We start from the raw sequence: 72,089 nt of genomic DNA, 5'->3' as shown, positions 1-72,089 counted from the left end.
AGCTAATAGGTTCAGGATATTCGCTGGACATGGGTCGGTAGGAGAGCCAGACTTCCAGGCACATGCATGAAAGAAAAAAACGGTCACAAATGGGCAGATTATCAGAATCTGCCCCTTTGCGACCGGTATTTTTGCATTTGGGATGCATCATCCCAAATGCAAAAATCGCAATTTAAGGAATCTCTCAATTGCGATTACTTAAATTGCAATTGCATTTAAGGAATCCCAAATTGAGATTCCTTAAATGCAATGCATTAACATAAAAAAAAATAGCGATTTCGCTAATAGGGGGAGCAAATTACCATGAAGTTGAACTTCATGGTAATTTGCAAAAACTTTGAAAAATGCACTTTTGTGCATTTTTCAAAGTTTCATGTTGCGCACACACATGCCTTTAGGGCATGTGTGTGTTCAACATATGTGCACAGATCTATTTCAGGGGTGCAATAGGGTGTCATTTTGACCCCCTTGCACCCTTGAAATTGCATGAGCTATTTGCGAGTACCTACTGGTACTCGCAAATTGCTCATGCAATCTCCAATTCATTCCTATGGGCCAGGAGGCCCATAGGAATGAATGGGATGGCATTCCTTAATTGCGACTCGCAATTTGCGAGTCGCAATTAAGGAATGTGTAGGAATCGCTATTTTTATAGCGATTCCTACATGCATAGGCTTTCGCAATTCCTTAATTGCGATTCCTTAATTATCGCAATTAAGGAATCGGTAAAGCCTACGTTGATGCATGTGCCAGTTAATGCTTTGGAGAAGGGTCAGTGACTCTTCAAGCTAAAGCTCAGGGAAAACTAGTAAAGATGGAGGATCTAAGAGGTGAAATTTGCTCTTGGAACTAAGGTAGAAGGTCAGTTCTTCCACTGAGATGTTACTGAAGGCTTGTTGGATCACGGAGATCTTTTTGTGGAAGAATTGAGCTATTTGTTTAGACCATTCTTCCGTACATGGCCCTTCCTTTGTGCCTGCTTTCAGGACGGTAAAGGATTTAACTATGCTAAAGATTTCCTTTCTCTTATTTTGGGCATTTTCTATTTTGGTTTGAAAGAAGTTTTCCTTGGCTGCCTTCACAAGAATGTAATGACCTTTTAAGGTGTCTTTATACACCTTCCTGTCCTCAGGTAGATAGGATTTACGCCATTTCCGTTCCATTTTTCTACAATTTGTTTTGCTAGATCTGAGGGAACCGTTAAACCATGGAGCTGGTGAGGCTGACCTCTTTGAGGAGCGGGAAACAACCGGTACCACTGTACCAATGTTGGTACGGAGCCATGAATCTATTGAGAGGGTGTCCGAGTCGGGGCAGCCAGACAGCTCCGGTGAGGAACAACCGAGGGCATCTGCTAACATCGGGATGGATATTTTATGGAACGTCATGTAATTAGGGACCCTCTGCCCTGTGTTAGCCCGCGGGGCTGTGGCAGAGTTGGGAATGACACATTTTAATAGGAGGTGGTCAGACCAGGTAATGGGAAGAGGTAGGCTTGCTTATATGTCAAAGTTGTGAAAGATTTGGTCTAGGGTATGGCCCTTCTCATGGGTGGCCGAAGAAATAGGTGGAAACATGTTGCAGGCCTGCAGCGTCCCCAACAAGGAAATTGTTTGAGGGTCTTTTCCATTGTCCATATACATATTGAAATCTCCCAGAATAAGGCAGTTGTTGTATTTTAAGGCCAGGGAGGTGGTGGCTGTATTAAGCGTAGTAATAACATTTCCAATTGCACCGAGAGGTCTGTAAATCAGAAAAACAGCTATGCTATGATGGGGGGGATATGGTACAGCAGAAGCCTAAGGACTCTGCACCCTCGATGTTTTCCATTGGTATGGGAGAGCAGTCTAGTTTTTAATTATAAATTATGGTGACACCGGCAGCCTTCCCACTTTGTCGGTCTCTCCTAAAGATTTTATAACCCATAGGGATGGCCAAGGTGATAGTAGGGTTGGAGGCTACAGACAGCCAGGTCTCAGTGAGAAATAAAAGATCAGGCTGATCGTCTAACAGTCGGTCATAAATGTGTGGTTCATGCATTTGCATAGACCGACAATTTAAAAGGGTGGCCTTTAAGTCCTCTGTTTTCTTATTGTTTTTACACTTATTGTTGCGTGGGAGCATCTTGGGTGCGAGTTTCCTAGGCTGGAGGAGAGACCAGTTGCACTTAATAAATCGAAAGTCTACCTCCAAGCTCGGATCAGCGGCTGTACACTGACATAATGGTAGCCGCCTAAGGCTAAGCAGTTTTTCCCTATTGTAATATAGTGGAAGAAACTTACCGGAGGGGAACTGGGCAGCATGGCCAGAGCCAGACGCCTCCGGGATGCTGACAGGCGCAGAGGGCCTTGCCTTTGGCACACCAGCGGCGCGCCGGAGGCACGCGTCCATTTGCATCGGGAATATATAGGCTAATGCCTTTGATGAAACTGGACCGCTAACGTAGCTGAGGAAGCAGAAACTACGTGAGCGGAAGTGAGGATCCCGATAGTAGCCCCAGCCCTCCACACAATTGGTGTATCAGCCACGACGGACCAGGACTGGAGAAAAAGCGAGAAGCGAATCGGAGCAGCTAAGGAGGTGCAGGCAAGCAGAATCAAGTAAAGTGCAAGTGCGCGTAGGTAGAAGAAATTGTTAAAAAGCACAGAGTAATTCAGCCACAATATACAATTTAAAAAGTATTAAAAACCTAGTAGCAGGGCAGGAAACACTAAATCCTACTGCTGTCAGCTGCACACGTCTGTTTGCATCAGGAATATATAGGCTAATGCCTATGATGCAAACTGGAACGCTAATGAAAATGAGGAAGCGGAAACTGCGTGGGAAACAGGGGCTCAAATTGGATCATAAATTCAAAGCTGTTCTGAACAGGGGCCCCCAAAATATGTTTGGCCCAGGGCCCCCTTAGTTTTGCGAGTCCTTCCTCTGTTTTTCGCAAAATTTTATGTGCCTCACTTCTCTGATGGCTCTGTGCCCTAGGGTGAAGTGAGGAATTCAAGGAGAGGCCCGCCGTGTAACAGAGCTGGAGAAGTCAGGGGCGGAGTCGTTTCAGTCTCCTGCTTCGAAAAAAAACAGCTCCGCGGCCAGCCACAATTCCGTCTCTCTCTCCGTGAAGGGGAGAGACCTCGTTAAAGCTAGCAGTGCCCTCCACACAGGAGAAAGGCCTGTAAGAGCACCATTTGCGCCCTCTGAGGCGTCCTTGTCAACTATTCCCCATGTCGGGTAAATTGGATTTGTGACGCCTCGGGCGCAGTGGAGGTTCTCTCTCCTAGAGTCCTGTGTGACTGGGCGGTTAGAAGCAGGACGGGCAGGGATGTCTAATGGACGGGGGAGGGTATTAGAAACGTGAGACAGGTTGGTCAGCACCGGCCGAAATAATAGTATGCATTTTCTTTGCAGTTTTATATAGCGCGAACTTGTCCTCAGGACATCAGAGCGCTTTACATGAGCACTGGGTTGCATTACACGAGGTTGGATCCATTTTTAGTTCTGAGTTACAGAAAAGACTATTGTTAGTTTATAGTGGCAGTAAATCATGCCCATAGTTTACCTTTGGCCGGCTTTATTGTCACTCTAAATTCCTTGTAGGGTAAATTGGATTTGTGACGCATCGGCGTGGTGCCCGTACGGAGCCCCACTGGAAACTTCTCTCCCTATGGGCAGTTACACTTGCTTATTTGCTAGCAATTACCTCATTAAAATCATGTCAGGGCCTGCATGCAGACGTGGTGTTCGTGGTTTATGTAAGTCGTTGTTAAGGATGTCGTGGTTAACTGATTGGTCGTTGTTCGGGATTCGTGGTTCCAGTCGTTCGTTAATCAAACTTTGTTGTTAAGGATGTTTCCCTCCTCTATATGACTCTGGAGCTCCACAGTGACTCGCAATATCTTTACATTATACAGCAGGTGTTACTTTATCCCATATCTAATACACAAAAGTCTACAATCCATGTACCTAAGACTATCTCTAATTTCCTTACTACAGGCAACTTGTGCCAATCTAGCTGTGCAACTGTATTGTACTTGAGTTCTGTTATCACAATGCCTTCTTCCAGAGCCAGCAGCCGAGGAGAAAAGCAGGTCATAAAGCTAAATTAAAGATGCAGTTTAACAGATTCAACCCAAACCTGGCTATCCCTTCTTCTGCTCTTAATGATGCGCACAAAGTAGATATTTATGGCAATGTTCATTTTTGACACATTTAGATATCTATAAGAAATACAAAATTGCTCTGCATCCTGATATGTTTCTACATAGACTGAGCTTTGGAGGTCTTTTTTTTCAAAATACGTTCGTGCATAAAATATCCAACTGCTTTGTTGGAGTTTTTAATTTTGAACTAGTGATTCAAATTTTATTCTTCATGTTTACAAACATCCTTTCTCTTTCCTATGAAAGAACACCACACCAAGTGGCAGATTTACAAACATTCTGCACTGGGTTTGTGCCACAAAAGTGACGCAAAGCTGCACAATATTTTTTTTCTCCCTTACTTTCCAACTCAAAACTCGTTTTGCACTAGAAAAGAACCTAAAAATAACATTCCCATGCAACCACCCATGCATTTTGACGCAAAACCGTACCTACTAACATATGTAGACAGGGTTTTGCCTCCAAAAACGCCATTTCAAAGGAGGTGTTAAAAGCAGAAATGCTTTTATTTATACTTTCTTTTCCAACTTTGCACACGTGCTGCACTGTATAGCACACACACAAAGTAGGAAAAGTTTTAAATTAAGCTTAAGCAAATTATTTTGTACTGGAAGGGTAGCCTTCCAGTATAAAACCCATGCCAGACTCTCAAACACACACTTGCACTATGGCGTAAAGGTTTGTGCGGGATGCTCGTCAGGAAAATTCTACACCGGCGCTAGAGAGAGGGGAGGAGAGTGCCATGCCTCTGTGGATATGGTGCTCTCCTGCTCTCTCCCTGTCACGCAACGCAGCACAGCATCTTTTACTGCTACGCTGCGTGACAGTTTTGTAAATATGGGCCCATAAATATGAGTAGTTTGTGGGAAGTGTATTGGTTTGACCATGTATTATAAGAAATAAAGTACCCCTTCTATCTCAGTAAGATATTGCAAATCACGTTTGTGTTTCAAAACAAATTAACTCTGCCTTCAGCCTCCTTCCTTTATGTGATGATGGGGCTCCTTGATGATTACAATGTCCTTGCAAAGTATGGCAGGGAGTTCACCCCATATCTCTGTCTAGAATAATCTATCTGAGAAGTTGATTTTTGAAATCAAATATATATTGAGGTCACTGACTTCTCAGTAGTTTCTGGTACAATATAATGACCAGTGAGGAAATTCGATAGCCTAAACATATGGATCATCATAAAATACAGTGGATATTGCACTGCTCAGTTCTGTACTTTTGCATTCTGCAATAGCGACTTGCCCATGTTATTACTAAATGTATATATAGTCGGATCCAGTCACACCATGTCTGTTTCCAATCGGCCTCCAAGATGCATTAGGTGTAAAGCCGTGACAAGTGTATTCACGTGAAATTGATCGCTATAGGAAGACGGATTTGTTTCGAGTGTTCTATGAAGTTTCAAAAGAATTGAAAGATGTTATAATCCATTCTTGCCCTGGCACCTTTGACAGCTTCTTCATCAAAGACCAAGCCTCCTGACGTCATCAACACTTTAGGACACAAATATTAGCCAGCCATTGAGTGAAAACAGCTGCTTCCTGACAGTCTACAAATCCAGCTTGCTTTTTCTGAAATTAAAGACATATGCGACTTGCTGTTTCTCACAGATTTCACGTTCCGGCTGTTCTTTTTCACATTCTGCGTGTCCGCAGTATGAGGCATGTCTTGAGGCATCATTTCCACATTTGACACACTTAGTTAAAGAAAGACACATTTATTTCTGCAAACTAATAAAATGTATTTAAGAATCGGGTCACATAAAATATTAATTTTTATTTTGTTCTCTATGGGCCAGATGTACGACCCGTTTTTGCATGCGCAAACGGGTTTGCGAACCCGTTTGCACATGCAAAAACATCATGGGGCATGTACAAAGCCTATTTAGCGAGTCACAATTTATTTGCGACTCGCTAAATAGGTTTTGCAACTTGCTATTTGGAAGGGGCGTTCTCTTCCAAATAGCGAGTCTCAAAACCATGTACTAATGTTTTGTGACCACAATTGCAGTTGCCAAACATTCGCAATTACCACCTACTTCAAGTAGGTGGAAATGCATTCGTAAATTGGAAGGGGTCCCCAGGGGAACCCTTCCCCTTTGCAAATGCATGTGAAAATATTTTTTAAGGGCTGGCACGTAAAACAATGAAACAAAAGTTTTTTTGTTTTTTTTAAACGCATCCCATTTTCATTTAAGGAAAACTGACTGCATTTAAAAAAACTGCTTTATTTAAAAGCAATCCCAGTCATGGTGGTCTGCTGAGCCCAGCAGGCCACCATCCCTGGGAGGGCCTGTCATTCCCAATGGGCTCGCAAATTGTGAGAGGCTCATTAATATTAAAGAGCCTTGCAATTTGCGACCCCATTAGGAATCACAAACAGTGTTGAAAACACTGTTGCACATTTTATTTTGCACCTCGCAAATTGCGACTCGCAATTAGTCGCAAATTGCGAGGTGCAAAATAAAATGGTCGTACATCTGGCCATATAAGTTCTACGCAAGTGCATTTCTATAGAGAATCAAAATATTTCAATGTTTACTACATCTAAGGCACTTCTCAACTGTTCAATAGGTTATCTGCAGGGTTTGATTTTTCAAGTCAGGTGTTATCCAACACCTTCCGATTTTAAAAAAAATGATATATAATGTAATTACTTATATGGACTTTCAGCCAGTTCTCTTCCTCCACTGGTCTGTAGTGTCATTCTCCTTTTTCGACCTCCCACTAAAACATATACATGGAGCACTGAATCAGCACACTTCAGCCAATGCCTCACTTCATGGTAAATTATGACGTTCTGCTCTTTCACAGGAGGCGCATCCAAGCAAAAGTAGTCATCTTCAGTGCCAGGGGCTACGAGACAAAAAAAAAGCACTTTGATTTTATCCAATGTATTTTTTACATAGAAGACTCTGCAGCTCCTCCAAAAAGCTTCATAAAAATTCTTGCAAAACAAGCACTGACAAAGCCGAAATGCTGGCAGTTAACTTCAGATCTACTGGTTTTGCCAATGCTTGTTTATAATTTGTTTGGTAAATGCTTGCAGGAGTTAATCCAAGTTATCTTCGGAATGAAGTTTGAAGCCTAAAAGATTATTTTGAATATTTACATATATTGCACCATCTAAGCATATCCCAGATTTGAGTAGGTACTTAGCACCATGAAATCCTACTGATGGTTTCCATGGTCAGCACGTCTATTACTTGCTTACCCTTTTGTTCCAATTACACTGGGATTCCTTCCACTAGGGTCAGTGTTTTGATTTCTATAGTTTTCACTCTTTACTCTTCCAAAGAACAAAAGCAGCAAATAAAAAACTATAGAGGGGGAACAGGGTGCACCCCATGAAGTCTTAAGTGACCAAATAATATGTTAAGTCACTTCCACATTTTGGATGAATTGACATCCATGGTGGTCCCTGTAGCTGAAGAACATCTCATGCCACTCTTTTGTGATAATTCACAGGTTTATTAGATCGAATACCTGTGTGACAAAACTGTGGGTGTGATATTTAATGCCATTGGAGGATTATGTATGAAAATGTCCCCTGTGGACAGGGAAGGAAATTGAAGCAATGGATTGTAAAGTCTCCCTCTACCCCTGTAGTGGAAATGAGACATCCTCGTAAATGTAACCTGCCAGACAGCAGACTGAACACTTTGGTAGGTACATCATAAAAGATAATAGACAGAATGTAAATTAGGAATATCCACATTAAAAGAAAGCACACAATCTATGTTGAACACAATTAAGAAAGATCAGAGAGGCTGCACTGAATTATTACTTCTGTTCATAGATCAACATGAAAAAAAAAATCCCAGCAAAATAAATGTATCTGATTAACAGCAAACTAAGGGGGCAAAGGTGGGACAACCACCAACAATTGTTGTTCTTCCCATCTGTCCCATTTAGAGTGTATCCATGCGATGTCCCACATCCGCCAAACCCTAAATAAACCCCTAAAACCTATTATATGCAGTGGTATGCAAACGAAAGAGCAATGCATGCAGCTCAATGCAATTGTAGTGAACCTACTATCCATTAACGATACCTTGATACAGGTCCAAATTCGAGCTGAGCAGGTGGTGTGCCCAGCAAAAGTTCTGTGTGTATGTCCATGATACATAAGGAGTTGCTGGGGCTCTATATAGTTGGTGACCCCGATGATAATGATGATATCAAAAGTTCTGCTTTCAAAGACAGATATATATATATATATATATATATATATATATATATATATATATATTGGTTGGTTGGATAAACTTTATTCGATGTAAAAAACATCATAAAAGTATAAAACAAGTTAAAAAATCTCTTCATTATTTACACACTTTTGTACAGTATAGTGAACTAATGACCACTTTCTCCAATGTAGCCATACTATGCATATGGTGAAAGGTGTAACATACATAATAAAAAGTAATGCAATGGGCAAAATACATTACATTTAAACCCAGCCGCGTCAGCTAGAATAAAAGGAGGCTAGCTCATGGCATATTTATATATATATATTTAAATATATTTATCACATCATTGATAAAATCACTTCAATATTTGCAATTAAGTTATTGATGAGAAAACTGTGCACGGGGGCGCGAGTTACAGTTACCTTCGGGCAAGACTGGTTGTAAATACTCAATCGCATTTCACAATGTTGTTTATACGTCTGCCCACCCAACATTATGCTGAATGGTGAGCAAGAGGACTTCTCCTTTCATCTCTGGGCTTCAAACACTTCACCCCTTCTCTCCTTCTCCCCTTCAAAGAAACGTGAGCAAAACACATGCTCGAGGCGAGGAGCTGAGCTCTGAAGAATAAATGTTTTACAGCTGTTTCCTTCTGCCAATACCAACCAGGCCTCAGCACTGGAAGCAATACTGATAAGCACTAAAATGGTGAAAACCGAGCTTGATTCAGAACACACAAGGTGAGCAGTGTGGTTGCATGACCGCGGTATCTTTGGGGATAAACACACTTATTTCAGCGGGGTCATCCGCTGGGACTCCATTTCCAGGTGATTAGTTTAAGTGTTGTCATTTTCTAACATTATCCAGGCCTGTAGGAATCCCATTTGCAACAGTCTGCTGTTTTATCTATGGTGCGCTTGCAGTCATTACAGTTCATGCAGTATGGGCTGTGGTGATCTCAAGCAGTGCTTGAGCCGCACTGTGGGCAGAAGTCATCTGAAATTCCATCTCTGCAAATACACAGTCAGGGTGCTATTCAGGCATGGATTAATTAATAAGTGAGGTGTTATAAAACATACTTATTGATTTTTTAATGTATTTATTTATTTATTTTGAAGTTTTTTAAAGTGCAGATTCCCAATTTTTGTAAACTCAGAGGCACTATGGTTACAAATAGCTAAGGAAAAATATAGATAAGCACGACAACAGAGGAGACAATCTACTTGCTAGAGTTCTGCTGGGTGTGGAAGACATCACACCCAACATTTTTAGATCAAGGACTAAGGTGTCATCTTAGATGAAGATATTCTTACAGTGCTTAGTTCTCAATGATCCTGTGGAGGGATCAGCAACTAGAGATTATCCAACCCTGCTGGAGAGTGATCACTTCCTCGGCACAAAGTAGCTCACTTCCTTAGAGGAAGGGAGAACAGGAACCAGCCAGACAACAGCAGGGCTCTTAGAAGAAAGACAGAGATGAGGATGCATGGATGGAAACTAGGATGGACCTTTCCTAGAGGAACAAGTACAAGAAAGAAAATAGATTGTGCTTGAAATAAAGAGGTAGTGTTAGATTAGCTGGATCCTGTAGCCTGCCTTCACCGTCGCTGTTTGCATGTACACTGCTTTTCTGACACAACAGGCATTGGTAAATTTCAGCTCTGAGTTGATGTCCAGGGCATTGCAGAGTTTTGGACCCAGCAGTCCTGTTGCTCACCCTTCCCATTGTTCTGCGTAAAGAAGTGTCAAGGAATGAGATGTAATGTTGCTAAACTGAAAGTTCTTTACGGAACTATTGTAAGGGTTCTATATTCTAGGATATTGTAGTCAGAAAATTCATGTCCTGATATGATTTATGAAAAACAAATCCCATTGGGTGCAGATTTTCTATCAGTAACTTTTATGGGGTGATAGTTTTGGTAACAATAACAGAAGTTATCTGACTGTGATATTCTGATACCATGCCTGGGGTGAGGGTCAACTTTGGTAAATATACCGGGCCGTTATTCTAGTAGACCTAATGGGTGATGTAGTGTGCCTTGTAATTGATACTTGCATTAGCTGGAAATGAATGCAATTATTTTCGAGACAGTTTGGCCTGTTCATAATTTACCTAAGTGTAGGCAATTTTTTCTGGCTTATTTGTGTAATCTGTGAAGCTTTACAATTCAGTTCTTTGTTAAGTAAATGTAGACAATTTCTTCCAAAAGAGAAATCCTTTCAATTGAATCCACTGAAGAGTTTGCAGGAAAGGGAGCATTTTGAGGAGAAAAGAGAATTGCAATTTTACCCCATTGACAATGGTGTTGATTTGAGGAATAAATAAGAGATCAATGTCCTTACGGATCCGAATGCTTTTTACTTTATATGTGGGATGAATGGAGTGGACATAAGATGGAAGGCCAGTGAAGAAGATTGTATTTGTTTTGTCATCTTATGATCAAGATTTCTGTGTTGGTGCTCTTTAAACAGAGTGATGTTTTTTCTCACCCAATATTGCATTTATTCCTGACAGATGAACTTTTTATTGTCTCCGTCTTGTAATTCAGACTGATAGGTGTCTTTATAGCGTACATCTGGAAATAAACCTTTGGGCAAGTGGCTGCGGCATGTGGCAAATGTAGCAGTTGTAAAAGAGTGTTGAGGATGTCCCACATAACAGTTACTTGAATGAGGATTCAGCAGAACCTGTTAAATCCAAACATAATGGAAAGAGCTTGTACATGTGTTTGCACTGTGATAGTACCAAACTCCTTACTCACACTAGAGAGAAAGAAATAATGATCAATCATATCATTAGCTGCAGAAAGATCAAGAAGTATCAAGTCTGCTTGCTGACCTTTGTCAAGAGTCCTACTAGTGAGTTAAAAATCTGAGTAAAGCCATGTTGTTACCAGTTGAATGTCAGAGCCATTTTAAGGCATGGGCAAAATTGGCATTTGCCCAGGGCTTTCACCATTGAAGGGCCCCCATGTGAAACTAATCATGAACGTGAGATTCTAAACTTAAAGTTTTTAATTGCCCCTTATACCTCTCATCAGACACAGTCTCAGATAGAAGTTCTTTGCCTTACTGTTTTCTTGTAATCACTCTTTCTCTATCACTACCTCATTTTCTGTCTAATATTACCCCTGCTTTCTAGCATCTTTATGTACCTCGATCTGTATTTCAACGTACCCGCTCCACCTCAACACTCTTAACTTCACCTGTTTCTCTCTCCTCTTTCTACCTCACCTTCCACTTTCAGAATTATCCCTCTTCGTGCCTGTCTTTCTACATTTCACTCTCAATACCTCAAACTCTCCCTACTGCTTTACCCCACTCTAAAACCCTACTTAGCTCAGACTGTTTCTTTATCCCCTGCCTCCTATTTCTGCTTCTCTGTGTCTTTCTCTCTACACAACCTCACCTTTTTCTCCTTACCTTACTTCTCTCTCCCTAGCTTACCTCTATCTCTTTACCTCATCCATATATCTATATTGCTTCTATATCGCTACTCCCTCAACTACTTCATCTCTATCCCTTTACCTCTCTGGCTTTCTCACATTTTACATTTCCTTCTGTTCCTCTCAAACATGCCAGGGCTAGTCATACTGGGCATTGGGCATTTCCCCGGTGGGCTGGAGGCCAGGGGCAGATTTTCACCTGCTTGGGCCACCCTCACTAAAGGCCTAGACTGGACACTAATTCCAGCCAGTGCAGTGAAAATACAAGCCTCAGCCCAGCCGATCAGATACCAGAGACTCACTGCACTGGGCTCCTCTTACAGCCAATCAGCACATTGTCCAATCAGTGAGAAGCTCTGAAGGCGAAGGCTTGGTGTCTGAAACTGCAGCCTAGCTTCATTTTGAAGCCAGTCCTCACCTGCTGGTGAAGCAAGGGCAGGAACGTCTCATTCTGCAGAAGTGTTCACGCAGGAAATTCTATAAGTTGTAAAGTGCATGCAAAGACTTCCCTACAAGTTGTTTTCCTTCTCACAAAATATTGGTACGAAATGTTAAGCCTTGCATTGACTGCATTGTGAATGAGAACTCTGCTCTGTAAATGAGCACTGTATCCATTTAAGTACACCTGCTACCATTGTTTATTTGCCCCTAACTTCCTGCACATTGACATAAAAGGCAAGAGAAGGCACATTGATAACCTGCCACTCCTCTCATAATCTCAAAACATCCCCAGTCACCTGTGAGTTGAGAAAAGGATGGGGAGATAAAAGGAGAGAATGGAAACGGTTAGAAGCAGACAGGAGGGAGCATGCGAAAGGGATACTATAGGGGATCAGAAGAGTGAGAGAGAGAAGGTAGCAAGAAAAAATGGGAAGATAAGAAGGAAGTAGAACAAGTTTTAAAAAAAGAAAGGCAGAGATAGGATTACTCAGTACAGGAAATAGGGGAAGGCAGTGGGAAAAGCGAGGAAAAAGAGACGGGCAGAGAAAAAGGGGCAAAAAAGATTGAAGCAATAATAAGGGAGGTAGAAGAACTATAAAAGAAAGAAGGAAGGACTATAATAAGGGAGGATCAGTGGGTAATAATGGAGCCGTTATAGTTAGAGAATAGTAGGTAAGGGATCCTAAGAAAGAATGAACGGGCAGAAGAAAGAAGCAGTGAGAGGGAAAAGGAGATGTGAAAAATGGTATATTATGTGGAATAATAGGTTGCCAAATGTTCCATTTTCCCCAATTCTTCAAAAGAATGAAAGACAAGCCCCACAAACATGCCATGTTGAGGTCAGGTTCTCTCACTTCACTGTATCGCTGTGCAGTGTGGGGGCTGATATGATAACATTTGCCAGGGCTGCTTTTGGTTCTCAGTCCAGCTCTGCTGTCATACAGTGGAGCCAGATGTACTGAAGTGTATGCATAGAAAGAGAAGATTAGTACTAAAGCAGGGGACATGACTTAATCCCTTGGGTGCAATGGATGGAACAGATCGGTCCTCATCCACGGTGCTCATATGCTGAGGATGGAACCGTTCCTTCCTATTGCTGACGCTCTCCCTGTGTGCCGTCCATCTAAGGGCCCCTACCAGTGATGGCAGCGGAAGCACTTCCATTGGCACACCAACCCCACCCTCGATGATTTGATGGTGTTGGCATACGCACGGTGCACCAACCTCATCAGAGCAGGCCGGGGACGCTCAGGAAGCCAATGTTTTCAACTCTTTGGAGAAAAAGTAAGGTTTTTCTCTTGGGGGGACCGGGGATAGCAAAGAGGCACGGCGGGAGGAAGGACTTTTTCCTTTCCCCCCCGGAGTCTCTTTGGAGTGGAATCCTGCTGTGCAATTGCAGGTGGGACCATGATCGAGCAGCAGGAATGCCCACACTAGCCACCAGGGATTTACTCACCATAATATTTTGTAGGCAAGGCTCACTTCCCAATAATGGGGGCACTGTTTTGGAAATTTTCTCTCCCCCACTAGCGACAGATTGACCTCATTCTTAGGCCTATCTACCCCTGGGGGGGGGGGATGCCACTAGACAACAGGTATTACACTTATTGATATGTTGGGGAGGGGCAAGTGTTGCTCCACATTATGGGGGCATATTTTGCCAATTTTCTGACCCAGGAGGGCGGACGAGCCTTATTTTTAGGCCCATTTGCCCCCCCAAGGGGGGCTGAATGTTACTAGACACCAGGGTTATTTATATGTTGGGGAGCAGCCCCTTGATCAAGGGCTGCTTCCCATTATGGGGTCATTTTCTGTCCCCCTGGGAACAGATCAGTCTTATTTGTAGGTCTATTTGCCCCCAAAGGGGCAGAAAGCCACTAGACGCCAGGGACCTTCTTTATGTACATGTCAGGTAGTGGCCCCTTGGGCAGTGGTTGCTCCTCAATAATGTGGGCCCTGTTATGGATGCTTTGTGCCCCCCCCCCAGTTCAGATCAGCCTTATTTTTAGGCCCATCTGCCCCAAGGGGCCAGAATGCCACTAGACACCAGGGATTCAACTTATTTATATATACATAAAGAAAATCCCTGGTGTCTAGTGGCTTTTTGCCCCCTTTGAGGCATAAGGACCTACAAATAAGGCCAACCTGTCCCCAGGGGGACAGAAAATGGCCCAAGGGTCCACTCCCCATTATGGGGTCAATATTTGGGGCATTTTCTGCTCCTCCCAGAGGCAGATTAGCCTCATTTCTTGGCCTATCTGCCCCCAAGGGAGGCAGAAAGCCATTAGACACCAGGGATTTTACTTATTTACATATTGGGCAAGGGTCCTGTGTCCCAGGACCAAAAACGCAGCTTACCCCCTTGCAAAACCAGGCCTTTTGTGATAGATAATTTTGATGTCTCCTCAATACATTTGGAGCTGGTTCCTGTTGCGGGCACCAGGCACTACACTTACCCACACAAGTGAGGACCATTTTTATGGGGAGACTTAAGAGAATTCTGGGCGGAAGGAAGTTTGTGGCTCCCCTCAGATTCAAGAACTTTCCACCACAGAAATGTGAAGAAAATTAGTTTTTTTAGACAAATGTGGAGGTTTGCAATGGATTCTGGGTAACTGAACCTTGGTGAAAGCCACCCAAGTCACCCCATCCTGAACTCCCCTGGGTGTCTAGTTTTCTAAAATGTATATGTTCGCTAGGTTTACCAGGTGCCAGCTGAGCTAGGTCCCATAATCCACAGTTAGGCACATTGCAAGAAAGGGGATATTTTTTAGTGGAAAAATGTGATGTGTCCACATTGCGTTTTGGGCCATTTCATGTCAAGGGAGCTAGGCCTACCACACACAAGATTATATCGCTTGGCCAGTAGCACACGTAGCAGATTTATGGACTCCCAATTTGCACCAGGTAAACCTGATCCAAATCATGTGCCTAGTGCAAATCATGTGCGCAAATACCACACGTTGCTACTGCTCACCAGGACAGGGAAATAGTATGCTTTAAGCATTATCCCCCATTTCTTGGCCTGAATCTTGGCATGGTGCAGACATTTTGAATCCAGTAAATACTGAACCTGGTGCACTTTTGCAACCCTGGATTGTTGACTGGTTGGAATGAGTTACTCATAGTGTAGTTAGAGCAAGTCTGCCTAACAAAATATGTACAGCACAGCAAACCTATCTTCAGTTGCAAAGCCTATCTCACAGAAGAAATACCCTGTGGGCAATTATATAGGCGCTTGATGTGTACAAGTGGTAAGTGGAACCATGTTATGTGTGACATTATCAGGCAGCTCGTGTTTGCTATCTTCCTTGGTGTGATTTCCAAGCGTAAATGAAAATTCTAGATCCAAGAAGCAAATAAATGTTTGCTAAAAAACTGCAACTACCAGAAGCTGTTGTATATACCATTAGCCCATTTCTCAGCTACATCTTTGCATAATAATCTCTGTGAACTCTAGTTGGCACCCATCTATAAATGGGGCAGATAAACAAGGGACCCTTGAAGTTGCACAAGTGTACCATCAAATGCAGTTTAATTTATTATCTTCAAATTGCACATTTTGCTATTTCTACTTAAAGCCACGTTCACCACTAGTTGCTTGGCATTTTGATCCCTGCCTTAGAGCTCGAAAAGTTACAACATACAAACCTCATGTCTTTTAGAATGAAGACATGTACTTCAAACACTGTTTATTTTTGTGTATAGTTTATTGCAGTCCAAGCAAATGCAGCCAGAGTTATAGACTATGTTGAGTTACAAAATATAGGAATTTAAAAACGTACAGTTAAAGGTTGGTGTGGATTAGGCCAAACGCTTAGGCAGAGATTTCACGGCATAAGGAACATGAAAGCATGACCACAGGGATTACAAGCTAGCCCTACCTTCGTCCTAGTGAGCCACACAATTTTTATGGTCTGGCCTGTAAACTGAGCTGTTGTCAGACAATTAAGTGAACATCAGTAAAGAGGGACTTTTCCTCCGTCTGCATTTTGGGACCCAGGAGAACATGTTTTGATTATGCAGAAGATGTGTGCTTCCACAAAGAAAGTGGTTGCCCTACATGCAGCAGTTATCATTTTGTTAATATAACCAGCTAACCAATATAATAAGCTTGCATTTTCAGGGGCACACAGATGATATTAAAGTGTCTTACATAACAAGATAATGTATGTTGTTTTTCGCTTGCAGGACAGATGGGAAAAGGGCAGTCATTAATTTATATAGATTTTTTTAGGTGTGGTATGACAGAACAACTGTCACCTCACCTTTTAATCTACACAAATATTGATCTACAGTTCTTTGCCTCCACACAAACGCATATCTATTCCCATGCTGTTTACTTGTACTGCTTCACATGACCATGCAACATTCCTTAATACCAGACGTGTGGGTACTGACAATGCTTGTTTTCATTGGTGGCAGAGAGAGGCCTGGTGCAGGCACATATAAATTTAATCAGCAGCTGAAAATGAAACAAACTGTGTTCCAGTATAACCCTTATTTGATCAAGTTGGGGTGGGGAGTTTAAAGCTCTGGTAAAAAAGTAACAATTTAATTCCTTAGAATGAGTGTATTTCACACAGTTCTGACTGTCAATTGGCTGAATAAAAACATTCTGGAGTGGCATGAATAGCCAAATGAATTAAAAAGTCCCAGTTCTTGTGAGCAAGAGAGAGAGCAAACAGGGGTCACCAAGCCCTCTTTTGCTTCTGTTCATGGCACCGTCTTTGTGATCTTTGATGCTAAGTGCTGAAAGGACAGTGCCAGCCAAGGGTTGCAACTGCAGCTCCTGGTCACCCTTAAATGAGGTCTTTGTTGAACACTAACTGGTTCATGGATGGATGTGGAAGATCCAATGCAACCTATGTACTAATGTGTTTCATCATGAATTGTTGGGGTTCACAAAATGACCTTTCTGATGATTTTTTTATTGAACAGGTCACATTTTGCGACTCTGTGTTTGGCTGTTGTAGCATCCTACCCAGCCCGGAAGCCTGTAACAGCCCAATCCACACACAGAGCTCTGGTTTGCACATCTTTATTCTTCAATATTCAAGCATTAACTGAACACACTGCGTCAACACCACACCCAGTCACACCCAACCAATTACGTAATAATTGTAAGACGTCCGTTGAGGACTACTAGAGGCCTCATATATACAAACACAAGACATGACATCTCCCCCTTTGTTAAATACAAGTACGAATACATATATACAAAAATACACATCATAACTCCTCGATGAGTTGTCGAGGTGCTCGCATCAGTTTTCCAAATCTAGTTGTGCAAGGTAGAGGAGGGGCGCCTTCATCTGGCATCTCTGGGGAAGAGTTGGAGGCTTGACTTGGGCCCTCAGGTGAACTTGCCTCACTCGTGAGGTCTGGAGCCGATGATCATTGAGGCAAATACTTGAAGTGTGAAGAGTCTCTGGTTATGGACTTTCTAGGTCATTGGGCAGGTACCATATGCACTTTCTTGCCACAACTCTTAGTAGTTTATCAAACAGAGCGTCAGCCTTGCACATCTGCTTGACAAGAACTTGGGGGCATATCAACAAGGGCTTTATCTCTGCTTTTTTTGCTTTAAAAGCCAAAAAAGGAGAGATAAAACTAGCGCCCTATCAACAACAGGGTGCTAACATGCAAATTTACATGTTAGCACCCTTTTACTCTACGCTTCCCCTTGCATCTCTAATGAGATGCAAAGGGGGCGTTCCAGAGTAAAATAATAGGAGAAATGTCGCTAAGCGACATCTCTCCTATTATCAAGAATGTCGCTAACCCTGTTAGAGACAAAAAAAGCAGCGCTAACCGCGGTTAACGCTGGTTTTTTACGTCTGGTATTTTTCTGACTTAGCCATGATATCCTATGGAAGGAGGATATCATGGCTAAATTTGCCTGTCCCTATCAACAAGGTAACGTGAGATTATCGCTGGCTTTCCAGCGATAATCTCACGTTAGCCTGTTAGCGTGAGGATTTTTATCGCTAATGAGATAAGCGTTGCTAATAGCACGCTATCTCAGCGATAAAAATTCACGCAAGCCGGCGATAATTATCCTGGCGCTAAGTGCGCTTAGAGATAATTATCGCGGGTTGTTGTTGATATGCCCCTTGGTCTCCTTCCTAGAAGTCTTTGTTCCAGGAGCTCTCCCAAACAGCAAGGTTGCCGGACTTTCTACTATTGTTGAATATGGAGTTGCACTGGTAGGCACAGTGGGTTGGGCATAAAGGTGACTTGAGGTCGATTACTTCCAGCGCAGCACGTTGAACCACCCTTTTCAACGTACTCATAAATAGTTCAACAATGCAATTTGCCTGTGGCCAAAGAGGTGTTTTTTCTGATGTTTGATGTTCAAACTATTAAGAAAGTCCTTGAACGCTCTGGTATTGGAAGGTGGACCATTGCCATATTTGATAATGGAAGCAACACCGCAGGCTGTGAAAATGTCAACCAGCCTCTTGATGACTCTGTCATGGGTGGTTGATGACAAGTCTTCCACTAGAGGAAAACATGAGTACTCACTGACAACTACCATGAGATGATGTCCATTATAGAGGGATCCAAAGAAGTCAAGCGCAATTCTCTCCCAGGCCTCTTTAGTAAGTTCAGATATATTCAGTGAGTGCTCACTCATTTTGGGCGACAGACAGTTGCACAGATGACACGCTTTTAGTTCCCTTTCAACTCGTTCATCAACGGGCATGAACTACATTTGATCCATAAGGGCTCTTTTAATGGTCACAATGCCACAATGTCCTTCGTGTTCCAGTTCAATAAATTTTTGTCTCTGGATTTCATAGATAACTATTCTTGCCCCTCTCAGGACAACACCATCATGCGTAACAGAAAGTTCTTAAATTTCTGGTACTCAAAGATACCGGTAAGAGGTTGAGTCTGTTTCCTACATGACTGAGTAGCAACGATTTCTTTAAGTTTGAGCATGTCTCTGTCAGTACTGGAACCTGCCAGAACCTGTTCAGTAGAAAGAGATGCAGGTGCACTTGACTTTACTATGAACTTGATGTAGGCCTCAATCACTTTGGATGTTGTATTATGACACAACAGTGGCACTCGTGAAAAGTAGTCTATGGGTTTTGATCCGTCCCTGGCTTGTGCACAATAGTTTATTCATACTCCTGTAGATGAAACCCACCTCTCAATGTCAAGGGGCACCTTGGCTTTCGGATTTCTGTAAATGGTGAGCAATGCCTGATGATTGGTGAAAAGGATGAAACGCTTTCCATACAGAAACACATGGAAGTATTTACATGCCCATACTACAGCTAAGCTTTCTTTCCCAGGTTGAGAATAAGCACTTTCGGTCTGAGACAGACTCCGGCTGCCAGAGGCCACAATGTGTCTCTGAGTATCAAGCTATCATTGTGTTAGCAAGGATCGCACCCAACCCCACCAGGGCCTGCATCCACCACAATATCTGTATGCAATTTCAGACCAAAGTAAGCCATTTCAGTTGAATTTTCAATTTCATGCTTTATTGCTTGAAACTTCGTTCACATTCAGATGACCATTCAAATGGAACATCTCGCTTAGAGGGGTATTCACAGTAGCAAAATCACAAATGAACCTGGAGCAGTGGCTGGTCGTGCCTCAGAAAGATCGCAGCATGGTCACATGTTCAGGAGGGCAAGTAGACAACAATGCTTGTGCCTTTTCGGGGTCAGGAGTAATTCCCTTTTCAGAGAAACTCACAATTCTCTGCATTTTGTGCGAGACCTGCATCCACAACCAGATGGCATACTTGTGTGCATGCTTTATAATGTTCTTTTCATGAAGCCCCAAACACCATTATGTCATCATTGTACTTAAAAGCATGTGTGACAGGCTGAATTATTCCACGAATGACATCTTGAACAATTTCTGCAGCTGATGACATGCCAAAAGTGAGGGCCTGATTACGATCTTGGTGGACCGGTGATAATTCAAGAAAATGTAGCTTAAAATAATGCAGTTTGCTTGTAACACATTAACACGAGTAGTGCTTACAAAAAGAAAAATATAAAGTTTATTTAAATGTGCAAATTAATGTGTCACATTTTTAGTCTGATTTTTTTGTAGTAAGCATCCATTTCTATCATATTTTTATTATCAAATTAGGCTAGACCTCATTTATACTTTAGTTCTCTGCATTGCTTTTATTTCTGCCTTTCAACGTGTTTTAGCAGAACGTGGCACAGTGGACTATTACATAAATATTTCACATTAGCTCTAAAAAACATTTCATCCCCGTAGAATGTGCTGACTTCAACAAATGTTTTTTTTCCTTTCTAAGCTACATGTTCTCATCGTATCTGGATAGTTTCTAGCTGTTACTTGTTCTTCCTAATGAATACACAACATTATATTAAAACAATACGTGTATGCTTAGAAATGTGAAGATTATGATGTAGATCCATGGTGGTTGCAACTAGAATGTTTCTATTTTATGACTAGTTTATTGCCACACAGTGGTGATCTGAATTGCTAATAGATTGAGCTCCAGGGTTATCGTGGGAACTCAACATGTAACCAGCATGCATAGGCAATTGCAACTTAGTATGGCACTTGAAGATAACTTTAGCTGTTCTCATATGTTACCGTGGGAATGAAGATGGATTCGACACACTATCAGATGATCCTTTCACCATTGGATCATGATGACATAACACCGAAGAAGATGGATACATACATTTCTATGTTTAATGTACGTGTTTCTAGTTAAAGAGGTTCAGGCGCTATTCCACCATCCTTTCCTTAGGGATGCGCTGAGAGTTTTATGCTGATCAGACTTGTCCTGCCTAATTACTCTGAGACTATACTTTTACTTTTACACTGTCTGCTACTGCTGATTGTGTTTTCTAAACTTTCTTTAGGTTTACAGTAACTGCTGTGACTAATTCCTGATTGGGAGAAGACTTGGACATATTTTCCAGGATTCCTCTTCATGAGAAGTTCACTAAAATCTAAATGCTTTTTCTAAATGCTCCTTAAAATTCTCGCTCTTTTTTTAAGGTTTCTTCATGGGTTCTGATAGGTTAGGTTCTATTAGAGTAGAGTAGGGAGCTTTGTAATTGTCCTTTGTGGAACACATTGTAATATTTTTTATTTACTGCTAACCATTATTTTTCTTGATAATTCTGTAAACTGATTTAACTATTTTTGACCTTCAATAAAGAGAATACACCTCAAACCACTAAACCTAAAACAAAAAAAGTAAAGCTTTTAAAAAATCATCTAAACTCATTATTGACTGAACATAATAAGTGGTGTTGGGTTCGATATTGATTTATGCCCCATTCTAAAACAGTGGCAAAGATTCAGTTGACCTGAAGAAGATCAAGGTGGGAGAAAACCTTGGTGCCATTCAGCTGTCTGATCATGTCCGCAGTGTGTGGCCCTTGATGTCTTTCTCTTTCGATTGCTTTGTTGGCCGGTCACATATCAACTCAAATGCGCACTAAACCTCTGCATTTTGGCACCACCACAATGGGTGAACCCCACAGAGTCGGACCAGTAGAATGCTTGATAATGTCATGCTTTAACAGTGTCTCTAGTTCTTTCTCAAATGCTTCCTGCAAGTGAAAAGGAATTTGACGATGTCGCTGGGTAACAGGGCGAATGTCTTTATTAATGTGGAGCTGCACCTTCATTGTCTCAAGATTCCCACCTCCATGAAAAAAATGGTGGGAATTGACTCACTGTTTCAGAATGAGCGTTTAAGTTGTAGTCATTAGAGATCAGTCTCATGTCAGCAGCAGTATCAAAACTTAATAAGCTTGCACCCGGAGACGTGCCCTGAAAGACATGAATTGGCACTTGCGCTGTTGTTTTCTTGTGCTGCATGGTCACTACAAAGGATCCTTGACTCTGCAACGGCATAGAGACTGCCCATATGTACACCTTGATTCTCGATGGTGTGAGACGTGGTACCGAAGATAGTTTGTTGTACTTTTCTACTGACATGATGTTTATCAACACACCACTGTCTATATTAAAAGTGTTAGGGCAACCATTCACCCTGAGGATGATTTTTAGGACAATGTCCAAATGACCTTTGTTGCTTCGTGTGGCAATTCTTTTTATATTTATGTTCTTCTTTGTAAGCGGACAATCCTACGTGCGCACATCGGTCTGTGACTGCCATCATCCTCGCACAACCATCTTCCTCACAGTCACTCAATGATGATGTTAACGAGGATGATCGATTTTGTTTCATTTCCACTTCATCTCAGTCTATGTCACTGTTTTGCCTTGTGGGAGTGGCTGAAGTGCTTCTGGAACTTTATGCAGTCCATCTTCTCATCTCTTCGTAATGCACTTAGTTTCTCTGTCGCTTTGCAAACCATTATGAAATGTTTTTCTTTCCTGCAGCCTTTGCATATTTGTCTGTTGGAGAGACATTTACCTTCATGTGGAAACAAGAATCCACAACAGACATAAACTTTCTTTTTCTTCGGAGACATCACTATTTGGGCCTCTGCCTTGTGTTTCATCTTACTTTTCATACTCAATGCTGATTCATTTTGAGTTGTTCCAGCTTCCGTATCAGCAGTCTGCTGATCAGCACGTTCCTCCGCTCTTCCAGCCATGAGCACTTTATCCAAACTGAGTGTTTCCCACTGCACGCACAGTCGGAATGAGTTGGCGAGGCAACAATCGAAGTCTCTAAGATGCATGACTTCTTCATCATTGAATTCACAGAACTTGCAGTGCTTAGCGTGTATCAAATCTCTCAACAAACTCATCCATCATCTCACCAGGTTGCTGTCTTACTTGGAGTACCTCTCAAAGTCAACATTCAGTATTGGATTGAACTTGGCTTCAAATGTCTTCTTGATTTAACGGTGCAATAATTCATCAGCTTGGGATATTTTCTTTATCACTTCCTTTACTCCAACAGCTCCCATGTTCTTTAAGTATGTGATGATCTTTTTGTCATCTGCTTCTTCTATAGCATCTATGAAGTCATCTAAATTTTCAATTTAGGCAGTACATCTGGTGCCAATATTTCACTTTTTGGCAGTATCGAATGTTTGTGCTGTTTCCTATTGCCATCAAGAGCATATGCTGTTCAGGCAGCATTTGATCTTCAGCGTCTCGTGTCCCGGTGACAACTCTGCAAGCATCAGCCTGCTCACTGGTACTCGGGTCGTCGCGCCCAAGCTGAGGTCGGTGTGTGCCATCTTCTTTCTTCAAGGTGAGTAATGGTTTTACTTCATGCACGTGCTCTTCACCGCTCTCGCCTTTATGCATTATACCTGGCTGTCGCTGCTTTTAGTATTTCTTAGTACCTGGTTGTCACTGTCTAGCGTTTCTGCTTTGCTTCGATGCTGGCTCCGTGTTATGCTGTGGTGCAATATCTATTCTTTCAGCCTAACTTCTGGGGGGTTTACTGACTGTGCTCCTCCGTAGGGTCTTCACCTACTTTCAGGGCCTCTCAAAAGCCGGAGTTGCACTTTGACTCCAAATACGCCAATGGGTAAACCAAATCTTGGGGCGCACGTGGCATGCATGAGTAGTTTGCTGGACCACAGCAAACTCTCAGGGAGTGCAGTCTTGTATCCTTGGTGTTACATATCCCCTATCTCTTCGCCAGTTGTAACATCCTTCTGTTAGACTCGGGGGTCCCTGGTTGGCGCAAGGTTGCCCTTGTGTCAAGCAGGAACCCTCTCCTCTACGTCAGGGCGCAGGATAACCACTTTTGAATGACCCTTGCTCACCCTCTAGGTGCGTGGCGTGAGCAGCCAAGGCGATTCCTCAGGCGTTGTTGGTTAAGCACTTACAATCACACACACAGTAAATACATTAATCCCCCCAGAAACGGACACCAGACTTGGATATGTAGAAAAATACGCTTCTTTATGTAAAAATAAGTATATATATCTCAGCAGACTTATCACCAATAACGTTTTCGCTATGCCACCAGGTTGTAAAGCAGGCAAATGTTCTTTGTTCGTAGCTTCAAATGGATACTTTGTAGTCTCTTGCAAATGTTACTTGTGGTTCCAGTACTTACAGAGATCGACTCCTGCGAACGGGGAAATAAGGCGTTGCGGGCCCCGAGCCCGATACTGGAACTTCTTCAGTGATGGGGAGAGTCGGCCCAGGTCGGTGCGACTCTCAGCTTGGGGAGTGGTCTTGGGTCCTCGATCAGCGGGTGTGGGCAGGTAGGCAGGCGCGGCCAACGACCCTCAGCACGGCGGTGCAGGGGGGGGTCTCCACAGCGGGGGCGGCGCGGCCTGAGATGTCCGGGGATAGCGAAGCGGGGTCACAGGGCACGGTCGGTGCAGCTGGATGACCCGGCGTAGATCACAGTCGTCGGACGGTTTCCGGCGGGAAGGGTGATAGCGCGTTCAGCGCGCTCCAGTGGCAGGCGGTGACAGGGGTGCAGGCAGCCTGGCCCGGGGACAGAGAGCGGCTCCGGACGGAGCGGGGCTCTCATGGGGTTGCGGCAGGCGAGCTCCTGGGTGTCACGGCCCTAGGAGGGGCGATGAGGGGCGCAGTCTCTTTCCAGCGGGATGCACACACGGCTCGAATCGGAGGACGAGCAAAAGCACAGAGAACCCACTGGTCCTGGGGTTCCGTTCAGGGGGCAAGCTCAGATCAAGCCCTTGGAGAATGTTTAAAGCACAAAGCAGCAAAGTCTTCTCAGTAGTCTCTTTCTCTCCTTTCTCAGCAAGGCAAGCAGCAGGCCAGCTCCTCCAGCGTCTCCTTCTCCTTCTAGTCGGGCAGAGGTTCTTTGTGGTAAAACAGGATTCTGATTTCTTAGGAGCCAGGCTCCTACTTTTATACCATGATTCTTTTGTTCTTTAGCGCCAGGGGGCCTAGGCCTGGCTCAGTCCAGTTCTGGAGCACTTTGTTATGGTGACTCTGCTCTTTCCTTTCAGCAGCAGGGCAGAGACATCAGCCGCCCCACAGGGGGCGGCGCCGGCTTTGTGGTGGCAGAGCACAGGTCTATTCAAGAGTCAAGGTGTACTCCTCCCACCCATCCTGGTGTCATCTCTCTACCCACCACCTGGCAGCCAACCTGTCTCTGGGGATTCCCCAACCCTGCTCCTTACTGTTGCTAGGCTGAACACACACACACAGCAGAGGCGGACTGAAATGGTCAGGCCAGAAAAAACTAACTTTCTAAAAGTAGTATTTACAAACCCAGGATATTAAAATAAACTTGACTACAAGAAGTATTTTATTATTCTGAGTTCAGGCATACTAAACTTGACATTCTACCATGCTCTCTGAGTCCACTGGGGTCACAGCGTTGGCGTGATCCCAGCAGCTCATTCTGGCCTATGGAGAGCAGGTAGCCTTCAATAGTGAAAAACGAAAATGGCTGTAATTCACTACTAAGACATGCCACACACATCAGGGCATGTCCTACCTTATGCCTACAATGCACCCTGCCCTTGGGCCTACCAGAGGGGTGGCTAATATGTAGGTAAGGGAAGGTTTAGGGACTGGCAAGTGGGGGCACTTGCGCAGTCAGCGCGACGGTCCCAGACACGGCCGCTTTCTGTGGGTGGCGCAACCAGCGCTGCAAGCCCACCAGCAGCATTGGCATTCACAAGCCCTGGCACCCCTGGTGCACTTTACTGGGGACTGACAGTGAATCCAATAAACCAATCATGAACATCAATTTACAGGTACACTTTACCTAGGGAGCACTTGCACTGCAGCACGGATTAGCCGTGGCGCAGTGCCCTGAGCGGACAACACCAGCAAAACAATCGAGGCACACCATCAAAAAGTGGAAGGGAAACTCACGCCAAGGTGCCAGGTCTAACACCTTCCCAGCCCGGGAGCCTGCAACGGACCACACCACACACGGAGCACTGGTTTGCACATCTTTATTCTTCAGCATGAACGCACTGCATCACCAACTTTATTAGCCGCACCCAGTCAGACCCAACTGTTTACATAAGACTTGTAAAGCATCCGTTGAGGACCAATAGAGGCCTCATACATACAAACAGAAGACACCAGATGTGAATGCAGGTATGCAGGTCAAAATGGACAGTGTGTTTCTTTTTTAAAGCAATCTGTGGTCATTAAAGCTACAGGTGTTGCTTTAAAAAATCCTGTTTGGCAGACATCGTAGGACGTATGCAGTGGTCCTCTAGACCTCTGTCTGCTCATCCTGACGCTACCCAGTGGAATTCCTAAGGGGGAAACATTGCATTCGGACAGCTTTCCCTTTGCAAAACTGACACAATTGGTCTAAAAAATCATTGATACATACTTTTGCAGCTCCTAAATATGAGGTGAGACTACCTTTCTTATCTCGTCCTGTTTGCAATTCGGAAAGTGTCACAAAAGTTATTTGAGACATTGTAAAGTCTTTCCTACATCATAAAAATGGTCTTTTGTAGTTGCGAACCCTGTAATTTTGAATATCGCAGGATTTTCAACTACAAAAGTGCTTTGTTCATCAGGTCCTGCATTCTATGTGCACGAGGTGGGTCAGTGTTGCTTCATAACCTAAACATTACTCTAGTATGAAAATGCATTTGTTCTCTATTTTGTTGATTTTAATCATATTTACTGTATTTCTGGGTACTTTAGAATGGCTAATGACAATGGCTGGGGATCTGTCTGGCACTCTTTGTAGTTCTTTTCAGCCAGCCATGTCCAAACAAACAATCAAAGTTAAAGCACACCTGGCTTACAAAGTTTGTCCTAAACGCGGGTCATTTATCTTATGTTTTCTGAACATCTGGTGTGTTTTTTTGTTTTTGTAGCAGTTAAAAGGAGAACAAATCTGTTTACTGTTGTTTATAAGTTCCTTGATGTCCTCACGCAGGCAATTGTAAGCTATTAAATTGAATAGATGTGGCAGAAAGTTCGATGAGAGAACCCACACAAAGGGTCCTCGATACAAGCCAGAGCTGTATTTGTTTTTCAATTACAACAGCAATCTGTTTTATCTAAGACAAACATCCTCATTTAGGATTCTAAAAAGACATGTCTTCATTTGGAACGTTTACTTCATTCAGCTGGCTTGTAATAAAGTATTAGCTTCACTTCATTCTTCAAAATGTTTACCACCTGGAAATTGGTGCAAGGCAACTGGTATTAATGCAAATCAAGCTCTTAATGCAATTAGAAAATGAAAAAAGTGAACAAAGTGACTGAAATTTACGCCAGCTGCATTCAAAATATGCACTTAAACATGTCGGGCCCAATTCACAAAAGTAATCTGAGACACAATCCTAACTTTACGACTTTTGGTATTCACAAAGGGCATTTAGGAGCACTGAAGTTAGGATTCCTAACTTTAGTACTCCTAAATGCATATTGTGAATACCGAAAGTCGTAAAGTTAGGATTTTGTCTCAGATTACTTTTGTGAATCGGGCCCTTCTTGATTTGAGTGACAGAGACTGTATTGCCAGTTCACAAAATATGCACCTGTATTTACAAGTTAAGTATTCACTATTCCTATTGACTAAACTTGGTTTTACACTTTCAAAACGATTTACTGCAGAGAAGTGGGAGTTCTAGAGCTGCGAGTATGGAAACGTTTAAATAGGAAATTATTATTAGGAACTGCATACCTTTCTGTTTTGTAGTACTTAAGGGCATGTATGCTGGACCTGGATAAATATAGCCCACAGTCCCCCCTTTATTGTTAATAAACGTTTAAATAGGGCCTGATTTTGGTCAACGGGGTAACCGGTCCACCAAGATCTAAATCAGACCAATAGTTCTTTCTGACTATTCCATTACTTTTCTTGGTCAACTCACACCCTAATCACAATCAGAGATTTATTTCCATGTAAGGCAGGAATAAATCAATTTCCGTGGTGGGAATGCGAGCTGAACAGTATCAATATAATTGTTTTTGTAGGAAATTGAATTTAGGAGGGGTTAGATTTAATATTCCCACACAAAAGTAAGTGAAAGCATGGAAAGTGTTGCATTTTGGAGGGGTTAGATGTACTATTTATCCTCCAGTCTACAGTAGAGAAACTGACTATGGAAGGAATAGAGTTGCTATTCCTACTCTAGTGTGAGCAAAAACAGGAAAACCTGGAATTAGAAGGGTTGAGATACATTATTCCAACTCCAATCTGAGCATCAGTAGTGAAAGTGTTGGGCTTTGGATCGGTACATTTCCTAATTTATTTTAATACAGAGCAAATACAAATATTTAAACATATATACAATTAAAAAAGCATTATAAATATAATTAAACTAAATGGAAAAAATATAAATTGCATATCACGAAGTAGTAGGTAAGTGTTGTTGGTAAGACTTATAAAGTGCACTGTGACCAAAAATGGTATCCTGGCGCTAGCTAATACCACTATGAAGGAAAAAACAACTAATTATTTTAAATTATTTAAAAAAGATAAAAAAATGTAAAAATATTTTAAATAAACACATTTCCCTCCCTACCACCCAAACAAATAATAAATTAAACTGTAGTTTTTTTGTTTATAAATGAAGCATTTATATATAAAACTATTATATGAAACAATTACAATTAAATAATAAACATAAAAGCACTTTGAGTGTTTTATAATTAAATAAACTGATCACTGTATCAACAATTTATTTAAAAACAACATATACTTAAAATAAAAAATTGTCAATTAAATAAATTGCATAATTAACCAACAATAATTTGTTTCATTAACATAAATTAATAATTCCAAATAATTTCTATTTTTTATTAACTTCCCAGCCTAACCTCCTACAAAACCAGCAGACCACTCCAAAATAAAAAATGTGTTACTACATTTAAGAAAATATTTATTACACATTAAAGTTTGGGGACTGTATTTTAAATAATTATGACATCAATCAATTAAATATTTTGCATAATTAATTGCAAACTATTTAACTAACCTAACGCATTCATTAAAAATAAAAACAATAATTAACATTGAATAACTTTCCACCCTAATCACCTTTGTACCCAACAATGCCTACTTAAAACAAATTACTAATCTTCAAAAATGTAAACAAGTCGTACAAATAAGAAAAACACATCACAATTATACTAATACCCAATATTAACAACATAATAACTAATATGTTTTAAATTAATTAAAACAATATTTCATGCAACTACATTAAAGAAAGTGCTATTTTATACAACAATAATCATAAACATGATATTATCAACCTAAAAGAATAATATTCTGTGGTGTATATTCAGTTCCATGATATTCTTGAGTTGACCATATTTTCTACACAATACTTTTGTATTACAATATTTTTTTTAAATACATATTTTGGTATAATGCCTTGGTAAGAAGAATGTAGACTGCCACATGTGCTTAAAAGAAGCCTAGCACCGTAGACCCGTAACCCTGTGTCCCCCTGCTTCTGTGAAAACTATTCTCATTCAGGTGAAAAAATGGCCGTCTGTGCACCTTGATTTTCGATAAAACTAGTGAAGGGATTTCACATCTTCCAAAGATGCAGTAAGCATAGGCATATCATAGATACTTTGTTGCTGCATCCAGGGCCTCATTACTAGACCTTTTGAAATCATTAGGGAGAGTGTGCTTACTTTTTGGAAGTGAGTTGGAGGTCAAAGATGAATTCAGAGAAGTATTTTTAGAAGTTAATCGTATTTTGGAAACAAATCTATGTTGTTTAAATTACTGGTTCAGAGAGAACCCTGGAGGTTTTCTCTGAAACAGTACTTTTTTGTTTCTCATCTGGATACTAAGCTACATCACCTTTATAGATTATTAATATTTCACAATAATATATATATATATACACACACACACACACACACACACACTCACGCACACACACACACACACACACACACGCATATATACATATATATATATATATATATATATATATACTATATATATATATTCACTTAAAAAACCATAGGTTTCACACATGTTATAGTTAGCTGGACATTTCACTCGTAAAAAACCAATGAAATACCCCCGTTATAGTTAGTGCAGGCAACTATAACTCACGCGACCGCAATCCTCTGCTGATGACGTCAGATATTACATCACTGTATTTAGACACTTATTTACCATGTCTTCTTCCATTAATCTTTAGCTATACATATATTACAAATATTTATTTTTCCTAAAGACACATATGTCATCAGTGATGTAATATCTGACGTCATCAGCAGAGGATTGCGGTCGCGTGAGTTATAGTTGCCTGCACTAACTATAACGGGGGAATTTCATTGTTTTTTTACGAGTGAAATGTCCAGCTAACTATAACATGTGTGAAAACTATGGTTTTTTAAGTGAATTTGCAAGGTTTTTTAAATGCTAATTCGTAACTATAACGTGTGTGAAACCTATGGTTTTTTCAGTGAATTTGTACGTTTTTTTAAATGCTAAGTTATGTATTTATTAATTAATTCTTTTTTCAGGTTTTTGACCGCGAGGTGCGCGCACCCTGCGCGCATGGTGCGCATCGCGCTCCGAGCGCCCACGGTTTGCAGTGCGTGCCATGCGCGCCGGGTGCGCGCACCTCGCGATTAAAAAAAAAATATATTGTTTTTTTTTCCCTTGGGGGTCCTTCTGTGACCCCCTGACCAAGGCTAGGGGGTCAGGAACTGTCCACTCTGCCCCCTTTTCACGTTCTCCACCTTTTTTTTTCATCCCCTCGGACTGCGAGAGACAAAATGGCGGCCGACACTTCCTGGTTTCGACCGATTCGAATGTTTACCGACATCTAACAACCAATCAGAATTGCGCTCGCGCACGGCAGGGCGCGCGTATAGATATTGATATGCTTTTAAATGCTATTTTCTCAGGAAATACTGAACAGATTTACACCAGACCTGCAAAAGGCACTTCCTTGACCTTATGGCTACCTCTCTGCCAAATTTCAAGTAATTCTGTTCAGCCGTTCGGGCTGTAGCTGCGTCTAAAGGTCCTATGGAAAAATGCATGGGGAAAATGCGTTTTGGGACCCCCCTTTTTTCTCGGCCCCCACTTGACGAATCACCCCGAGACTTTCAGGGTAGGAGCTGAACGGAACGCCCCATTAGTTTTGAAAATTTCGCGAGGATTCGTCAACCGGCGCCAAAGTTATTCAAAATAGAATTTTGAGATTTCCTATGGAAACACGGTCCTAACTATAACTATCTACTGGCGACCGCCAGTAGATTATATATATATATATATATATATATATATATATATATATATATACATTGTGCTCAAGGTAGCGGTATGTGCTAAGGAAAGTAAATTATAGTTCTCAGTGTGAAGTATATAATCCTGATGAATGTTTGTTTAAATTAAAGTTTAGGAAACGACAATACATATATATCAGAACAGGAGAAAAGGTGTACTAACAAAAAATATAGGTAGTTGCTTATCAGATGAGGGAGTGAGGTTATGTCAAAATCAGTAGTAATATCAGTTACATAAATATTCTTTATTTTTCAGTTCTAGGGAAGTCAAATTCCTGCCCACATTCCGGATGTGGCCTTAAGTATTTATTGAAGGGATATCATTGGTTACAGCAACTGTTAGGGGCTTCTATGTAGAAAATAAGGAATTAAAGATGTCAATAATGTTTTGAGAAATTCACTATGACAGCACCTCTCCAATTCCTCCTTACACCCGAGGCTGTTGTGGCTAAGAGAATGATATATGTATCCACTTTGTTATAGTAGGGTTTGGGAGTCATGGGAAGTTGGCTTCTGGAGGATCATCCCTCTCCTACAAGATATTTTTTTTAAACGACCCTCATCAGTAAGTAGATTGCACTCGGACGTGACAGAATCACAGGTCGAAGAATACTAATCTTGTCCGGGCAAAAGGAAGTCCCAGAACCCGTCCTTGTCTGATGTCATTGCAATACTTGTAGCATTAAAATATGAGACTAGGAACATGAAACAGGCAGTGCAACAATCCTGAAGTGAAACTCAGAAATTAACCTAGCAGTTAGATGTATTACAGAGGGGCACAGTTGATTCAGTTGCACAACAAAAATAATTGTCTGCTGAGAAGGGAACTAAAAAGCAGTTATTAAAGCCTCCTACATTTGTTTACACTGAGTCTCAAGGGTCAGAACTATAAACAGGAACCTCCAGTGGGGGTGCAACAATGAGTTCTGTGATGCAAGTAGCCACTCCCAAAAACACTCTGTTGGCTACACCTAAGCGTTTCTTTGGAAAGCCATCCAAATTTGCTACATTTCTTAATCAGTGCCAGTTGCACTTTATGTGCAAACCTAATTGTTTGACCGTTGATCAATCTAAGGTGACGTTTGTGCTTTTGTATTTGGGTGGAACCGCGCCCATGTGGTCAATACCTTTTGTGGAAAGAAATTACCCAATGCTGTATAATTATAATGAAGTCAAATCAGAGATGCAAAAGTTATTTGACAAACATACTTTCATGCAGTCAATTGGCACAGGTCGGTTAAATCTAAAACAAGGTAACAAAGATCTAATCACCTTCCTGACCTCCTTCAATAGACTAGTAGCAGAGTCAGGGTGGACAAAGGAAAAGAGAACATCTCTGGTCTATATAGGCCTACAAAAATAATTAAAGTATTTTTTTAGCCCAAGTAGTGGATTCAACTGAGGATTCTGACGAGTTAATCGACTTGGTGGTGCGATTAAACCATAAATTAGGTAAAAGAAAATCTGATAAAGGAAGAAGTGAATCCAGATTAATAGTCCCCAGGGAGAAACTAACTGAAAAATAAGATAGTGGATGAGTCCGAACCAATACAGATAGGAGGTCTTCATGGCCTCCATTCCACCGAAGAACGATAATGACGTTGAGCAAAAGATTAGGTTTATATTGCGAAAAAGCAGGTCTCTTCTTAAAAGATTGTTCCAATAAACCTAAAGAGGAAATTAAAACATCACTAACTTCCCCGAAGTTGTTTGTAATTGTACAGACCCAGTATTTGAGGATACCAAATTGCCAGGTTCTATGAATAAAAATGTATAACACCAAAGGGGAATTTCTGATTAGGCATTTTCACAATCCAGTGAGTTTAGAATGAGAACCCAATTCCAAGGTTTCCATTAACATTTTGATAGACTCAGGGGCTAAAGGCAATTGTACAGACGCCAAATATGCTTGTAGATTAGGTATTCCTATTGTATCTAGATATGTTGTGGAGAGTATTCGTACCATGGATGGACGAGAAATATATGTCTGGTTCTGTGAAATTTTGTACAGTCCCCGATTTTCCATGGAAAACAGACCTTATGAGCAAATAAACTTTGATATTATAACAGTACCACAAATCTAGATCGTCCTAGGATTAGCATAGCTGTAACAACACAACCCTGCTACAAATCGGGTTAAAGGTTCTTTTACCTTTTTCTCTACCTATTGTCAAGAACATTCTCAAAGACCCCCTTGAGGACATCAGTAGGTGTTTTAGAGGAGTTGAGTGTAATGTTTCCTAAATCAAGATTTTATGGATGTTTTTGACAAACAAAGGGCTAATGTGTTGCCCCCACATAGAACTTACGATTGTAGAATAGACCTACAACCAGGGGCTCTATTGCCTTGCAGTCCTGAAGAAGGGGGAGAGCTACAAACGAGTATTGATTATTGAGCTTTTAATCATGTACCAATTAAAACACAAATACCCTCTACCTTATATTACGTCCTTATTAGATCAAGTAAAAAATGCTACTGTTTTCACCAAGCTTGATCTTTTGGGAGCCTTTCATTTGGAATGTGCTAGAGAGGGGAATGAGTGGAAGAAAGCTTGTCATACCAAGTTTGGTTTTTCTGGATTTTTGGTGATGCCATTTGACCTTTGCAGCCTTTCAGTTTTTTATCATAAAGTTTTATGTGGTTTTATTGACATCTGTGCAGCAATATATATCGGTGATAGTCTGAGTTTCTCTAAGACTATGGAAGAGCATGTACATCATGTTAAGGGTATGTTTATGAAATTAAGGGAACATCAGTTATTTGTAAAATTAGAACAATTTGTTTTTCATGTAGAGGAGGTGGAATTCTTGGTGTTCGTTATGTCAGCAATGGGGATACAAATGGATCCCAAGAAGGTAGAAGCAATTTAAGAGTGGAAATCGTCACAATCAGTCAAAGATTTATTTTATTTCCTAGGCTGTGCAAATTTCTATAGGAAGTTTATCGACCAGTTCTCGGCCTTGGTCTCTCCAATTACCGGGCTTCTGAAAAAAGGATTCCATTTTCATTTAAGGGGTAGCAGAAAATGCTTTTCAGACCCTGAAACTAAAATGTGTCACAGCCCCAATCCTTAGGCATCCGGATACCTCTCAACCTTCCATTGTTGAGGCTGATACCTCTCAAACAGCTGTGGTTGGAATATTATCTCAGAGACATTTTAGATCATGTCAGAGACATCCAGTGGCTTATTATTCCCAAAACTTAAGTTCAGCTGAATCCAATTATACCATAGCAGGCAGGGAATTTTTAGCAATCAAGTATGCTTTTGAGGAGGGAAGACACAATTTGTTGGGTGCAAAACATACTGTCACCATCCTTACTGACCATCGTAATCTGCAATACCTGAAACTTGCCTAAGCCTTATCAGCTCATCAATTAAGGTGGACTACATTTTTTACGGAATATGATTTTGTAATAAACTTTCGCTCAAACTGAAAAGACGGTGAGGCAGATGCACTCTCGAGGTATGGTCACGACACAGAAGAAAACGTTCAGGACCCCCACTTATCATCCTGGTAGAAAAAATTCTGCGGCTAACAGCAACCTCAGACTTTTTAATAAGGGTACAGCAATTCCAGGGAACAGAGAATAGTAAATAGATATTACAAAATTAGAATGGAGAACAGAAAGAACAGCTATATTACATTAATGTAGATCTATATTTACCAGCTCAAAATCAAACCCTAGACTGATGTTACAGTAGCAAGGTAGCAGGTCATCCATGGGATAAAAGCACATTGGAATTTTTATGCAGAGACTTTTGATGGCCTAATATGGCAAAAGATACACAACATTATGATGCTACTCGCAATTTATGTGCCCTCAGGAAACATAGTAATAATGCACCAGCGATATTATTAATGCATATTCCAGTTCCTTCTCGACACTGGCATATTGTATCACTCGACTTTATTGTCGAATTACCTCATACTCCAGAAGGATTCAATGCAGTCTTAGTTATTGTAGACCACTTAACTTAAATGGCACATTTCATTCCTCTAAATGGACTGAGAAATTAGCAGAGGTTCCCACACACACAGTAGTTCGCCTACACGGAGTTCCCTCTGTGCTCAGTTCAGATTGGCGTTCGCAATTCCTTTCTCATTTCTGGAAGGCAGTGTGTGAACTTATCAGGCTTGAAATACGGTTGTCAGATAGTCACCATCCTCCGACAGATGGTCAGTGAGAGAAAGGGTAAATCAGTGTTTAGAGCACTACATTCAATGCAACTGTTACATTATAATGCACGCTGGAATGAAGTGTAATAGGTCTCTGAGTTCGCTTATAACAACATGGTATATGCATACTTGGGTTTTTTCCCCTTTCTTTTGCATCCATGGTTTTCATCCAAAAATGTTAAACTGTGGAATACCTGCATCTCAGATTGTTCCGGCCTATCATGAATTCCAAGAGCATTTAAGTAGAATGCGTCAAAAAGCACAAGAAAACCAACACCATGCTTAGGATAGATGTGAGAGAAATGCAGATAAACACAGAACCCCTGGAAAGGTCTGTGCTGTTGGTGGTTCAGTGTGGTTATCTACTAAATATCTGTATTTGAAAGTTAAGAATAAATTACAGAGTAAATATGTGGGGCCATTTAAAGTGTTTAAAGTGATTAATTCAGTGGCTCTAAAACCAGACTTACCTGCAACTTTAAAGGTACATACTGTTTTTCATGTGTCATTATTGAAACTAGTAGTTGAAGGAGCTCAAGTACCATCTGCTCCACCTCCTGTTGGCATTGGAGATAATTTAGAATATGAGGTGAGAGCAATTTTGTATTATCTGATTGATTGGAAGGGTATGGAAATGAAAATATACCATGGGAACCCGCTGGTCATGTGCATGCACCCTGATTGGTGAGAAAATGTAATCAGCATTACCCTGACAAACTCAAACTGGTTCGATGACTTTTAGGAGGGGTGTACTGTAGCGTTGCAGCCAACATATCTCCCAGCATGTGCCACTTGTAAGCCGAGGATGCACTCCTCAATCCCCTGCGTCAGCCCTTCCCCTTCTTATGTGCAGCGTTGTGCACATTACGGGCTCCCCACGCACAGGATATAGAGTGCGCTCCTAGCCTGTGTCTTTTCTCTTCAGGCCTAATTACTCTGGAAGTTGTTCTTGATTACCATTAATCCTTTTTAACCCAGTTTGTGTTCCTGAATAACTTCCTGCATGTTTTGAAGGTGTCTTGAAGCAGCTAATTTCTTCTGTTTTATGTGTTTGTGCAGCTTGTCCTATAAATTATAAAAAAGAGAATATTCACCGACAGCAAACCATTCCACCAATCATGGCAATATGTATATTACTTTCAAAGGTACTTACCGTACTTGTGGAGTTTGTTTGGATTTCTTTGTTGTTCAAATTCTTCTCCTGAGTGCTATCATGCATATTTGAAAACCTAAAGGACACCAACACAAAGAAAAGAGACTTATGTATATATATTGACACTCAAAAAATGGACAAATACTAAGAGACTTTTCGTATGGATTTATTGGACACTTAAATGAACTAGTTTATTTTGGTTAGTTTTAACTTCTTTTTGAGGAATGAAGTATTCCCTGTGAAAGAAGTCTATACAAGGTGCTGTTGTTTTGCAAGGGAAGGGCTGGTGAAAAGGAACATGCACTCTCTTTATGCATTTTTATCTATGTATATATTAGGACTGAATTTCAGGGTCCCATAGGGTCCGCACTCTTTTTTCTTTAATTGAGTTTTTCAAACAAGTACATAGTATCCATACATTTGCCATCATACAATGTATTTTCCTGAAACTTAGTGTTATGTTACATCCCTCTGATTTATCTTTGATACATCCATTTGTCATATGAGCATCCGCCAATGCCAAAGACCCACACTAAAGAGACAGGCAGGGCATCCCCCGAAGATGGCCTTTTGCTATACCTTATCCTTCTCTAGTTTCACCTAGTAGTATCTGACTATACATGTGGCGAGCAATGTGTCACATCGAGGGTTGTCACAATAACAACAAGAGGGTGAGGGAAAATCACTCTTGATCCCCCTGGTTAATAATAAATCAACAACAAAAGAGTGAGTTAGGTAAGGAGCAAACCAAGAGAAAAGGCGTGGGCAAAAACCAAAATAGTGTTTTAAAAGAACCCTCACTCACCAACCTAGTTGGTGACATGCTTCATCATCGGGTTCCCACCAGAGAGGCCGAATGCCTCTCTGGTGTGCTGCAACGCCTGAATTACAGCGGAGCTGGTTGTGATAGAACGGAAGGTGAAAGTTTAAAAGGTAAATGGTTTTAACCAATAACCAATTTAATTCTGGCAAACCAAAAACCGGATAAAAGCAAGTGAGTCGGACAAGAGCCGGCCTATTAGGTGGGACAAGGCTCGTCCTAATTATGGATAGGTCAACATGTTTCTGCTTAACATGCCTAGTTGGCTAAGCATTCGTCAGGACCATGGGGAGCACCACGGCGGTATGCACACGCTAAGGTGCACCCTAACCAGTGGTGTTATTAAACGGTACAACTTACTCTTATACCGCAAAAAGCCATCCTATAATTCAGGGGCTAGTAACGCCTGTAAAGAAAAAACAGACAAAAACAGACATAACACACATAAAGATATATAAAGACAGACACTTTGTGTCACTTGAATTGCTTATACTTTATGTGATTCAGGTGAACACAAATGGTAGGCCCATGCTGTGACGCGGGAGTCTGTGTTAAATAACATTATGTGGTTATAAAAAACTCCCACAGTAGGGTGCGGTGCTCCTTAAGGGCTAAGAGGACCTATACATTTATAGGTGTCTTTCATTACGATACTTAGCACTATTTGTGTCTGTGAAAAAGTTCAAATAGAACTGTATTGGCTGGTCGACCAGCGATATGCAGTCGACAGGGGCTATTTAGCCATTGTGTATGCCGAAAAATAGCTGACTCGTTCAAGTGGAGTGCATGCTGAAACGAGCGCACATAGTGTTTGCCAGGCGCCGTTGCTCCAGTGCATGACTACAAATAAAGTTGGTAAAAACAACAACAACATGGAAAAACGGGGCTGAACTCTTACTCAGTACAAAGGTATTGTTAGCGTCATGGGTCCGAGAGGGGGGTAGTGAGCTATAGTATCTGTGAGGGTAAAAACAGAAGAAACTGAATTGTCTAGGTACTCACAGGTGGACCTCTCTGGGACCGAATGGATGACGGGGGAAAGAAATATCCACTTACTTCCATGCTCGCACACTCCCGTGGAATACCTGGCTTCGTCCTGCTCGGCCCGGATATTGGTGAGTGCAGAGCGAAAGCGGAAGAAATACTAGCGCTAACCAATCAGGTGATCGCATTTACGTGTGTCACGTGATCGTAAATGCGTGCGTCTACGTGTGACGTCAACTAAAGGGGCGTGTGGTAGTAGATTAAATCCCAGCTATGTTTTGCTCGGAGAATGCTCTTTGCAGAGAAGTTTTAAAGGTTTGCATTCTAGTTTTAATTTCGAGACGGTGGGGGACGGGTAATGTTCCTGTCACTCTGTTTTAGCATATGAGGATATGGGGAATCATAAATCGTATGCGTGCATTCTAACTGCAAGAACTGTGTCCCATCCTTAAAAGCTTGCGAATGGTAGATGCGTGTGGCAACGGACGAACTCCTAGATGTCAATTCATCGTGAGTGGTCATTTTAGTAAAGATAAAGGTGGCAAACTAGTCTCATATTCAAGAGCGGGTGACGGCTAATGCTCGAGAATAAAATAGCTAGCATATGAAGACACAATCGGCATTTGCGTGCATTCACATGCTAAAAATATCTCATAGTTTGTTGGTTAGGAATTGCGGTAAGCTGCTGGTTGTTGGCTACAAGAAAGTAAGTAGTGTCTAAAAACCTTTACAGTGATTCTATGTTAATGTGTGGGTCTCCAAAGTCGCAGCCGCCTGAGAGGTCATGTCAGTGCGAGGCTCGATTGGGTACATACTTATTTAAAACTACCCTTTTGATCAGTGCGATGGATCAAAAGTAAAGGGGTATTTAAAGGCATCATAAGCTATGCTACACGGAGGCCAACAAGGTGTCATCCTGTGTTTTGTGGGAAAATATCCAATACATTAATTCTTGAAGATAGAGTTCCATGGGATGGTGTCATTCAGACCTGTAAGGTGAGTCGAAAGGCGATACACCCATCTCTGCTCCTTTTCGAAGAGTCGTTGCTGAGTATGTTGTCCAGGTTTCAGTTTCTCAATGACTGACCAGGCCATGTCGTTGGTTGTGTGATTGGCCACAAGAAAATGCTCTGTTAGTTTAGTACTCAATTTCCGACAGCGAATGGTGCTGCGATGTTCGCAGATGCGCTGTTTTATCTTCCTGCCGGTCATCCCGACATATCTCAATCCGCAGGGACAGGTAATCAGGTAAACCACGTCTGTGGAGTTGCAGTTAGTGTGTGTCATCTGCTCCCATCGTTTCCCTGGTTCTAGTTCAAGATATTTTGAAGGGGAAGTCAGGTGGCAAACACTACATGAGCCGCACGGGTAGTGGCCCACAATGGGAGGGAGGCCCCATGCGCTGGTGATGGACACAGTCTGTTCTCTGTCTTGTGGCCTCGGGCGAGTATGAACCAAAGCATCCTTCAGACTTCTTGCTCTTTTGTAAGAGAATAAGGGCTTTTCCCAGTTGTGTTTGTTGCTCGTCAGGATGTTCCAATGTTTTTTTATGGATTTACTGACTGCGTTTGATGCTGCATTGAAAGTGGTCACACACGTGAGAGGTATGGTGTCTTGATCGTCTCTTACATGGTCTTCTAGTAGAGCATCACGATTTTGGTTACGGGCCCGCTTATTACTTTTAGAGAGGATCTTATCAGGGTAACCACGGGATTTCAGTTTCCAGGTGAGTTCTTGTGCCTGTTTCTTGTAAACAGACAATTCGCTACAATTCCGGCGTAAACGCAGATACTGCCCAAAGGGGAGGTTTTCCCTCAGTGGGCGAGGATGGTAACTCGAGAAGTGTAGCAAATTATTTTTCGCCGTGGGCTTGTGATGAGTTTCGGTTACTAAGGTATCGCCGGTTCTGGTGATGACCACATCCAGGAAAATCATCTCGTCCTTACTGTGTGTGTAGGTAAATTTAAGATGGGGATCGCAAGTATTTACCCATCTAAAGAAATCCTGGAGGCGCTCCTCAGAGCCCTGCCAAATGATAAGCACGTCATCAATGTACCTTTTCCAAAAGAAAAGATTTGGCAGAAAAGGGTTATGTTGAGCTAGAATGAACTTGCATTCAAAATCGAATACGTATAACCCGGCTACCGAAGGCGCAAAAGTGCTGCCCATTGAAGTTCCTTTGGTTTGTTGGAACAAGTCACCCTTGTATTCAAAGAAATTCCTCTTCAGTGCGAGAGTAGCACAGCTTACAATGAATTCTCGCGGGGTGGTGTAGTTCCAGTCACTGGACTCAAGAGTGCTCCTTACAACATTGATGGTATCATCCTGGGGGATACAAGTATATAAACTTTCAATATCCATTGTCACCAGAAAAAGTGCTCCCTCTGGGAGAACAATCCTTTGAAGTATTGCTAGCAGACTCTTAGTGTCTTTTAGGTAGGTGCTGGTTGATTGAATCAGTGGTTTCAGAAAGAAATCACAATAACGTGACAGGGGTTCCAGCAATGAACCGATACCAGACACAATGGGTCGGCCGGGAGGAGGTGTTTTGTTCTTATGTGTTTTGGGCAGGGTGTAAAAATACGGGATCTTCCCTTCACTGGTAGTGAGGAAAGTCGCTTCCTGTTTGGTGATACTGCCATCAGCTTCAGCACCCTGAACCAAATCGTGAATGATACCTTGAAGTTCCAGGGATGGGTCCGTAGTCAGGGGTGTGTAGCTGATAGGGTCATCTAGGAGACGTCTGCATTCCCTGTCATAGGCAGTGGAATCCTGAATGACTACTCCCCCACCCTTGTCTGCTGATTTGATCACGATATCCGTGTTTGATTGTAGAGACATTAGTGCTTGGAATTCGCCCGCCGTCATGTTCTTGAAACGGTTGGGTTCAATGAAGGCTTCAACGTCATTAGATACCGCCTGCTCAAATGCTGTAATTTCGGGCGGAATAGAGTGAGGAGGAGGAGTAAAGGTAGATTTGACCTTAAATCCTGTGTCATCGAGGGTTGTCACATCAATGCAGATACCCGTGGCAAGCTACTACCGTCTGTAGATATTCACTGCTAAGTAGGAGTTTGACAAGTGGTGTTATTCTCACAAATATAATCAATCTGAGTGTGTTCTCAAGTATGACAAAAGAGGATCCCATATATCTTCAGGACAGGAAGCCACCGGTAGTAGTTCCCTATACGTTTTCAGTTGATCCTTGCAATGTCCAAATCATTAATCCATTCTTTGAATTTGGGAACCCAACCGCTTCCCCACCTGCAGGCCACTCTACATTTTGCTAGGAGTAACCCAAGTGCTAGGAATTTTCTATGCGTATGAGGCAGTACCTCAATGCAGCCTAAAAGTGTAACAGTAGGGGATAATGGGACCATAGCGCCTATCATCTGAGTGAGTGCAGCCTTTACTTCCATCCAGTATGGATGGGTGCACATTGCCATACTAGGTGCAAAAAGACAGCTTTCTCCCGTCCACACCTGTTACAGCTGTCATCTGCCCTTTTATATCTATGTATAATGCGCAGCCGACTGCTGGCTATGATATTGCCTGTCTGCTGACAAGAGCATTTCCATTGTTTTCTCGGTGAGTGGAATGTCAAACTCACAGTCCCAGTTTATTTTAGGATTATCACTCATAGCTGGGTGCTCGAGTTACGCAGCATGGTATAGTCTGGATATAGCATGTGCCTTGGATGATGTCTGCAGTGCTGTATGTAATGTATCCAATGTAGGGCGTTCTGAAGGGAAGTCAGGGATGCAGGTGTGTAGCTCCTATCTGAGTCTGATGTACAGAAAGGTCTCCATGGGTGTAACATGTTCCCTCTGGAGCAGGGTGTCTACTTTTTTTAACATGCCTTCATGATATAAACTGCCCCAGGTGGAGAGCGTGTGCTTGTCAAGCATATTCCGACAGAGTTTTTCATGCGTGACTGGGACAAGGTGGTGGTGTAAAGACATCAATGGCAATTATGATATTAGTTTCTTCATTTTCTTGGCTATTTTACACCAGGCTCGATTGGGGCAGGCCTCTGTAGAGTAGTTGTATATCCCCTTTAAGGGACTTGAGAGCCAAGGTAGGAGGTGGAGGGAACGTGGGACATATATCCCTGTTCCAGAGCTAAGTGGGGAATAAACTGTGGAGGATGCAGCCAGTGAAGTACATAATTAGCTTGTTCACATAAGAAATACAGCTCCATGTCCAGGGCTTCGAAACCTCCTCGCGAGAATGGCTAGGTGAGTATGTTTCAGCTCACTCTGGGTTGTTTATCTCCCCATGCAAGTCTCATCAGTTGGGTTTGGAGTGTACGAAAGAAAGGTCGTGTGGGATAGTATGGTATGTTGATAAAAGGGTAAAGTTACTTGGGCAGTTTTACTATTTTTGCTAAGGAGATCCGCCCAGCTAGCAATAAGGGCAGCGAGATCCATCTGGTAACTGAGTTGGTGATGGACTCAATTGCAGTGCCATAATTAGCTGGTAGCGTCTCCTCCCTATCCCCAGAAACACTACCCCCAGATATTTTACCTCTGAGTCGCACCATGACAGGGGGTAATCCAGCATGTTAGGGGTGAGGGCGAACACATGTGATTTTGCCCAGTTTATATGTATACCAGATATTTCCCCGAATAATTTCACGAGGTACGGGATTTATGTTGGTTTGGGAGTTCCGGATATAAAGGTTGATGTCATCAGCATAAAACGACTCTAGTATATGCCTGGATGGATAGTGGAGAGCGTAGTCTCGATGATGCTGCCTGAGTTTGGCCGCTAGTGGCTCTGTAGCTGAAGCAAATAATAAGGGTGACAGGGGACAGCCCTGCCTGGTGCCTCTGGTGATAAAAAATGTTTGGAAATAATCACCATCGATTTGGATAGCGGCCTTTGGCTGGGAATGGAGCAAAGCAATCCAGGCTAGGAATTGGGGGGGGGCAGGGGCAGAGCTCATCCTGCTCAAGACCAAGAACATGTAATTCCACTCCAATTAATCAAACGCTTTAGTCGTGTCTTAAAAAATCGCAGCAGCTGCCAGTTCTGGGTTCAAATCCTGCAAAATAGCGAACAAAGTGCGTAAATTATGGGAGGTAGCTCTACTAGGTATAAAGCCCTGGTAGGACCAATCCCTCCATCAGTAAGCTCAGCCTGTTTACCAGGACCTTAGCCAGTGTTTTTCCGTCACAGTTTATTAAAGAAAGTGGCCAATATGCATCACAAGTTGTGGGGTCTTTCCCAGGATTTAGTAACGTAATGATCATTGCTTTATGCATCGCGGGTGGGAGGACCCCAGCTTGATTGGCTTCGACATAGACTTTCTTAAGGATTGCGAGTAGTGTGTCTGCGCAACATTTGTAAAAGTTGGCCGGTAGCCCATCAGCGCCCAGAGCTCTGCCGCTTCGCATGTGCATTATGGCTGCCCGAATCTCATCCTCCTCAATGTCAGCCACTAGAAATTCCCTGTGTGTGTCATTGAGCCAACCTAGGGTGATATCCTCAAGGTAGGACGAGGTGTCTTCTGAGGGTATCTTATGCGAGGAGTCTAGAGTAGAGTAAAAGTGCGAGAATGTGCGGAGGATGCCCTCCGTATCTGTGTACACTGTGCCCGTTGCATCTGCAATGTTGAAAATGTAATTTGAAAATTTGGGAGTACGTGTCACTTCAGCTAGAGCCCTTCCAGGCCAACCCCCTTCGCTAAATGTTCTGGGCCGGTGGAAACGGGACAAAAAAAGTAGTTCACTCTCTTCCACTGCCTGGTATTCAGTCATCAGCTCACAGAGTTGCACCTTATCTCTACCGTCTGAATCTATGCCAGCCTGGGTGTCTGCTAGCTTAATAGCTTACTCAAGCTTACGAAGCATACTTCGGATATCTCAGAAAATACAGCCCACCTGAGCTATACACATTTCGTGAATGGTGACCTTGAAAGCCTCCCAGACACAGAACATTGTGGGTACTGACTCCTAATTCCTGGGGGAAAATCTTGTGTCTCCTGTCTGATTGCCTCTCAGAAGCAATTATCCAGCAGAGCAGTGGGCTGGAGGCACCAGGATCTTAATGGGGAGATATTTCCCAGGGGGAACAGCCGTATCAACACAGGGGGATGATCAGAATATGTGCGTGCGAAATGTCGAGCGTCAGTCAACAATGTGCACAACCTCTTTGACAGAAATCAATGTGGGACCAGCTTGCTGATGAGTAACATCTGCCCTCTCTCAGAGTAGGATGTAATGTATGCCATGCATTGAATAGCAGATGGTTAGTTATTATGTCTGCTAGGTGTCTTCCAGCCTTGGTGGGAGGGCCAGCGGTCCTGTGGGAATGGTCCAGGCCCGGGTTCAAGGCAGTGTAGAAGTCTCCCCCCTAAATGATATGGGTGGAACCTATGTCCATCACCAGACCCCATGGTCTATCGCAGAAGGGGGGGTCATCCATGTTGCGACCATAGCAATTTTCTAAGGTGACTGAGTATGTATCTATGTGTCCCCACATGATGCAGTAGCAGCCTCCGAATCTTGTATCGTGCCAGCCGGTCAGTAAGGAACAGTTGACCTGGTTAGAATGGCTACCCCCCTGGCATATGTAAAATACAATGCGAAGCATCTGTGGACAGCCCATTTTCTAGCAAATTGTGGTGCGATTTTGAGGTCCAAGTAAGTCTCCTGCAACATGGCTATGTGGATACTGTGTCGTTCTAAGTAACCCAGAATGTGTCTGCTTTTATGTGGGTCCCGCAGGCAGCGAATATTCCATGTCACCAGGTTATACGTTAGATGTGGCAGAGCTTGTAGTGCCCTCTGACCTCCTGGTCTGAGAACTGCTCTGCTCCCCAGCAGCTACGCTGTCTGCGCGTTCATCGCTGACCCCGTTCCCCTCCTCCTGGTAGGTGTTCGAGGCTGCCCAGGTCCTGTTTTGTGCCCGCCTCGTTCTGCCACCGCTTCTCCTGCTGTGCCTGACCCTGCTTCTGGTGTGATATATGTTTATTTCTGGTGTATTTCATTATTTCTGGCCTATTTCGTTGTTTTTCCTGTGTTTAATTCCTGTTGTATTTTAGCCCGTTTTGCATCCCGATGCTGCTTCCCCTGTGTCCTCTCCTCCCTGACGGTTCCCATATGCCTCCTCCAGCTGCACATCCCTCCCTCCTTCCCTATTTAATGGCGGCTCCTGCAGGGGAGCGCGAGAAAGTCCTCTGACCTCCTGGTCTGAGAACTGCTCTTCTCCCCAGCAGCTCTGCTGACTGCACGCTCACTGCTGACTCCGTTCACCTCCTCCTGGTAGGTGTTCTCGGCTGTGCAGGTCCTATATTGTGCCCTTTTCATTCTGTCACCGCTTCTCCTTCTGTGCCTGACCCTGCTTCTGGTCTGATATTTGTTTATTTCTGGTCTATTTCATTATTTCTGGTCTATTTTGTTGTTTTTGCTGTGTATAAGTCCTGTTGTGTTTTTAGGCCGTTTTCAATCCCGCCGCTGCTTCCCCTGCGGCCTCGGCCGGTTCCCGTTCCCACCTCCAAGCTGCATGTCTCCTTCCCTTCCTTATTTAATGGTGGCCGCTGTGGGGGAGCGGGAGCAAGTCCTCTGACCTCCTGGTCTAAGAACTGCTCTTCTCCCCACCAGCTCAGCTGTCTGTGCATTCACCACTGACCCCGTTCACCTCCTCCTGGTAGGTGTTTGAGGCTGCTGTGCATGTAACCCAGCTGCCTGAAGTGCACAGTTGCATACACCATTGTGCACTGTCAAATGATCACACACCTATATGTCACACAGGTCTTGTCTCTCATAGTCACATCTCAGATGTCCTGCTGACCCTCAAACTCATGAACACCCCAGTTGTGCGTAACAGGAAGCCACGCCATAATGACACAGAGGCAGACACCTGAAGGCACATGTCACTAAGCACAACCTGTAAGTTGATACGCAGGAGTGGGATTACAGAGTGTTTCTAAATGCCCTTGAGTAGGCATGAAATAATGAAATAGATCAGAAATAAACAAATATCACACCAGCAGCAGGGTCAGGAACAACAGGAGAAGTGGTGGCAGAATGAAGCGGGCACAAAACAGGACCCCAACTCCAGCAGGTCATTTTGCTCCCCCAACATATCCATTTGAGGTGTTGCAAATCGATTATATTCACATGGAACGATGCAACAACCTCAAATATGTTCTGGTGGTAGTATGCGCCTTTTCAATATGGATAGAAGCATACCCCCTAAAGGATAACACAGCCTTATCCACAGCTAAAGTTCTATTGAAAGAATTTTTCCCCAGGTTTGGTTTGCCGCGCATTGTCTGGAGTGACAATGGGAGCGAATTTGTTGGCCAAGTTATGCAGAAAGTTTGAGCAGGTCTTGGTATCAAGCAAAAGTTCCATGCGGCAAATCATCCCCAGTCAGCGGGTTTAGTAGAATGTTACAACGGAACCTTGAAGTTGAAACTAGCAAAGGTTCAAGCGAGTACAGGACTCAATTGGCCCAATGCTTTGCCATTAGCCTTGCTATCCACCAGAACTGCGGTACACTCTCGTTTGGGACTTAGCCCTTACGAAGTGGTTTTTGGACGCCTGGCTAATGTATGGGGAGTCCCTCGCCCTAAGAAATACTCAGACTTGCCGTATCCAATGTTGATTGACTATCTGCATGATCTTACGACTAAATTGCGTGTTCTCCATCAACAGGTTCAGAGTGCTCTGCCGAAGGCTTCCACAGACCCAGGTCATTCCATCCGACCAGGTGACTGGGTCTGTATTACAAACTTCCAGAGGACAAGGAATTTGGAGCCCAGATGGAGGGAGCCCCGAATGGTCTTGCTCACTACGAGAACCGCAGTTAAAGTTGAGGGAAAGAAGAATTGGATTCACGGTGTGCATTGTAAGAAAGTGCCTTTGCCTTTGCCCTACGATCAATAGGTACGCAAGGGTGTTGGTGACTGTGAAAGTGAAAAGATTCCACGATTCGTGCCTTTTAGTGATGCACACCTGAATGGGACACTGTCTGAGAAAGAGGACGACGACGTTTTGCAGGAAGCAATACCATCGCATCGTCGATTAGATACGACTAATCCACGAACATTGTTCCAAGATCAAAAGGTTCCTGGGAGGGAACAATACAATTTAAGACCTAGACGAAAGAACACTTAAGAATTTTCTCTCTTGTCTAGTATTCTGTCCCGGTTGCAGGGTCATGGTAGGAGTCTAAATCACGACCTGAGTAGTGGCAATAGGCCTGCAGGACTTACAGTGTCATAGGACGGTAGACAATCATGATTGAGCGATCGAGGAAGATTGCCGTGAGCATCCATTAGCAAGATGGAAACTACACTAGGCAAAAGAGAGAGAAAGGAAGAAATAAAGAAAAAATCCTGTAAAATAATGTACAGTCGTTTCAGTATAACTTTATGTGCTATTATATTATTGTGTATTGTTTTGGCATTTATAGGTTGAATTATTTATGCTCTGCAGCCAAAAGTTGTCTCTCCTTCTTTTTCGTCTTCTTCAACTGTCTCTCCACATCTCTTTCATACTCTTCCTCAACATGAACTCATTAGAAGAACTGAATATTATAACAATTCCTTTGTCCAGTTATTACATCAGCATCAGTTAGTGGTTAATACAACTAACTGTTGGGTGTGTGGACTTATGCCACACACCACAGAGAAAGGAATGCTATATTTAGTTCTCCCGTTTTCTTATGAGGGTTCTGCTTGGGCTTATTTCGTCATCTTCTCCAATGCTTATCAAAGCAAATTCCGATGATCTATTAGTTCACATGTTAACGATCCGGATTTTAGTCATAGTTTTTTGATTAAGGGAATGGTAGCTATGGCTAAAATCATGGAAAATAGTAAAATCTTCATTGACGAAAGAAAGGCGTACACTAACTGGAATGCCACCCAATATATGTCTAGTCTTAGTGATAAAGTTAAGAAAGGAAAATCTTCACCGATTTGGACTATACCACATCAGGGCAACTTCTGCTTACAGATAAACGATCGCTCTTCTAACACTATACAAAGGAATAACTGCTCCTACACGTACGTTTATTCCTCTCAGAACTCGCCTCCTCTAGTGCCGTCTCAAGGCACCTATTTTATTTGCTATAATAGAGCTTACACATGGTTACTCACGGATTTTCTGGTACCTGTTATAAAGCCTTTCTTCTTCCCCCTACTTACACCACTTCCGCAAACCTCCATCGAACCAGATACGGCAGAGGGATTATTGATTTGAAGGACACAGCAGGACAAGAGGGAGGAGGTTTCCTCAAAGGATTTCTTCCTTTTGGGGTCCAATGGCCAACAGCAGAAATATAAGGCAACTGGTCCGTGTCGTAGAGGCCACAGTAGACATCACTGTAGGTGCCTTAAGTAATATCACGGCAAAACTACAAGCGGATCGTCTTATGTCATTACAAAATCGAGTTGCCTTAGATTTTGTTCTCGCAGATCGTGGTGGAGTGTGCAAATTGATCGGGTCAAGTTGCTGTATTTTCATACCTAATGACGCTCCGACAGTATACCAAGCTATCTCCAAGTTGCACATAATCTCTGAGTCTATTCACCAGGATGAAGGAGATTGGTCTTTTATGGAGTGGTTTTGGGGACTACTGTCCAAATGGGGTTGGAAAGCATTGACATTTCTTGGTATAATTCTGACCATTATTTTCTCCTGTTGCCTTTGTATGCACTGTGGTCCCGCTATCTGTGACCTTTGTGCTACTATGTGCATCCCAAAACCCAAACCATAAGTAACAGAAAACATAAGAATGATGTTACAGCAACAACTCGATGACCTCATGGCTATCGACATTGACTCAGATTAGCATGAGCCTATCTTGCCTGAGTTCTGGCAAAAGGAGGGTCTGAGGAATTTCGATTTCTGATCACGATCGAATCGACCCGCCATTTTGTGCTCCGCCGCCATTTTGTGTTGCCATCACTCAGGCAGCACGGCGAGCAAAGTCTATTCTGCTTTTTCTGCAACCTGGTTTCGAAATACGCTTTCTGCCTCTATTTACAAAGCTGGTGTTAGGACTGACCGAGTACACTAATCCCTGTCTGGTTTTCCTAATCCCCGTCTCAACTATCTGTTGATTCACACCATTCTTTCCTGACTTTATCTTATCCTCTGGCCTTCACTGTCTTCTGCTAGCATTCTCTCGTTTACAACTGTCCTCCAACACACACAAACATATCTCGCCACCTGCAAGTTAGTTATGAGTCTGTTAATGAATTAGCTTGAGGGAGGGGTGACAAACATTGTTATAGGAGAGGTTTCTTCGGGTCATCTGACACTTTTGTTTTCCAATCTCTCCTATTGGTTCTACCCTGTTTTCCAACTTTCCTTATTGGCTCTTTCTTGTGTGTTCTGGGAGTGCTTTTGGTTAATGTATACGCACCTTATATAGTATAAAACCCTGTGCGCCACAGAGTGAAGTGGCAGTCTCCTGAGAACCTACTTTGTGTACTTCTAGGATAACTGTACTAGCTGCAGCTAAATAAATCTGATCTTCTAACGCCGACAGAGTGTCCCGTGTCTCTGTGTAGCTGAGCAGGAGAACTCCGGAGACTTGGGCGTACCCTGCGCCGCCAGACCCAAAAGGTTCTGGTTCTTCACCTTCCCTTGCCTCACCTGCGACCCCATCTCCACAGAAGTTCTTCCTCTGTGACCTTGGCATCTTCCCCACCGACCCAGCAGATCCATCTTACAAGGGGAAGAGGAAGTCCCCACACACAGAGGGGAGTGCCCCTCACACCAGGACACCCTCCCCCAGACGCAGTCAGACTGAGGCCCCCACCCGGAGGTCGCCCCGTAGGCGGAAGAGCAAGACCCCATCCCCGCCCCGCAGCTCTACGGCGAAGTCTCCGTCCTCCATCCCCCAGGCCACAACTCCAGAGGTTCCCCCGCCACACCCTGCCCAAGGTTCCCCCACCCACAGATACACCATCCCCAAAATGCTGAGGCCCTCCCCCACTACCACTTGCTCTTCCACCCCCGGTCAGACGGTTAGTGCCACTGATGTAGGGACCGTGTCACCCCTGCCGAACTTACCTGAACCCCATTCCATTCCCATTGAGTTAGGCACTGCAGTGGAGTCCACGACCACCCCGTCTGACTTGGGCACTGCAGTGGGGGCCCAATCCACTCCATCTGACCTGCCCACTGCAGTTGTGCCAGCACCCACCCATCTGACTTGTGCCCCACAGTTGTGACTGCACCCACTACTTCAGTCAGCTCCACTGCAGTTGCCAGTGACTCTCCTGCATCCACCACCCCTTCACTGCCTCCTTATGCTGCACCCTGATCCTGTCCCTGCGGTGCCTGGCCTGCTCCCATGTATGCCCCTCAGAGGGGATGTCCCCTGTCCTCAGCAGTGCAGGCAAACAACGTGTGACAGTTGTCACTCAAGTTCACTTCTTGTCATTGGATAATGGACTGGCCATTGGCCTTTGTTTTGAATGGACATTTAATTTGTCATCTGCTGAATAAAGCTTGTTTCTTTATCCTTGTGAATTTGATTTAGCTGTACTTTATGTTGATGATGTTTACCATGACCTTGCAGTTCTAATGCTGGATTTCAAATGTTGAATACTGAGGTGTTGATGTGAGGTACTCCATGTGGTCCACGAGATATGTATCCTAATCTGGTCGGTATCCATGTCATCCTTTGCAGCTAACTGGGTGTGTCATGATTAACAATTTGTGAACATCTCTGTAAACATTTGATTTGCATGGTCACATCTGTGGCTTGCACACATGCACATATGATGTGCTTCCCATTGTCCAATTTGTCTATTTCCCTGACTGTGGGTGCATCTCCACTGGACCTACAGGTGTGGGCATCATTGGAGTAGGAGCAACTGGGTCCTCTGTGCAACTTGCTGGACATATCTGTTGAGTATGTGCAGATGACTTAAGGGACACTCCCGTACCCAGGCTGTTGTGACCAGAGCCTTCATTGTGTGGTAACTGATGGCTGACTGACCAAGTGTTCTGCTGACATGACGGAGACCTGCTGGGACTATGTTTGGCACAGCTGAGCTTCCACAGGAGTTGAGTCCCCTCAAGTAAGTGTGTTGTTTCGTGACATTGCCTGGGCCCATGGTGTGTGTTGTGTGAGCATATGTGTGTGTGTCCACATCACTTTTCATACACAGGCAGTGTTCCCTTGATATGTTCCTGTTGTTGATGCTTGCTGAGTTGTACTGTGTTCATCCCACATCTTTGTCCTGGGCTACCAGATGTGTGGGTGCATGACACACTACTGTTAATTGGTGTTTCATCATTGGGATTTGTCAGTTCTGAGTGGTGATGATGTTGTCAGACGCAGATGGGACACAGTCAGGGGTCCCCAAGGCACTTGTTTGTTCGCAATATCACGTAGTTGTCCCTAGGTGGCCATCTCTATAATTAATTGCACTTCTTGGGACTTTGGAGAAGGGCTATATAGAACTTTCTATCTCTCACTTTAACAGCTCCCTTTTTTCTGATTACCTGAGACATGCATGTACCAGCTCATTAAAAGAAATATTTAATATAATTTGTTATAAAGAACACATTAAGCACCTTCATGTTCCCCATATCTGACATAAAATGGTTTTGCTTTTTCAGAATAAAAGTAGCCCCTCTACGGTTTTTAACTTTTTGATGGTCCTGAGGAAGGTGATCTTATTTACTTTATCACCGAAACGTACGTAGACCAGACCAACTATTGACCAACTATTTTCACAACTGGAAAATAAACTCCTATGGATCAACTTAAAACCGAAGAAAATAAGAAAAAGTCAGTTGGAGAAAAATGTCAGCAGAATAATATGTAGACAGATAACAATTTAAAGAAGATCCTTCCAGTTGGAAAATATATGTTTTATAATCCTTTTTGTTGTGTATATTTTGTGGTATGTGGTATGGATGTTGGTATGTGAGATTAGGCAATTTTCATGTACATAATTTTTGTTTTTCTTTGAGGGGCACTGCCAATTTTTCAATCACTGCTTTTGCATAGGGCAAGGATCTAACTGTTGTTTATATTTAGTGATTTTGTATGTATATGTTTTCTGAGAATTCATGTAAATCACAAAACAAAAAAGAAAAAATTGAAAAAGTTATATGAATATATATTTTTGATACAAAAAAATCATGTATTGCTTTTGATTAAATAATAAATACAAAGAAAAAGCATTTACGTTGTGAAGTCAGTACACTTATGGGGGACATTGTGGGGTTTTGTTATATCAATTTAGAGATTTTTCTACCTAGTAAAATGAGATAGGTTGGTTAAGAGGTTTATACTTCAATATTCTTGATTTTTTTCCCCCCTCTTGAACCTTAATTTAACCGGGGAATACCTTTCTATATAGTGTTGTCCCTAGGTGGTACCTTTCAGTGATTGAGACATGTGTATGTGTATGTGTGTGTGACCGCTCCCACTTGTCCGGTTCAGGGCTGCAATGTTTGCAGGTGTCAGCATGTGTGCCTTGTGGTTCTCCTTGGCTTCTGCATTGTCCTGGGACTGTGGCAGGTATTCCGCAGGTTACTTGAGGTTTGATGTCATGGCCATGTACCGCATACCGTGCAGTATGTCTGTCATTCATCAGGGTTGTAAACTGTCCTTGTGTGATGAGTCTGTGCACCTTAGTTCCTCCCAACATTACTGTGTTTGTCATGGGTGCATGTGCAATGTCACCTGTCCATGTGGGCTTCACAGATGCACATTGGTGCAGTTCAGGGTGTGTGGTGTTGAGGGTGGACTGATGTAAATGTTTGCATGGATGGGCCCCTAGCTCCCGTTTGTCCATGGATGACGGGCCATGGTGAGTGATTTGTGTTTGTGTAGGTGTGATGTACGTTTGTGGCACAGGACACATGTCTGGGTTTCACAGTTTGTACGACATTTACCTTTGTCAGCACAGTGGAGGTGTCATGCATGCTTGTGTCACCCCAATGTCTGGTCCCTGGGGGTAGTGCTGTTGTGTGTCAGTCTCTTGCTGTGTTAGTTGGTGTTCATTCCAGCTTGTGTCACATGTGTCTGTTGTGCTCCCTCTCATCTCACAATGCCTGATTGCCCACTAAGGGGGGCCCATTGATGGGTTGCTTTTGTATGGCACTGTGTCCACATCTGTGTCACTGTGGTTCAGCCCCCCTCATGTGTTGTGTAGTTGCCTGGGGATACTGAGACACACACACACATGTTGTGTCAGATGTGCAGTGTGAGGTTGCCTGTTTGTGTTTGTGCATCTGCACCAGTGCATTGGTATTGCTGTTGTGGGCCAATGTCTTGATGTTGTTTTTGTGATTTTCCCTGCTGTCCCTGTGAGTCATATCACATCATTCGGCACATTCATCCTGGTTGTTAGGTCCCATTGCTGCCATGGAATGGGAGTTTGTGACCTGACACCTACAGTCTACACAGGTTGTTTTGATTTGTGTGTCTATTTTCGAGATGTGTGTATGCTTTGTGATGGTAACTTCTGCTTTTGTGTCATTGTACACTATATGCATTATCAGCCCCCATAGGTGGTGCTTGTCTGCACATGGCCGAGAGTATGTTAGGTTATCACAGCACTGTTAGACTCACCAATTCTCTGTGGGTATGGGACACAACCACTACTTTGGCCCAAAAGTGCTTCATGTGTTGGGACCAGGAATCATACATGCTGTTTGGCATTTGCAGCTTTGTCCATGATTACACTTACCTATGGGTGGGGGTGGCAGTAGTGATGGGCAACAGGTCCCCTATGGGTGGGGCAACATGAGCCCTATGGGTGGGGGTGGCAGGAGTGATGGGCAGCAGGTCCCCTATGGGTGAGGGTGGCAGTGAGGATGGCAGTTGTGATGGGCAACATAGTCCCTATGGGTGGGGGTGTCAGTAGTGATGGGTAACATAGTCCCTATGAGTGGGGGTGGCAGTAGTGATGGGCAACAGGTCCCCTATGGGTGGGGGTGGCAGTAGTGATGGGCAACATAAGCCCTATGAGTGGGGTGGCAGTAGTGATGGTCAACATGAGCCCTATGGGTGGGGGTGGTAGTGGTGCTGGCCATACAACCCCTATGGTGGCCTGTTGTTAGTGGCCAGGATATGGATCCCCTGTGTGTGTGTGCCATTTTGTGGGTACATGTCATTTGTTTGTGTGGTGGGTGTCTGACTTACCGTCTGCGCCGTCCGCGTCGGTTCCTGATCCGGTCATAGATGTAGAGTATTGGTATGACCTGCGCGATGGGATTCATGATGTGTTCGTCTCGTACACGCTGCTTGTTGCCCCGTCTCGTACCCGTTGTAAGCTGGTCCATCTCGTAGCCGTGGATTGGGTTGTGGCACGAATCATAGCTGATATGCTTCTTTTCTGGCTGCTGTGACGTGCCGGGCAGAAACTGCTATGGATACTTCTTCCGGGCGACTCGGTTCGGTGTTAGGAGATACGGCTCGAACGGAGAATGAAGCTTGAATCACAGCCTACGTGTCGGTTTTTTGGCAGTTATGAACATCGTACTTCATCAACAGGATGGACCGGGTACGGGTCGGTCGCAAGGTAAGGCTACGAACAGCTCTCGGAGAGCTGTCCGACCCGGATCAAAATCGACCCGATAGTAGTAAAGTCACCCTCTTGTTAGGTCCAGTCAAAGGTTTCAGTAATTTAAACATGATCTCATTACCTGGTAGCTGGTGTTCAAAGCAGACAGGCATAGAAAAATGTGTGAAGCATTTAGAAGTACAAAAACATCTGGAAAAACATAAATAAAATACCTTGTGAAATTTGGTGGTCCAAATTGCTTAATTTGGGCTAGCCAGGAATCAGGTCCACATATTCTGATGGTATGAGTGGACATAGTCCCCATAGTTTTGACACATATGTTCCTCAAACGCAAAGTCTTACTGAATTAGTAGGAACTGTATGACACCGAGGCCCCCATACTTCAGGGTGAGCACTGAGAGACTTTCGGGGTGTCAGGCAGAGGACAACAGCAAAGTCCAGTTGAGATCCAGTGTCAGAATTTTAATGATCCTTGGAGATCTTTCTGTTCTTGAATTTCAAGTGTAAGGGTATCTCCAGCCCCCCTCAGGTCCTTCTTACTGATCACAAATGCCAAGCTCACCAGGTTCAGTCCACCTGGTATCCTTTTGGAAGTGTAAATACAGCAGTATTATGAAGAAGGCTTTGTTAAGCTTACCTGCTTGTGGGTGGGTGGGACCTTAAGACATTCCTAGTTCCTCTCTGACCAATGGAGTTAAGGTTCCAAGGCCCTGACCTACCTACCTTTGCAGTAGTTCCTGTTTGCGTAGCTGCAAACAGGTCCAAAATGCAATGTGTTTATCCAAAATCAAGGTGGTGAAGGACTTCGGCAACTCTAAACTTAATCTGTGAGGCTGGGGGTGTGAATGGGGAGAGCACTATGGTGATACTAGTGTCCTCCCACATCTAACACTAAAATCCAGTTTAACACAGGCCCTGTACCCACAACAAATCCAGAGAGAAAAGTCTGACAGGACAAAATCAGATTCCTTCAGCATCAAGACAAAGGATACACAAGAATTGTTCTGGCTCCCTTGGAAGAGCACAAAACATTTACATGTGTTTCAGAGAGACCTGTTATGCAGGATTTGACACCGTGGTGTCAACCTGAGGGGCATAGCCCCACCCTGCATAATCTCTTGTGGTGAGATGAGCCAACTCTGCCCATTCAGGTATGCCTATTGTATGCTCCTCAGAGGAATTTCACACCGCTTCCTGGGTTATGATCAGGTGGAGGGTTTGCAGAGACTAATGCTAATTATCCTTCTGACAGTTCAGGCAGGTAAAGGGTAACTTTCTAAAAGTTACGTTTTTTAATAACTATTAAAAATCTAACTTCATCACTAAATTGTATTTGTAATAATTATTAAAAATAATGGTTTAATAATTTTTCTAGCTGGTCCTATTCCCGGTATACAGTATTAGTATTTTAATCTATACTCCTGTTTTCCAGATAGGATAGCTAGGCATGCCACAGTGAAAATAGCTTTGAGGGCCTAATAACTCTAGAGACATGGTAACATTAAGGGGGAGATTTACTAAGATTTTGATCCGTGTTCACATCACAAAAGTAATGCAAAACGGCGCTAAATCTTTTTTTCCTAATTTACTTTCCAGTGCTAAACTTGTTAAGTGTTGGAAATAACGTAAAAGTGAAGCAATGCAAGGCGCTGCTTCGCATTACTTTGCGCCATGAGGGCGTACCAATGGTGGTGCATGGTCATTCCCATGCAACCACCCAAGGTTTCTACGCTAAACCCAATTTGCTAAATACAGTAGATTGGGTTTAGCGTGAGAAAACTGCGCCCTTCTAAACTAGGCGCAAGGAAGGTGAAATGCTTTCATTTCTCCTTCCTTTTCCAACTTTGCATGCATGCTGCACTGTGCAGCATGCATTACAAGGGGGAAAAAGCTTTCCCTCCTGTCTAGGCATAGTATTTTGTACAGGGAGAGTACCCTTCCTGTACAAAACCTATACTAGGGTCACACACACACCCTAGCGCTATGGCGCTAAGGTGGTGTGTGGTGCCCGGCAGCTGTAATCAGCGCCGGTGCAAGGCAAAGGGGAGGAGAGAGCTATATTGTTGAAAATACGGCCCTCTCCTGCTCCTTCCCTGTCGTGCAATGCAACACAGCCTCGCCGGAGGTGGCGCTGCGTTGCTTGGAGATTTGCTAAATCTCCCCCTAATTTTCTACATTTGCGACTTTTAAATACCATGCACCCTACAAGGCTTACACATGGTGAATTACTAATGTTTGAGAGGGAGGTTTTACTTGTCAAAAAGATTTATTCAGCAGGTCCTACTGCACGTTTTACACTGCAGTATTCAGGCTACAATAGTAGGCCTGAAACCATATTTTTCTTCGCCACACCGGTGGATGGCACAATATGTGCTGCATTCCAAGGTGAAGCTCAACTTTCAGTCCCATTGGTGCTATTTCTGCATCATATGCTACGCCGTTATAGGGGAGTTAAATACGCAAATCAAGGATTATCCAATTTTTACGTATGGTAGGGGTCAGAACACATAATGGGCACTGGGCAGCAGTGACCCAGTTTGAAAAGTCATAAAATCTGCAAACAAATGCAGCAAAAACAATAGGGGTGACCACACAAAAGGACATTTATTTACATTTAGATTCCTCTGGGAAACCCAATGTTAACAGCACCAGTGGTTATCTGTATGTTAACTTTCAACAAATTTGACCTAAGAGTGGTCACTCTGAAATGAATCCAGCTTTCTTTGTCTCCTATTACCAGATCTCCAGTGATTCCCTCAACTGGGCACTCACTAACTTGAGACACTATCCCCTTTACATTTGAGCCAACCAATAATACCCCTATACTTCTGGTTTGGGACCTAGTTCCCTTTTGGATGGTGGACTATCAGGTTATCATTACAAAAGCTGTAGCATTAAGTGAGGTCCACTGAGCTGCTATACATGAACCATGAACTTCTTATTAAACCGATGTACATCCCTAAAAATATCATGGCACAGTAAACACGATCCTCAGTTCCATCAGTTGACCTGTTATGGAAATGACTGACACAATCTACATTGTAAATGAAGTCAGAATACTTAGTATTTAAATACCTTCACTAGTTACAATCATTAAGCATCATAAACAGTACTTTTTTTTGTTATGGTATTTACCTTCTTAGCAGGTCGAGTTACATTTATATATAATTATTTTTTATCAATATTTATTCCTATTTGTTTTGTGAAAAAAAAAAAACAGGTTGCAACTATTATATTCCCACATGTATTTAACTGACAAATGTACTCTTATACTTGCAAGCCTGTTGGGTTTTAGCACAACAAGCAACCATATATAATACAAAATTTTGCTTACCTGAAAATTCATGGGGCCGGATGTACGACCGTTTTTTGCGGTCGCAAAGGGGAAGACCCCATTGTGTATCGCAAACAGTATCTAAGACACTGTTGTACATTAAGTTTAGCGAGTCACAAATTGCGAGTCGCAATTTTGCACAATTTGCGACTCGTTGAACTTAATGGTCGTACATCTGGCCCTTGGTCTGCAATACAAATACAAAAGAGCGCCTGGCTCTTTTTAAGGAAATCTGTTCACTCCTCAACCTGTCTGCACAGATATTGGTCTGACAGTCATGTTTGACAGCATAGAGAAGAAAAATAAGTGTGACACCCTGATAGAAAGAGAACTGTCATAACTAGAGATCACTATCAGCACAGCGGTGATCTCAGTACCTTCAGAGCAATTCAAGTAACAGCAGTTTCTCTAAAGGTACCAAAGGTTTGGTGTACTGATGCTGTCCGTCTTGACGGCCATCCATCAAACTTTTTGTGTTTCATAAACAACCTCCCAAAGCGTGAGGTTGTTTTAGATAAACAAATAATGAATGATGCCCACACCTGGGGCGTTTTTTTCCTTTGATGTAGAAGACAGTATTATCATTTACTGTTCATCAGTGCTAGGTTTTCCCTGGAGGTGACGGACAGAATAAAAGGATGTCTGACCCTCAGACCTAAATAGGGAGTGTGGTATGATTTCCTTAGTTTGAAGGCCACAAATAAAAAATCTAAAAACATCCAGTTTGAGCTGGACTGTTTGTATTGGAGTAGGGCTAAGGCTGTTTTGGATATGATTGGGCCCAACATGAGGTGGCTTGGTGGGCAAACAAATAATGGATTAGGGTGCAGCCCTGAGTAATTATCAGTAGCTGGGTATAATTCAAGAATTCAATATATCACATTTTGGTATTTTTTATTGTAACACCCTAACTTTGACAGGTATTCCCAGATGTGAATCCCATGCTCACATGGCACTGAAAAGGCCAACTCTTCCAAAATGGGCCTTTGATAGCTTGGTTTCAGTTCAGCGAGGACCTGGCTTGGCAGTTTGGGCTGGATTATTCCTGTTGGTACAGGACCAAGGCTGATTTGCATATAGTTGAACCTAGTCTGAGGTGGTATGGTAAGCAAAAAAGTCACAGATTAGGATGCGGTTCAGAGTAATTGCCACTCACTTAGATTAATTCAAGCATTCCATACATACTTTTTTGTATTTTTCATGCTCCAATGGCCGTCGGAGTAAGCTTTGCATCGATTGAGTGGTGGAATGGCTGACAGAATGCCAATAGTCTGTCTTCACTTGATTGTTTCTTTGTAACTTTCCTACATCTAGAAAGGTTCTATTCCTTATTGCCCCTCACAAAAAACAATACCTTGGAGTGCTACTGAACATCTGTTTGAATGTTGTTCAGAGCACAATTGTGCGATACGGGAAAGGTAGTCGGAGGCTCCATGTTGCCATGATGAAAAAACTTAACTCATTCCCTAAAAATATTAAATGTCTGAAAGAATCTACAGCATTTAAAATGTGTAAAGTAGAGATGACAATCCAAATCAATTAAAAAATTGTTTTTTTTTTTAAAAAAGAAGTGAAACATGAACCAACTTGAGTTATAAATTAATAGACAATTTGTAGTTCTAAATTGGCCTGGGAAAATTAATAATTATTTTGACGATTATTATGTGTTGTACAAAAGAACAGTAGGAACCAAATTCTGGCTCCTAGGCAGTCATTACGAGAATCTCCAGTATCTTTGCACAAAACTCTGACAAACTCGTATTGAGGGTCTCCGCATCTCTTTCTTAGTAGATATTAACGGTAAATGTACATAGGGAGAACTTTGCACAAATTCAATAAACCACAGTGTATGTTTCCAATCACTACATTGTACATGGAAGCATATTAGATTTCATCATAAATCAATCTTTCAATATTTTATGCATTTACAGAGTGGATCTGAATTACTTTCAATCAGTTCAACCCTCATGGATCAAAAACTGTTTTATTAATGTAATTATCTTTCAATATTCACCACCATGCACAAAATGAATCTTTTGATTTCAGAGACTCACACTGTGCACTCGTAAATAAATATTGCTTTTTAGTTTGAATATATTTTTATGAACATTCAGCTTGTCAACCTTCATTGGCAAATCATGTTTTAAAATATTTACTTATCTAACAGTTTTTTTGATGGAAAGTGTTGAAATAAACTTCAAAATGAGTCCGTAATTGCTCCATAGGATGGAAGTGACTTTAATCTAGCCGAGGGGTATGCTTTTCACTTTTCTTATAAGTAGATATTCCTTTCACATCACGCGCAGACATTGGAAACTAGTACGTACGTATGTATGCCTAATTTGTTACTGCACCTAGCAACCCTGCAGACATCAACTTTGTACCATCCACGTTATATGCCACATTTGACATTCCTTAATCCACTTGCTCTGACACATACGAAATTCTTCTGCTTCATTCACCAGCTTTCAATGCATCTTTCATGTTTCAAATCCACCTGTTTCAAATCAGTGAATCGTTTTCGTTATAAATTGAATATTACATTTAGATTAGATTTCGTCCTCCTTGCTCCTGTAAAAGCAAAGCATTACAGCGTATATTTTTAAATTAGACATTCATAATTATTTCTTTTTAAAGAAGTATTTAAGGTGACTTTAAACAGGTCATTGAGTATTTGCAACACAGCTGACAAAGTAAAATTATTACTGCAAGTGACTCTATCCTCAAAAAATGACTCTTTTTCTACATGTTTTAACAGCCAAACAACTAAACCAGTGTGCACCTATTTATGTTCATCACCTAGCAACCTGGCAGGCATCAGCCTAGAGAAGTCTACATTTCACCAGCTATTATTCATGTCTAGTGCATGCAGCTCTGGAAATTGTGCACAAGTAAATCCGCCATTACAGAGACATAATCGGTGCATCCTTGTGCATGTGAACTGTAATGCTGAAAGAGCAGTGTGTGGATGCATTACAGTGAACTCCGCATCTATCTATAATGCATAGGAGCTGCAGAGTCCAAGTGTGTGTGTGTGGATGCATTACAGTGAACTCCGCATCTATCTATAATGGATAGGTGCTGCAGAGTCCCAAGTGTGTGTGTGTGGATGCATTACAGTGAACTCCGCATCTATCTATAATGCATAGGTGCTGCAGAGTCCCAAGTGTGTGTGTGTGGATGCATTACAGTGAACTCCGCATCTATCTATAATGCATAGGTGCTGCAGAGTCCAAGTGTGTGTGTGTGTGGATGCATTACAGTGAACTCAGCATCTATCTATAATGCAGAGGTGCTGCAGAGTCCAAAGTGTGTGTGTGTGGATGCATTATAGTGAACTCCGCATCTATATATAAAGCATAGGTGCTGCAGAGTCCAAGTGTGTGTGTGTGGATGCATTACAGTGAACTCCGCATCTATCTGTAATGCATAGGTGCTGCAGAGTCCAAGTGTCTGTGTGTGGATGCAGTACAGTGAACCCAGCATCTATCTATAATGCATAGGTGCTGCAGAGACCAAGTGTGTGTGTGTGGATGCATTACAGTGAACTCCGCATCTATCTATAATGCATAGGTGCTGCAGAGTCCCAAGTGTGTGTGTGGATGCATGACAGTGAACTCCGCATCTATCTATAATGCATAGGTGCTGCAGAGTCCAAGTGTGTGTGCGTGGATGCATTACAGTGAACTCAGCATCTATCTATAATGCAGAGGTGCTGCAGAGTCCCAAGTGTGTGTGTGTGGATGCATTACAGTGAACTCCGCATCTATCTATAAAGCATAGGTGCTGTAGAGTCCAAGTGTTTGTGTGTGTATGCATTACAGTGAACTCAGCATCTATCTATAAAGCATAGGTGCTGCAGAGTCCCAAGTGTGTGTGTGTGGATGCATTACAGTGAACTCCGCATCTATCTATAATGCATAGGTGCTGCAGAGTCCAAGTGTGTGTGTGTGGATGCATTACAGTGAACTCCGCATCTATCTATAATGCATAGGTGCTGCAGAGTCCAAGTGTGTGTGTGTGTGGATGCATTACAGTGAACTCCGCATCTATCTATAATGCATAGGTGCTGCAGGGTCCAAGTGTGTGCGTGTGTGGATGCATTACAGTGAACTCTGCATCTATCTATAATGCATAGGTGCTGCAGAGACCAAGTGTGTGTGTGTGGATGCATTACAGTGAACTCAGCATCTATCTATAATGCATAGGTGCTGCAGAGACCCAAGTGTGTGTGTGTGGATGTGTGCTTGTTCGTCGGCGAAAGAGAGAATAATTGTGTGTGAATGTGTATATATACACTTTTTAGTTTGCACACTTCAATTGCAGAGCTGTGCCTCTAAGGGTAAATAATCTAGCCCTAGAGATCTCTAGTTACCCGGCAGATAAAAAAAAAAAAAAATAAAGGTGGGGAAACTAAGGGCCATATGTACGTCAAACTGGCGGAGCATGTCGTTAGCCTCCTGGGCTTAACAACACGCTCCGCCACTTCGGAAACGCAAGGCTACACCCTATTTTCAAGGATGTGGTGCAGCCTTGCGTTTCCCCCTGCGAAACGTATGGTGTCTGTGTGCAGGGGAGGATTGGTTATGTGCAGTGCTTTAAATGGAAAAAGAGAAGTGCCAGTACTCACCAAATTGATTGGGGTGAGCCTGGGAGGGGCGTGTCTGGGGGCGTGACTTCAAGGCAGCCTTGTACACTATCAGCATTTTCTTCTTCAATGTTCAAAGTGCCTATGGCCAAGTTCTGCCCATAGCTGCAGGGTGTAATTGGTGTTTGTTGTAATTATATATAGCGTGAACTTAGCCCGAGGGCATTAACATGAGATGAAGAAGTTTTACGCGAAAGCAGACTTTTTTTTTTTAAGGCACTTTGACAGACAATGGATCTGCAAACATTCCCTATAACTGACAGCACGACAGTTCCAATGTCGAGAGCTCTAGCTTAGAAAACCACAGGTGTCTTCCTGTCCTGTCACGCTGTCAGGGTGTGAGCAGAGCCGGCCTGTTTTAACACCTCATTGCCCCTTTCTTCGCGCTCCTTTCACCATCTCACCCCTGCTGATACACACACCAACAGACCCATCACCATGAGGCAGCTAAACTATCGGTGATTTAGGTGAGCGGGGGAGGTCCCGAGGCGTTTGAGTTCAGGGGGCTGTCACGGCTCATCCAGGGACTTATCAGTCCACTCAAAAAGGACCCCCTGCTGCCTCATTTCAGTCTCTATTAGCAAGGGTGCCAAATTTCTCTCCGCCTAAGGCGCTATCTTACCAAATGCCGGCTCTGAGTGTAGGGCTGCAGCCGCAACCTAGCGTCGCAATCCACTCGGCATTAACTGTCAAGCGCCAATAACCCAGAGACTGACCACAGCATGCCACTAGGAGTACCGGTACTCTCTTAACACAAGGAGAAGTCCCGGTACTCAATGGGAGAACACGGAGAAGTGCTGGTACTCAGTACCGGTGAGTACCGGCCCATTTAAAGCACTGGTTATGTGTAGGAAGGCATCCCTTCCTCCACATAACCAATCCTAAAATGCCATTTTGTAACTTTCATGGGTGCTGCTTCATGCAGCACCCATGAAAGTTACAAAATGGCATTTAAAAAAAGGTTTGTTTATGGACAGGAAGGGACACCTTCCTGTACATAAAGAAACCATGGCATTTTGCTTTTTCCATGTGTGCTGCACAAGGGAGCACACACGGAAAAAGCAAAAACGAGGAAAAATAAAACATTTCTCCTCATTTCGCCAACTTAAGACCAGGGTTTTCCTGGTCTTAAATTTGGTGCTGCCTCCTATGTACGACACCCTTGTACATACGGGACAGCGTAAAATACAATGGGTGTTGCGGTGGAGCGCCCACCACAACACCCACTGCACGCCCCTTTCACGCTAAACAAAGCGTGAGAGGGTGCCTTATGTACAAGGCAGCGTTAAGCCACGTTAAGTGGCTTAACGCTGCCTTGTGCATAAGGCAAGGCCCCTATCGTCACAGGAACGTTACAAAAGTGACGTTCTCGTGGCGATAGGGGCTTGTACATATGCTCCTCAGTTTTCCAACAATGAAAGAAATTTGAGCTATTCATGTATCCATGCTATTCAATACCATGAGAATATCTTACACTCAGAAAAAAGTACACGGTTTTGACCGCTGAGTTTTTTATGTCCCACAGGAAATTAAATACTGCTATGCTATCGCTGCAAAGAAATTCAGCCAAACCACGTGTTAACACGTGGTTGGACATGACTTGAGCATTTGACAGAGAACGTGCCGAACAAACCATAGTGAAACGTATGGCCAAGCGAAACGTACGTAAGGGTTTCTTAGGTGGCACGTTCTAAATTATTGGTTGTCTTTGCAAGCGTTACAAATTTCTTGCGGTAGAAATAAGCATTAGAATGCATTCCACATAACTCCACAAAGGCAGCTTTGTTGACGTTGCGTTAAGCTCAACAACAATTTCCCTACATTTTCCCAAAAACTATATGAGCTGTGGTGGATATTACAAAAGTTTTTGTTTTTTTTAAACAGATTTTATTAAATTTCAATTTTCAACCCGGCAATCGCCACACATTACAGTCATACACAATGTTGTGATACATTGAGGTCATCGTACGGTGTACATGCATACTAAAGTTATTATAAGACTATGACGTGTCAGCAAACATTCGAGCAGTCATACTCATTATACAATGCTTGTCTAACGCTCACATAGTATTGTAGTATCTATCCTTTTATAAATTCTTTGTGTATGATAAATAGCAAAGTTAATTTGAAATTGTGTTCGGATTTTCTAAATTGGTGTTATAGAGAAATGACGTGTAATTGCATATTAGTTCTAACATTTAAAAGGGGTTTTAAAATGAATGTTTCGTTTTTCGGGTGTCTTTCAGGTGGAGTCGCAAATACAGCCTTGCTACAAGGGGTGGGTGACACAATTGGCAAAACATGTTTTTTGCCACAGGCAAACAAGCTTTGCAATAGATAGAGACGAGCCATACTCAAAAATATGCATTTGACGATCCAGGCCCAAGATACAAAAGGCATACTCATGAAAATAACCTGAAAATAAAATCTTCAAATTGGAATTTGACCAAATAAATTGTTTAAAGCCTGAAATAATGAAAATTATAACACTTAGCAAAAGAATACTGTGGGTGCAATTACACTACACAGTAGTGTCCACCAAAAAAAAGAACTGAGACCGATATGATATCCACCTTTGGTATTCTTCATAGATCTCGGGTTTGCGACTGTCCTTGTACTGACAGCTGTGGAATGCTTATGACAATTGATGAAGGTAGAGCTGTACACCTGAGAGTGGTGACTTGTCACTGGGGCATCAAACTGAGATTAAACTACTTCTTTCAACCTACCCTCTGTAGAAATGTTTCTATGAGACCAACCCAGCTTGTACACTGGCGACGAAGACATAAACAAAAGCAACAATTTAAAACACCATAACACATTATGAGAAACTACACCTCTGAATATGGCCAAACACCTCAGCATGTTGACGAGTACAACATTAAACTAGATTCTTGATGAGAACAGCAGTGACCTGGATTTGCATAAGGGATTTTATACACATTTTCTTTAAATTTGGTAGGGGAAATGACGCGCCACTTCACTATAAGAGCATTAAAGTTTAACGCGGCAATGTCATCTTTAGCTTCATGTGTATGACATACATTGCTCTGTCGAAGAAAGATGTGATGGGAGTGCATGTACTTTAAATCTTATGGTGGTAATCCTAAAAGCCTTGTTCAAATGTTTCTTTTTGTAAGCTCATAACTGTACAGTCATATTACCTGGCTTGTGGATCCTCTATTATGCAGCTTCAGTTCTAGAGGCTCTGTTGTGGGCGCCTGCAACTGCTTCAATTTCCGTGGCAGCGTTGTGGACACATACATCTAGTAAATGTCTCATCACAGCCTGACACCAGAGGATAGTGTTGCATCACGTAATAGCCTGATTCTGGAAGACGGCTTTGCATCACATGCAGCTGCTGTGTTGTTGACGCCTGCATCATCAAGTACCTGTCCCACGACAGTCCAGTGCTTGAGAACAATGTTCAATTAAAGACGCGGCACAGGGGTACAGGGGGAGAGCCACATCAGGGAAGTACCACAACAGCTACTTCATCCACCAGCTGTGGCCTAGTAGGATATCTTAGGAGCCCCTGGGGCAGAAATAAAGGAAAAAGAGGAGAAACATTGAAAATTGATCGGCAAAGGGTAACTTGACTGAAAACCTAGTGCGCTAAGATTTGTTAGGAAGATCTCTTTATCACTGGCTTTGAAATATGGAGTCGGAGTGACTGTCTGGCATGTGATAGTTTAGCACTCTGAAGATAACAAATACACATTGAGTGTTGCTACTGAAAGTCTTGAACTAATAGCTGTTTATTTTTTTAAATAAGGTTTAAGCTGTTTATTCCCCTAGTGTGCTAACCATTTTATATTAGTGTAAGGAAAGAGATCTTTTTTGCATGGTGACCCCTTCCCCCCAAATTTCTGTACTGATGCTAATGTTTTTTTATTCTGATGTGTACTGGGTCCTGCTGACCTGGCCCCAGTGCATGTTCTCTTGCCCCCTCAAAGTGTATGTGTAATTGGCTGATCCCGGATGTCATATTATACTTACCTATAAGTCCCTGGCATATGGTACAAAGTGTACCCAGGACTAGTAACTTAAATGTAACCAGCAGACTGAAACACAAACTATGCCACCACTGCTCTGACAAAAACAAAGTATGGCTCCAGGTCTGCCTTTTCAGCCCGGTCAGTCACATTTTAAACTGCCAAAACAATGTAGCAAAATAACCCTTTTGCCATTTCCCAAACCTTCCTTTTTAGGTCTCGTCTAAAAGCACACATGCGCAGTGGCTGCAAGGTGTATTCTATACAGTGAAGAGATTGGAGCCGGCCCATTACTTACTATTGGTTCGCTCCAACTTCATTCCTCTTTGTTACCTTGTAATCCTGGCTGATGACGGCTGATCGCCAGAAACCGGTCCTAGGATGCTTGATTCCGGTCCAGGGAAGACATGGCTTGGCAGCTCGGGCTGGACTGTTCCCATGAGGCACAGGGTCAAGACTGATTTGCATATGGCTATGTCTGAACTGGGGTGGCGTGGTGAGCAAAATAACGATGGATTAAACCCAGATCTGTGACTGGGGGTGAATGTTTTGCCATTGTGCAACATTCCGTCCATCATCTTGTGTGTTTTGCTGACCTTGTAATTGGGCAGCACAGGCCATGCGTCAGTTCCATTCCTTCAGTTGAGAATGATCAAAGCGCTGTGATTCAGGCCCTCTTTCTTTTCTTTCATGCTGCCCCCTGGTTTCTTAATATTTGTGTGTTGTTGACTGCCTCGCCTTCCCGCACCCACATCAATGCTGCCACCAACTCCCACGTTATTGCCCATTTTTCATTGGACTGGCAACATTTAATGCTTCAGGTATAACGCTGACCACACATTGGTTTTCAATTTAGATTTACAAAGATAGGTTCTGTGTGTAGAAAATAATAAAAAAAATAATACTCCTGCCCAGTATACTTATTTTTCCCTGATGGAGCACCGTAAAGCTGTCTGAGAATGCTTGCAGGCACACATCAAAGAGATAAATATGCAGCCTGTCAAAAGATAAAAAGATATCATTCGGTGGGCTGGAGGTGTGACTGAAACCTTGTTTGGCTGGGAATCGTATGAATGTGCACCCCTGAACGTGGTGCAGTGGCGGGGCGTTGATTTGCTCACAGAGCTCTTTGCCTGCATCTTTCAGACAGTCTGCCTGTTGCCCCCTCCCTGCCCATCCCTCTCCCGTTCCCTTTTCCTCTAACAGCAGCTTAAGCTGCACCAACTAATTGTCATTCAAGCAGGAAAGTCTTGGAGCATTCCTTCGCATTTTCGATGGACAAGCGCTTCCCAAACAAATTCACTGGGGAACTCCAGCCGAAATTTTTACAAAATTTGATGTATTATTTAGTTTAAAGATGCAAACCGTTTCATAGTTGTTTTTCCTCCTCCCTCCCCTTCCTATGTTGTTGCTTACCCCTGTCCCTCCACCCTCTCGTTGTTGTTGGCTGCACCCCTGTCATTGTTGCTTGCCCCTCTTGTTCCCCCCTCCTGTCGTTGTTGATTGTCCCCCTTCCACCATAAAAAAAGCTTTATTTTCACATTTTTAGCTATGTTGCACAGCAGCATTTTGGATTTAAAGTAACTTTTAATGCTAAAGTGACTATAGAAAGTCACAATTTTCTTGCCCCAAAGTTCTAGTAGCTATGTCTGATTAACTGCAGCAGTTCTCACCTGAGACAGCCTGCTGCCCTCGTGCCAAGAGGTGTGCAGTCCTCACATGAATGGGGAACAAAAGGACTATTAGTGGGAGGAAGTGTGACCTCCTCCAACAGGCTGGCCAGAGGGCTGTGGCCACAAATGGCCCAGTTTCAAAGGGCTGCCACCTCTCATAGGCAAATGTGAATCACACTGCAGTCTATCTTTCTCCTTGTACAGGTAGACAGACTGGCATCTCTTCCAAGGGAGGGGGAATCTGTTAAAGAACTGTTTATTAGGAAGAGTGGGTAATTATATTGGCTACTCTCCAGGAGTGTGCCCATGGCTCTGTCCCAGGGACGAAAGGTTCCACCGTTTTGTATTTGGGCAGCGAAATGCACCGTGGTACTGTTTAGTGCCAACCACACAGGAACTTATGTAACAGTGGGAAGGGTTAACCCATGGGAATGGTAGATGCATTGACTAGTGAGTCCACCCCAGCCAGAAACAAAAAACTGACATAAAAGTGGCACCCTTGGCCTCCAGTCTCAGAACACTGATGGACTCGGAAAATACAGAAGAATGACTGTACCTGCTGAACCTGTGGACCTCATGCTGTATGCTAGGGATACTCACAAACCTTTGCCAAGGGGTCGAAAAGTATATGTTGGGACTTGCCTGAGTGCTGCAGTAAAGTTGGAAAAGAAGAACATGAAGTTACTAAGTTTGAGCAACCACCGAAGCAAAGCGATAAAGAAAACATAGCAAGTCTGTGCACCCTACTGAAACCTACTCAAACCAAAATAAAGAGTTTGAAAGGAAATTGTCATAGTGATCTTCACAGTAGGGTCTAATTTGCTCTCCCGTCAGGTTCACATTAAAATACATGCACCAAAGGGCACTGGGCACTTCTGACAATAATAAGCAGAAGCAATATAAAACCTTTCGCCCTGCAGGTAGTGGGCACATGCAGTACAACATTGCTTCTCTGTAGCAGCAAATATTGCTCTCGTATCTGGGACATTGTAATGCAGGTGTGACCCCATATCAAGTGTCGTGTGTGGCTCTATGCTTACATAGTTACAAAGAAAACAAGAGCTCACAAAATGCTGTATTAATGATGTGTTTACTTTGTCGCACATGACAAAGCTTGTTAGCTCTATGCAAAATGTATATTGTGAATCATCTAGCAGTACACCAGAGTAGTACAGTGGAAATGCAATGAAATAATGAAATGTTATTTGCAAAATAAATGTGAGAAAGGTGAGGGCAAAAGATAGCGTGTAACTATTCCCCTGCCCGATTTTAAGGTTTGAGCCCTTTCTGCTCCATCACTCCGATGCACTGTGGCTTCAGGTATCATCTGAAAAGGCAGACCGAAGATAGGCAGAGCTAGCAACACGTTTAAGCATTCACCAATCAAAAATTAAATAATCACCAATCAGAAATTAAATAATCACCATTCAGAAATTAAATAATCACCAATCAAAAATTAAATAATCACCAATCAGAAATTAAATAATCACCATTCAGAAATTAAATAATCACCAATCAAAAATTAAATAATCACCAATCAGAAATTAAATAATCACCAATCAGAAATTAAATAATCACCAATCAAAAATTAAATAATCAATTTGCATTTTTGAATTCTGAACAAGGACAAGACCAACAGTGTACATTATTAAATCAAATATGTCCTGCGTTAAGTGCCCTGCCAGTGTCTGCTGTGCCAACTTGGTGTGGTGCTACTTTGTTTATAATTCAACAATTAAAACCTGAACCAACAACGTGTGCTGTTTACCAGGAAGGCGGTATGACAAAAGCTCGGTGGGCTACACTTGGACTGTAGGCTGTTCACTGAGTGTCAATTCTGTACGCCTTAATGGGCAGATGTAAATGTGAATGCCATGATAACAGCTGAAGAGGGCTGTCTAAAGCCCTTTGAGCATGTTATATTCATCATTTCTATAAGATCAAAAAGCCTGGGCCAGACCTAAAAAGCAAAAATAACATTTTACCCAAGGGAGTGATGGTGCAAAATAATTCTCAGCCTTGGCATCATTGTGCCTATCCACCCTTTGTCAGCATGTCCCCAGACACTTGAGGAATCTTACTGTCAGGTCAAGGACGCAAGAAATGTTTCAATAAAAACAGATGCCGAAAATATCTTCGAAAAGTCATGCCTGCCTGTGGTTGCACTTTTGGAATCTCTTCCACATGCATGAAGCACATTACTGTCCTGCTGTCCTGTTCCAATAATCCACGGGCCTCTTACAACAAGGTTAGAAGGAGGGTGGCTTGCTGGTCAGTTGGCAACGCAGCTGCATTTTTAAGCTACTTTGCATTCAGAGGGATAGCTGAGGATTTGTTTTCCTCTCTATGACTGACCTCCATTAACTGAGTTCATTGCAGTGTGAGCTATCAAACACGGCAGACTGTTGGCACTGACTTGCAGGCCTTGAGGCGGGATCTGTTCAAGCTGAGAGCAATTCAACTAAATAAGAGTTGTTTTTTGTAAAAATCAGTGCCCACAATTCACTATTAAAGTTTTTCAGTGGGCACTTGGAAGCGGCATTGAATCCGTACTGATCCCATCTGTCCTCATTTATAATAAAATGAAAGTATGAGTTTAACGACAATTGCTGCAGTTCTAATTTGGAAGGGGACATGACCCTCAGCTCATCACCTTTGTAATTTAAAAACACGCACAATTAACAATTCTAGTTTGAACAATAGAACCATCTGCAATATGTCATCATTTACCTGAACACTCTAAATGGATTCTTCCCAGATCCTGGTTCAAAAAGCAATGATCTCATTAATTAAAGGAACATGATAACTTCTGTTGATCTGAGGGTTTGCAGAACACCTGGGAGAGTATCAAAAGCCAAGTCTATTCATCACTATATATTAGAATTACCAGATAGCCACTTTATTCATGTCCTTTTTTTTGGTCTACCAACCATTTAAATTTGGAAATTTAGTACATTTGGTTCAACAGATCTGCAACTCCTAAATAATAATATCTTAGGCAATGCCTTCAAACATTATCAATATCAATATATATACACAGTCTTTAAAAATAAACTTCAAAAACAGGGATGTGAAAGTACACTTTGCATATTGAACAAAGTTATTGCATTAGATTTGAATGATAATATAAACCCCCCATATGCCTTCAGCTCCCATCCCTAAACCAATAATTCCAACTTTAATCACCAAATGGAAATTAGAGACAATGCATATGATTCTGTTGGCAACCATGGAACTCGTACCTACTGATTATGTTCAGGGGGCTCTTAAAAATGTTGACTCACCACACAAACCTACTCACTAGGCCAGAGTGGGCATCATATAACCCAGAACCAAGACAACTCTCCCTAGGTGCCACGCTCGTGAAGATTAGAATCTGAACACATTGCGGTGACAAAG

Source organism: Triturus cristatus, chromosome 8, assembly GCF_964204655.1.
Source record: "Triturus cristatus chromosome 8, aTriCri1.1, whole genome shotgun sequence".
NCBI classification, from domain to species: Eukaryota; Metazoa; Chordata; class Amphibia; order Caudata; family Salamandridae; genus Triturus; species Triturus cristatus.
The sequence above is the reverse complement of the archived record's forward strand: the minus strand, read 5'-3'. Positions refer to the sequence as shown.